At 40.9% G+C, this 52,500-nt stretch overlaps 1 protein-coding gene across 1 annotated transcript; it reads right to left on the reverse strand.

Annotated features, from left to right (window-relative positions):
- Positions 1 to 14,851: 14,851 nt before the first annotated feature.
- LOC135205829 (catalase-like) lies at positions 14,852 to 39,355 on the reverse strand. Its single transcript, XM_064237079.1, has 10 exons — positions 39,163 to 39,355; positions 33,001 to 33,172; positions 32,478 to 32,619; positions 31,734 to 31,884; positions 30,560 to 30,756; positions 29,048 to 29,165; positions 28,679 to 28,816; positions 18,825 to 19,034; positions 18,173 to 18,325; positions 14,852 to 16,041 (listed from the first exon to the last, which is right to left on the reverse strand). Exons 1-10 carry the CDS (start codon positions 39,214 to 39,216, stop codon positions 15,823 to 15,825), a joined length of 1,554 nt encoding a protein of 517 aa, XP_064093149.1. The 5' UTR covers positions 39,217 to 39,355; the 3' UTR covers positions 14,852 to 15,822.
- Positions 39,356 to 52,500: the final 13,145 nt, after the last annotated feature.

Genomic DNA, 52,500 nt, shown 5'->3' on the forward strand with positions numbered 1-52,500 from the left:
TGAGAATTTGAGTTCTACCCACCGGGATTGCAGTTTGCCCTTCCCAGGATAATTCCTCGACTGACGAGAAGCGCTGTAAGACTAATAAGATCCTAAGGAGACCGATGATCCTATCCTACAAAGGAACAGGCTCAGTCCTCATGGGTCCAGGACATTGAACGAATGGGAGTGTGTGAACAACAATGTTGTCCCCCCCATAAGAATTTCTTACAAACAATGGTTTTGTAGTAGAAGGTCAAAACACCGACACCTTGTACTACAAAAGTGGTTGATCTGACTCTTCAGGTGGCTATGGAGGACAAGCCATTCCAACAACTAGAGAGACGGAGTTGACTTCTCTACTTGTTTTTTTTTGTTCCAGGAGATTCAGGAATGCTGGGTTTGACGCCCCCGACAACTTTCCAACCACAGGGAAACTGAACCTTGACTGTGCCGTCTACCAGTCAGTGACAACTTCCGCAGACTGCCCAGAATCCTTGTCAGATCGAGTATGATCGCACGTACTTCAGTTAAGTAGATCAGTCACTCCGCTAAAATGGCGGAAATGGGCTTCGGCTGTATCAAAGACGAGTCATTGTTCAAGATAAATACCTTAACCAAGTCTCTCCGCCTCACACTCAAAGTGGCTTGCCTATGACTTTGCTGTAGCACGCCGTAATTGCAGAAAGCATGTGCTTTACAGAAGCTACAATAAGGCTGAGCCAAATTAACACTGATAAGGCCCTCAATTTGGGGCCCATACTTATCCTGGAAGACATTGTTTGCACGTGTCTTAGGTGAGGCTGCTAGGGTCAATCAAAGTCTCAAAGTTCGTTGGGGCATGATGCCAAAACGGAATATGACAATCAGGAAATCAGACAAGAGCATGAGAGGTTTAGGAACTTCCAAGCATACCAGACTTCCACAACCCCAGCTGTCGTTCAGAAACGACGATATCCTGTACCTCAGATGTTGGACTCCGCCGTCTACGTCTAGAATCCCAACCCAACAACAACAATACGTTTGCTGACTCAGCGCTCCTCAACATCAGCTCCTTCTCCGGCTTTTAACCCCTCCTTTGAGACACTGGATTGTTCCATGGGTACAATGTCGCCAGAGGTATAGAGCCAATAGGAGGTACTTTTCATAATAGAGGGTGGAAGTACTTCAACAAGAGGCAGAGGATACATGGGCAAGACGAGAACCACCCTCTTCAACCATTGAGTACATCTCAGGTTAGAGTAGAGACTATACAAATTTCGGAGCCGGTGGAGGGTTCAGACAATTGGGTTCCAGCATATATCCAAGGGTCCTGGGGTGGAGTTGATAAAAGGGCCCCCTCCACTACCATTTTCATCAAGCTCCATCGGCTATAACTATAACCTATACACTAAAGATATTTTGCAAAAGATGCAATAAAAGAGTAAGATCTTTTGAAATTTCAAGACGCTTGTTCAGCGTGCCAAGAAAGGACCAGACAAAGAAGGTGGATTCTAGATTTTGTCACATCTGAATACTTATACATTCGGATGCCGACAAGTTCCAATAGGTTGACTATCATCGCAGTTGCGGACTTAACTTCCCCGTGGGGGCCGTCACACACCTCTATCTATCTTCAGTGACGCTTACTATATGAAATTCCGATAGCAAGGCACTTTTCAGTCCCCTTTCTAGATTTCAAACTAGGCAGAAGGGCATACTCATTCAAGTGTATGCCATTCGGACTCAGTATAGCGCCCTAGATATTTACGCAGCTGGCAGAGACAGTAGTCCAAGAGCTGAGAACTCAAGGAATACAGTTATGCCTATCTAGACGATGGCTGATATGGGCCACAATGTAAAGGATTGCGTAAGGGACAAAACAAGCATAAAAATTTGTGGCACAACACTTAGGTTTCAATAACCTCAAGAATCCGTCCTTCCTCCGCGCACGTTTCCAATGAGTTAGGACTCAATGGACCTAATCACACACGACCTATCTCTTCCCTCACAAAAAGGACAAGAATCGCAAGAAAACAAAAAGTTTTCTCAGGACAATTAACGTCCAGGAGAAGACAAGAAAGAATTCTAGGCTCACTTCAGTTTTGCATCAGTAACAGACACCATACTAAGGGCAAAAGCTGAAAGAATATAAATCGGGTATTCGAATCCAAGGCGAACAAGAGGAAACAGACAAACTATCTCTAATTCCCACAATACTAAACTCCAAAGATTGCTACCAATTGGACCAGGCCAGAATCTGTCAAAATCGATTCCCACTACAGATTTCCACCACCATGTGGTGGTAATACACACCTGACCCTCTCTAAACAGCGGATTGTGGAGGTACTCCCAATACGAAAAAGTCCAAGGTTTTTGGTCGTACCGTTGCGTCAACTCACATCAACATATTGGAAGCCATGGCAGTATTCTTAACCCTGAAGACAAACCTAGCCCCGGTAACTAAAGCAAACACAATCAATTAATTCTGGACAACGAAGTAATAGTCCATTCTTAACAGAGGGGATCCAAATCAAGTCACATAAATCCATGTGATGATAGCAATCTTTACGATTGCAACAAGAAACCAATGCACCTATTCAGCTGTACACCTGCAGGATTGGAACTGTGGTAGCAGACCACTTTCAAAGGACAACTCCGCTGGAGATCGGATGGTCATTGGACCAAGATTCATTCAATGGATTTGCAAAGATTCTCGAACCTTCAGAGTGGACCTAATTCGCCACGGAATCCCAACAACAAACTAAAATGTTATGTTGCTCCCAACCTGACCCCTCTGCACTATGCCACGGACGCCATGTCCCATAGATTGGAACACCTGCAAAGAATTTATCTGTTCCCCTCCGATAAACAGTTTAATGAAAAGTACTAGACAACTCAGGACTTTCAAAGGTCAGATAGCTAGCTCTGTTAGGCCCCCAATTGGCCCAAGAGCAATTGGTTTCCTCTGATTGGTAGAACTAGGACTCCTCCCTCGCGGATCCCAGATCACCAAAGTTGACGAACAGGTGTACAAACTCGCGTGTGTTTAGCTTTCCTCAGAAATTCTCGGAGCGCCATAACTTTATGCAGCTATTATGAAATTTGCAGCCAAGAGATGCTACCATTGATCCTCTAAATACCTTGTTTCTACAGAGTCAGATAAAAAGACTCACCCTTCGTCATAGGATTCGCTGTAAGAAAACTGGCAAAGTTCTTAGAGATTCTAAGGTTATAGCATACTCTGAACCTAATCAGTTACCTTTTAGACGCCTGTTTGAAACGGAGTTACATCACGCTAATACAATTACAACAATTAAATCTGCTTGAAGAAGATATATTTCAGATTGTTTTAAAATATTAAATCTTACAGATTCATATTCTTCATCACGTTTCCAACACGCTTGCGCCAGACTAAAACCAGTAACCCCCGCTCCCACACAGGTTTCCTGGTTTTTAAAATGATGTTCTTAAACCTTTTGGCCTCTGAAACCATAATGCATTCATTTTCATAAAACATAACACTGCTTTAGAAAAAACTATTTTTGGTAAGTTTAAGCATCTGGAGCCAGAATATCTGAGACTTTCACATTATCTAGAGAACCGAATCATATTGTTTTTCTCGCATCTGGAATACAAATCTTCCAGACAATAGATTTTATTAGCAAAGAATGAGACCACAGAGACGATGGTCAACCGTGGAGGTTGTCCACACGTCCACAGAATCCTCCTTATGTCCAGTTAAACACTTCGAAAGCTTCTCTGAAGCAGAACTTCTAATACGTTCTTCATGCCCTTTATTTATTAGAGAAAGATGGAGGAACATTATCCTTAAAAGGATTAGACAGCAATTTCTTTATTATTATCAAACAAGCTAATCCAGAATCAATCCACATGCTCATGATATTCGAGCCGTAGCCACGTTCAGTTATATTATTTTCACATATGAAAATTTTGAAGATTCTAAAAAAGTATACAGTTGGAAATCACCATTAGGTATTTAAACGCATTACTTAAATCCTTGGAAGCCCTAAAATTTGCAACAGTGGCCGCAGGAAATGTAGTTCCTCCTGAATATCAGAACCAATGTTAATAACGTAATTCATTAGAATTCCTTACTTTCTTTCTCCCCTACCTGCCTCATTTATTGTCCCTAGCTTTAGCTTGTTACTCACTGTAAATTAAATTAGATTTTGGTACTCCCTGTATTTGTAATTAACCTGTTCCGGTACTCACATTTAGTTTATTGGATTAAATTTATAGTAATTAAGATATATTGTGATATCTTTTTGGACGGTTTCCAAGAAATTTTCCTGGGCCCATCCTTTTTGAGTACCATATAGTATGTATCTTAATTTCTTGTATAAAGGTTACTACTAGTATAACACCATTATTTTCTTTTGGAAAGTTTTTCCTGAATAAGTTTTTGATACTATGATTACTTTTATGTCAGTTTGTATTAGATTATTATTTTGATAACGGTATTACGTTCCTTCTATTATAATATCCTAGTTTAATTCGATTCGTTTGAAAAAAGGTACTAATTACAAGCTATTGACCAATTCTCTGTTACTATTTGCACATGAGCGGCACAGGTTGAGCCCAGAAAAGGGATTTTGACGTAAGGAAAAATCTATTCTGCGATTGGCTCGTGTCGCCACGAAATATCCTTTACTCTATTTATTCTAGGGTAATGTACTAACACATTACCAGAGAATAATTAAAATAAAAGAAAAGGTCAGTGTAACTGACTCGCTCACCCTCCAAGAGGGTGTTACGGTATAACAACTAGGCGAGTGATACCCTACCGACGGCACAATGCCAATAGAAATCCATCCCACTAACAAACACCCTCCATGATGAGACCGACCCACAGAGTGAGCAGCTCGTACATACTGCTACTACCCAGCCCATGCTGCCGACTGCTGCGCCATCTAGGTGGCCATCCTGAAGTTAGCAGACAAAATCTTGGGCGAAGGATGGTGGTAGGGGTGGGATTTCGCTCGACAGGAACGCGCCAATCGCCCAGAACTAGATTTTATTCCTTACGTCAAAATCCCTTTTCTGGGCTCAGCTCGTGTCCGCGGCTGCGTGAAAAATCGGACCAGAAAAATAGCACCAGATTAGTAAACAAATAATAAAAATAAATCCCGAATCAGGTCTGCAAATAAAGAGAGACAATAAATATCAAAAGAATAAAAGTGCTAAAAGAGACAATACACAGTGATACAAAATAGACATATGCTTGACATTACACGTTAAGTTCTAATCATGTTTCTTATCATAAGGTAAATTTACATATGTACAGAGGTACAAATGGCTTACATGTAACGAACTGGTATCTGTGTAAAGGCCATGATCGAAAATAATAAGCAATTACAATAATCAGATGAACAAAGTAATTCAATACATGAATCATAGATAAGGATGTATAATGACTTAATATACAAAACAACACGTAACCATGGTAAATACTGATGTATCCCCTACATAAAAATAAGGGGGTACCATCCATGAGATCCATATCTATAAATCATCTTGTGAGTGTCCCTAGCAAAAAAAAAAAGGGGCACCCACTACATCATCATAAAAGCAGCTAAGCAAACAAGGTGAATGTCAATGAACACACGGCGGAATAGCTAACTGTTTGGTGAGGCAGGTAGAAAGGAGCACTGAATCTTCTACTACAAATTAACTAGAGTCATGGGAAACTAGTACCCGGCATCTACTGCTGAAATTTCAGAGCTCCAAGGACTTAAGGTAATGACGTTTGAACGACTGTCGGCGATTTCCGTCCGGTATATCTTTTTCAACTCATCGAAGTTCATATTTTGGAAATATTAATGTTGAGGTGGCTACTCTGCCCTGACATCATGTGCTTTCGGGAAAGAGATCCAGGATGGCTTGCTTATAAAGTACAGGGATTTGGTGCAATGGATGCCTTAATGAATCAAAGTTCCACCTTTTCCCTCTTCAAGAGGGGACCCTATGAGGATAGAGAGGTCCTGGACAGAAAGGCTCGTAAGGTTGTAACTTGGGCAACGAGATACATCTTGTTGAAGGGGTAGTACCTTCCAAGGTTCCCACCTCATCCACAAGATCTTCATTTTTGCTAAAAGGCTACGTTCCTAGAAAAAGTATGACTTCCCCCTGTGGAAGGACTTGAATATGACCCGATCTCTGGATAAAGCCGACAGTTCTGAAATCCTTGCTCCTGAGCAAGCTTAAATAAAAAACAGGGTTTTTCTTAAGAGTCATTATAAACGAGCATGTGTCATTATCGGTTTCTGAAGCTCCGTTTTAGAACATCGTGTTAAGAACCATGAACTGACGTAGGCCTTAAAGAAGGTCCCAGTCCTAGCACATGCCTTAGGAATGACGAGACTAGGATCTGTCCAAGTCTATGTTGAACCCAAATTTGAAATATATTTTTCCAAGGCTGACTTTGTTTGACTCGTAATCGTGCTAGCTGCTAAACTTATATTCAACCTAAGGATCTGAAAAGTGATATAGCTTGATTAACTGTCATGATATTCTAATTCTGATTCTCTCAGAAGATTGCTAACTTTTTGACATACAGCATCATACTGTCTCAATTGAATCCCTTTTATCGGATTCCAATGAGCAGAATATTCTGAGGTCCATATTCCCATCTCTTTTTGCCGCAACTTCTGAAATCCATAAGTTAGGGTTTTGAGAATCCCTGAGGAGGCGAACACGTCTTCGTTTTGTACTGACTGGGAGAGCCTGGGATTGGGATCCGAAGGGACGAAGGCCCAGTTCCCAAATTGGGATTACCAATTGCTTCTTCGGCCAAGTCTGGGGCTTACTAGATCCCCTTGACCCTTGAATGTTCCCTGAGTTTGTTTAAAACTTTATGAAAGATTCACTGGAGGAAAAGACATAAATCTTCTTCCAGTTGTTCCAGTCTAGAGCCAGGCGTCCGTGCATATCCAGAGGAGGGTCCCGGTTGGGGGCTACATAACACGGCAGTTTGTGTTCGCTTGAGATGCGACGAGATCCACTGTAGCCCCTGAACGCTTTGAAGTAGATTCCACTTTGAACGAACTTTTGGTCCAGTTGACCTATCGACTCTAGGGGCACTGATCGTGATAAAGCGTCTTGCTATAACTTTTCTCATCATCCAGCTATGTGAGTGGAGGAGAGGATGCCAACTGAACTTGTGCTTCCAGGGAGAAGATGGCTACCATGACATGATTTAGATGACGTGACTTGAGCCTCCTCTGTTTTATAACAATGTACTACCACTGCGCCTGTCCATAACTAGCTTTATGTGAGTACTTTGGTGGACGCAACCTCTTTATAGTCAGACAACTGCCGATTGCCTCCAGTACTTTTATATGGAACTGACTGAACTGCGGTGAACCAAGTATCCTTGACCTTTTTGATACCTGGGAATTACCCTCCCCCCAACCGCTTAAGGACGCTTCTGTGTGGAGGAGATCCCGTTGGAGGGAACTGAAGGGGTACTTACACTGACAAAATCTTGCTTGCGTCCCACGGCCGAACAGTCGAATTCTTTAGTCTCAGAGGGACTGAGGATGTTTGTCCCTGACCCTGACATTTGCTAGTGAGCGCCAGATTCTGGTTAGTTCTTTCAGTTTTGTCTTTCATTAAGACGTTCGTCACTGAGGCTAACTGAAGAAGAACCCCAGGATCCCTCCTGTAGGCTTCATCCTTGAGACGCCACATTTGTTGACTTAGAATTGCTTGACTGACTGTCGCTATTCTTTCCTTTTTGGCTGATGAATCGCGACGCATCAGTATGGGAGATAGATTCCATTGAATGCCCAACCACTGAAAGTTGAGACTCTGGAGTGAGTCTTGACTTGGTCCTGTTTATCCGTGAAGCCCTAGATGTCAGGACATGAATCACTTTTTCAGTGTAGCTCTGTTGCATTCCTCGGATCTGTTGAAGCCTCAGATCACCAATCGTCGAGATCGCTACTACCATAATCCCTTGAGACCTGAGTTGTTGTTCACTACCGACTTCCTCTAGTTTCGTGAACACCCTGGTGCCAGTTGTGTCCGAAAGGAACTACCTTGGAAGGAGGATGCCTGGTCCTCTCTATCTTGAAACCAGATATGGAAGAAGTGTCCTTGCAATAGGGGATAAATGATAGTTAGGCGTCTGTAATCGATAGAGGTGGTGACGGCCCCACGGTGAAGTAAGGGTCCGCACCTGCGAGATCTTGAGCATCTGAACCTTGTCGTGCAGCGGATGGCTAAGTTTCAGCTGTGACAAGTCTAAGATTTACCCTATCTTTTTGTGAGCCTTTCTTTGGCACGCTGAACAAGCGACCTTGAGTTTATCTCTTGACTCTCGCTATAGCTCCTTTCTGAGGAGGTTTCCTCTGCGTACTCTGTCAATTCCTTGGAAGAAAGTTGACGGAAAGGTCTGGATGGAGGTGTTATTCGTCACCAGCTCCAACCCAGGCCTTTGACCTATGCTCTGAGCCCATATCGTGCTGAAGTTCCCCGGTGGCGAAAAAGTGAAACAGCCTCCCTCCTAACCTGAAGTTCTTCCATTGGTTCTGGAAACCGCCTCGTCCTACTCTGAGTGGTGCTTTCCCCTATTAAGGGGCATCCCGATCCTCTCCCACGAAAGGAAACGCTTACCTTCTCCATCACTTACCCCGAGCGGTCATACTTCTGTAAGCTTGACTCTCGAAGGCTTTGATTGTAAGCCGAGAGATGGCGTAATAGTGGGGGGCTGAAGGCTGAGGGGATATCACATAATTGGTTGTGATTGAGCTTTAGAAGAGGAAGGTTGGGCTGTTGTGCACTAAGCGCAACCGCGGAACTTGCTGGAACAAAGCGTGGCTGGCTTTTTCTGGTAAGGATGGAAACGCCTAGGTTTCCTTCTGTCCCTTAGCCTTTAGGCTTAAGTCCTTGCCTCCTCTTAGCCGTAAGGCCCCAACGGTCCTTAAGCTCTGGTTTCAGGCCTCGTAGCCTCTGACTGGACTTCCTTCACATAGCTTCTGGAGAGATCTGCTGCCCAGATGTTAGAGAGAGTAACCCTATTCATGGGCTCATGTCGAATGTTGCCTCTTGTAGGACATGCTTCCTACATTCGTTCTAGCAGTGGCAAAACCAACATATATCCGACTGTACCGTTTGATTCGGGATTTGTCATGAGTTTTAAAAAGCGGTTCTTGAGCCAATAGTCTTATGTCGCTACCAACGGATCGGACATAGCCATAGAAGAGTGAATTGACCTGGCTTAATTCGCGATTTCGGCAGTCAATTCAGCTGAATAAGGACTATCCTGGGAGCCTGGTACTTTTCAAACCAACTGATCATAGCAAAGCACAGTCCGGTTTTGAGTTTGCCAAGCTGAGAAGGTGTTCGGCAAGTCTTCCACAATTCTCCGGCTGAGGGTAGCAACGGAGAGGTGGATCTGCTTCCTCCTTCATTGAGGCATGGTTCCCCCTTTTGTGCCGCTGGGATGGTAGACCTCGACGATCTTTGTCAGGAACGGGACCGGGTACTCTCATCCATATGTGAAAAATGGTAAGGTAACTCTTAAAAGGTGTATCTTGGTATTAGAAACATCCATGTCCTCCTAAACAACCATGAGCCATTCTCTCTGAGGCCTGTTACTCGTGATAGAGGACTGTCTCCTTTGGTACCCTATCATCCCGCCACATGGCTGACGCTGGGGGTAAGCCTTGCGTAGCCTAAGGAACGGAGTGCTGGAGGTCTTTCCGGGAGAAACTCGAGAGTCCTCTATCCTTCGAGTTCCAAATTCCGGCATAGAAATGAGGCCGTCTTGGAAGGGGCGTATGACGCAACTCTCCATGGATTGTTCATCGAGACGGAGGTAGCGAGTCATACGGAGGAAGCGAGTTCCACTCGTATTGGAAAGTTTGGAGGAGAGGCTAGGTGGGCTTCTCTCAGTCCGGCCTATATGGATGTCCTGGACCGTAATCCTATCCGACAAACGAGAGATCATTTTTCCATGCTACTCTTTAAGGGACCCACCTAGGTCGCCCCACCCTGTGCCAACAGGCCAGCATTGGAGTCCTCAAGGCCGGAGCTGCTGCGGAGGTTGAGGGGTGGCTCTGAATCGGAACCAAGGTAGCGGAACTGGTGACGCTTGCCGGGGTGCAGATCTCTCTCTGGAGGAATTTAACTCCTCTAGGACTTAGAGCCGGAGCGAGAAGCTGTAGACCTGTCTAGCTCCGGGATTTCACATCCGGAGACTTACGGAGTAGGATGAAGCCGAAGTTCGCTTCTTAGACTACGACTGACGTCTTAGACACGGATTTCACTGCTTGACCCTTGGAATTTAGGTCTAACCGAAGCGTCAGGAGGAGTATACAATCATCACCTGTAAATCCTTGGAAGATGGAGAGGTTGAGGAGTAGAAAGAAACAGTTAATCTGCCCAACGTGACCCTTGGGCTGTCCACCCTACTTACCTCGACCGAACATGTCGTCTACCACCTACACATAGGTTTTCTCACCATTAATTCTAAAAACAGTCGCGACGTCCGTGGGAGATTGCCTGGTCTTTGGTCCGTTAATGAGGCGCCACTGTTGTTTGAGAGGCGGAAGTGTCGGGGGGCGCCTCTACTGGGATCGACGTATCCTGTCGCCTTGCCTCCGGGGATAGATTTAACAGTGTCCTAACCGCATTCTCTAAGATGTAGGAGCATACCCTTTGCGCGTGTTCTTCCCAAAACCGCCGACGCCGGCTCCCCCCCGCAATGGTTGCCAGGCGTATCCCTCACTGCGGCGCCTGGGTAAGAAGAGGGCTAGATTAGATTTAAGAATCACTTAAACTAACTTAAGTATAACTTAAACTTATGATGCCGTAGTTAAGTGAAATTGATGAAAACTTTAAGCATAAAACGAGCGGAGGCGATCCTACCGGAGAGGGAATACTTACCCCCGTTCTAAAAGCTGGCTCACCAGATCATAACATATGGTACACGTCTCAGGTACCAAGACCTGGATGTCCCCGTTGCAGAGTCGCGCATGGAGCATGGGACCCGGCAAACTTCGTGTCCACATGGGTCCTGAAGTGTGGTCGGCGCATCCCTATGCTCAAGTTTGTTTGGCGCGTCAGTGGGAAGACACATGCGTATCTTAAAGACTATCACTTACAGCTAAAGGACAGAAGCACTCCGTTGCAGCCGAGCTCGGATATAAAAATTTGTGGGTATATAAATAATATAAAAAAAAAAAAATTAAACCCTCCTGCTTCGCCTTAATAGGCTATAATCGCCCGGTAAGATCCGGTAAAACTCGAGGGAGGGGGGGAAGGTTTAAGGTACTTACGAGTAAACTTAGTCTTAATCTATAACACTTAAACCTAAACTCAAACGAACCGGACCAGTCCGTGCGTAGCGGAGTGTAGTAACTCAGCATACGTAAAGTTAGCAGGGACACCCTGTATGTTCCGGTCCACTTCTACTGATGGACTAACACCTCTCCGCGGATGCCAGGACTATCCGGTCATGAAAGGAGCCCGAGTAAGGTGGTGAAAGAGCGAGAAGCCATCACAGGCTCAAGCGAACACGGAGCGACAAGGAGCAACGGATGGGATGGAGAAAAGGCCAGTATAACCCCACCACATTTACCACACCGGCCGGACTAAGAAGCCGGAAGAGGTCGAGTCCAGTCCTGTGTCTGTCCCGTCTTCCCTGACCCCCTCCGCCTGGGGGGAGAGAGGGAAGTCAAGGGCTCATATTATGTGGAGCGACGGCCTGGGCAGACCGGGCCCACGCCGTGCCCCGATCTATGGAAGAGCGGGAGAGAGAGGGAAGTGACTGGCAGGCGTTTTTTTTCTGGCGGTCTCGTGATACGCGTAGTGACATCCGAGGTACTTTAAGACCAAAGACAATACAACTAGCCTAGGACACACCACTGATCAGAGAGATGCTTATCGGGAAAGCAACTGAGACTAAAAGCAGTGGCATATAGGCCCACTGTGCAAAACCGATCTGACCAGAGAGAAGCATAATAGGAAAGCACCGAACTGATGAGCGTAGAATAGGCTCCTCATGAGCCAGGACCTAAGGCTAATGCCAGACGCCTAACTAACCTAACCATACAAAATACATGTACAATCAATAAATAAAAGCGAAAACAATATCGTAGGAGAAAAGAATTCCGGAGTGTACGACTAACCCTAAAGGAAAGTCTTACCACTCAAGCTAGTCAGAGGCCGATACTAAGAGCGGGACTAGGGTCTGGAAGGAAGAACCTACAACAGGTAAAAGACATGCATATGCATGAAAACCTGAGTAGAACAGTAACCCTAGTTAAAACGGATAATTAATATAGAAAGTACACGACAAGGGGATGTTCTAAGGTACTGGGAGACCAAGAAACAACCCACCACGAGGCGAACATGCTGCCATCTTCCCGACCACAGAGTCGTATTTAATACATAAAAAACGCAAATACTGAACTCAGGGCCGGAACCAAAACCAACTAAACCATAAATCTGAGTACTTAACTTAGCTTCTGCGATTAGCTGCACGCTCCATTATAGATAAATCCAACGAAAGGGCACAAAAAACACAGAGAGAAATAAGCCGTAGTGACTCGTTGCGCTAACTGAAAAGGAGGCCACCAGAGACGCAGCAGTCGGCAGCATGGTGGAGTATTAGTATACGATCTGCGCTCACTCTGTTGTCCGCTCTCCTCTGTAGGTGTTTTTGTAGTGGGAGATTTCTATTGCATTTGGCTCGTGTAGTGGTCTTCAAACGGTCGCCTACGTGTTCATACCGACACCCTCTTGAGGTGAGCGAGTCGTTACACTGACCTTTTTCTTTTTATTTTATTTATTCTCTGGTATGTGTTAGTACATTTACCCTAGTAAATAATAGACATTAAAGGATTTTCGCGCAGCGACACGGAGCTGAGCCCGCAGAAAAGGGGATTTTGACAGAGGACAAAATCTATTTCTGGTAGAGACCTGTGCCGCCCAGTGAACCCCACCTTTGTTTCCTCACCTAGACTGGTCTCAATGCTTGGGATGCTATGAGGGAAGTTTAGGTACCATGGGTAGTAGAGGGTGGCTGGCGTAGCTGGGATGTAGAAACGGCCCCTCGTAGTAACGTGGGATGTTAGGAGAGGAGTAACTAATTGTAAGAGAACCTCGAGAGTGGTTTTTCACGCCCCAGTTACTATACTATAGCACAGACACCACTATAGTGGGTGGAGCAGAGCTAGGCATATGCCCCGGCATTCCATGCAACTTTTTTTCTCTGTCATAGCTATAGCAGTTTTTGACTTAGAAATGATGCTATAAGGAGCGTTTTTACTAGGCGGCACAAGGTCTCTCTCTCTGCCCAGAAAATAATTTTTCCTCTGTCCAATTCCTTTTTTGTGCTGCAAAGAAACTTGTGCAAATGTCAGACAGGACATATTCTCCTCCAGTACCAGGAATTAATAGAAATGCAACAAGGCGCAATGTGTCCCCATTTAATCAGGTATGTAATATCTACAACTGGAAGTATATTGTACATCATTAACATGTGCTCATTAATCTTCATATATACTAGAAATAATAATAATAGAATTACATAACAATTATTATATTATTATCATTATTATTACTATTACTATACTACTACTACTACCACTACTACTACTTCATTATCATAGCCATTACACATATTTGAACTAATATTATAGGTAGCCCTACATAGTGTGTATACCTTTGTGTCAGTTGAATATGTAGCAAGATAATATAATAATTTTTATAAAAACTTACACTGACTGTAGAGTTGGTGCGCCATCAGTCCAGAATATATCATTAATGCGCCCCTAAGCAATAAAGGTTGAGAACCTCTGGGTTAGGTAGGCACTGAATTTTGCCTTAAGTCCTTGAATAAAGAAAACCCATCCAAAGAGTACATACACATATGAATCTTCATTCAACGTATTCACTAAAGCTGCTGGCTCAACAACTGTTTGCAAAGCTTAATGTACTGGTCTACCAAGATGATGGTATTAATGCCAGATGCTTCAGTTTTGTTTTTGTCAGTATTGGAATATTGATTTCCTACCTGGATGCCAGTGTCCTCCTGAGGTACCAATTGGAATTGGAATATAAAATTTATAATATTTTTAAGTCTTTTTGTTCCATGTGAGAACTCTCTGCAATTGTGGATTATAAAGGCTTCTGAGGGTTATTCTGTATTCATTCTTGCTGATTTAAAACAGTATTAATAATAATAAATAATAATATAATAATAATAATAATAATAATAATAAGAAATAATAGTAATAATAATAACAACAATAATAATGGGACTATGGTAACAGAATAGACCAGACGTGATATTGATTGACAAAATGAAGAAGAAAGTGTCACTCATTGATGTTGCAATACCATGGGATACCAAGTTGAAGAGAAAGAAAAGGAAAAAATGGATAAGTATCAAGACCTGAAAATAGAAAGAAAGAAGGATATGGGATATGCCAGTGGCAATTGTACCCATATTCATAGGAACACTAGGCAATGAGTCCAAAGATCCCTGGAAAAGAATCTGGAAAAAACTAGGAGGTTTGAAGTAGCTCCAGTATCTCTCGCAGAGAGCCTCCTAGAAACCCCGCATACATAGTAAGAAAAGTGATGGACTCTAAGGATGCGGATGCACCCAGACCCAGGCAGCTATAAATACCACCCAGTCGAATTGGATCACTGTGATAGACCAAAAATAATAATAATAATAATAATCCATGAATTCTACAGGGGATTGCAATTGGACACTATGAATTTGTGTTGGGCATTGGCTTAACCTGTGATCTGTAAAGGTTTAAATAAAATAAAGGTAATTCATTATAGTAACTGCAATAAATCTATAACTCTAAATACAAAAATACTCTTGTACAACATATATACCTTAAAATGTCTTGTGGTGAATGTGTACCTTACTTTTCGCAGAAAATAAACTTTTGCATTGTGGTGGTTGTGCAAAATTTAACAGGATTAAATTGTAAACTCTGTCCCTAAAAATACAACCTAAAAATAAAAACTAAAGATAAATATACTTTTTCAAAGTAATATAAGAAGGATTCTTATGTTTTGAAACCTGTAGCACTTTACTTATATTGAATTTTATATTACAAAATGCTTGAGAACTCTTGGCTAAGCAAGCACTAGGCTACATCTGACCTTAACAACCTTGTATGGCATCAGAGCTCCTACGAGACAATACATAACTTCTTTACTTATTTGAACGTAAACATTTACAATCATATTAATAAAAATTACATTTTAATTAAAATTGCATACAATGGGAACTATTGGTACTGGACTGCATAGCAATTTGGCTAATCATCCTTTACAAGTCATGTATTTCCCGAAGACTTCGTGATAGCTGCCCTTTAGTGTTTTAAAAGTTAAGAGGTCATTAAGGTTTGCCTAATAAGGAACGCCAACAAAACCCAAAATTGAAAAGTGAATCTCTCATGGATGACATGCACTCATATGGTGAAATAACATAGATAAAATAAACTGCTCTCTCTTACAACTATACTTTACTCTATCCTGGGTAAATTAGCTGAATTAAAACTGCAAGATTATACCCATTAGTGCTTCACACTTGACACATTATGATAAGTACTTCACAGCAACATAAACAAATGGAATAACATTGGAAAAAATAAAATATTGTATATAACAAAAGAAATTATATCTCCCATTATACCAACCATATGACATTGTATTTATATTAATGAATATTAGTGTACTTAGCTGTTACTAACAGGCACCAATACATTACAGACAAATGCAATACAATACATATTTAAATATATCAAACTTCCTTAATTATTATTATCACTGATGTTACAACGCTGTCAATCTTTATTCTTTTCTTTATAGCTTGGCATTGGAAGCAGGAGTAGCTACAAGGTTCACAGGGTGAGACGCTGCTGCCTTCTGTAGTTTTTCGAGAGCCCTGCGTATTCCAGCACCGTACTCGGGATCAGCTTGGCTGAAGTTGTTGATGGCACGATCTTGCAAGAACTTCTGTGCGTTCACAAGGTGACCGGCAATGTTGCTGACTAGCCGCTGGCGTTCCTCTTCGTTCATGACCTGCGGAAATGAAGAAGTCATTGATCAGGTAATATTTAGTTTTACAGAGAAGTTCTCAATCTGATTTGATACAGTTCATGTTTGTACAAATGTTGGAAAGAACTGAGATGAGGATGGTGAGATGAACTGCTGGAATATCACTACTGGAAAGGACACTACTGGAAAGGAGGGAAAGTCAAGATATAAGATGTGTGGTATATGTAATGTGAAGGAGAAGGCTAGGGAAACTCGTCTGAGATAGTATGGCCATGTAATAATAAGAAGAGAAGGAGGTGGAACCAATCAAGAGAGCTAAGAACATGCCAGTGATAAGGAGAAGAAGTATGGGGTGTCAGCGGATCAGATGGGTGGATATGGTGGGGATGGATATGGGTGAGGTAGGACTGGGGGAAGAAGATGCAAGAAATAGAAGTAGATAGAGAGAGTTGACTCGAGTGACCGACCCTGTTATACAATGGGACTAATAAGGTAGAAAGATGATGATGTTTGTACAAATGACAAGGCCCTGATACTGCTATTCACTCATGCTTTTTTCCTGCCTTAAGAAGGGTCACTCTCACCACAGATATCTCTTCTTTTTTTTAATCTCTCATAAGGTGGACTCACCATTCATGAAACTCCTCTTGTGCCCATGTTCTATAATTTTATACAACTGCATTTAATCACCATCATTCTACAGTTGAATAAGGTTCTTTTGAAGTCTTTTGTATAACAGGACAGTTCATTTTACCCTGTACTGCATGAAACATGGTGCATTTTGGTTAGGAAAAGGTGGTGTTAATTTTCTCATAAGTGTCACTTTCTCTCTTCAGTGTTCCTAACATATTTGTCTGTCTGTAACCCACCTTCTGCATCCTCTTGGTTACCAACCAAGAGAGCTGCTTCTGTAACTCCAGTCTCTGAGCAAACATAATGGAATGGGACAGAAAATTTAGGACAAAGGCCAAACGCAGGGATTTGTAAGATCATTCAGCACTGAAAAGGAAATTGAATGTAAAAAGGTGTTAAAAGTGTAACACGAGGAAAACCTCACAGTTGCACTATGAAACAACAGTTAGGAGAGGGTGGAAAGTACGATGGAATAAAGAGAATATGAACAGAGGTACAGTGAAAAGAACAAAAGGGTTCCTGCAAAGAATTTAAAGTCATGCCTACAGTGTACTGGATGAGGTGCACTGATGGCACTACCCCTCTGTGGAGCTGAGCAGACACAATCCACAGGGTTCCATTACAGAATCCAGGCAATAAAAACACATGCTTGGGATTTATCCAGTGAGGTTTTCAACAAGAAAGGTTTTTAGGCAAAGATGCAAATAGAATTTCAAACCTCATGTAAAGAATTACCTTTGCATTCATACCAAGTAGTGTGATGGTGTACGGCAAAATGTGTGTGGGTGGTGTATCTCTCCACTTTCTACCCATGTTCCTATTTTAGCAAACATTTTTCTTGACTTTTAAGAAAGAGAGGAAAACAAAGTGACACACACAGTAAACACATTCAAATATACCGTCATAAAAAAGCCTCGAGTCTCTCGTGATGCAAAAAGAATCCACCTCTTGAATTAGAACCTCACTTTCAGCCTTAGGAATTTGTTAAAACTCCTTACACAGTTAAAAATGCATAAAATGCATTACTAAATAACCTTAGATCCAAAAGAGGTTCTTTCAACATCTATATTATCCTGCAGAGTGAGTAAAATTCACAAGTTATACCAAGTTAGGTTACCGTACCAAAGGATAGTTTTCAGTGGGACATTTGGATCTGAATATTGAAGATATCCGTGCACTGACTACCAGGGATGTGGAGGGTGTATCACTATAGTATCTTGTCCATATATTTGCAGTTTACTGAGCAGTTTATTTAAAGTGATCACCACAGTGGTGAAAAATAAATAAAACTGTGGAATGGAATATAAAAATTAGGCAAAGGCCGAGCACTGAGAACTGTCATTCAGTGGCTACAGTATACCTACTCCACATCTGTAGCAGCTAACAGTTTTATGTCTTGTGTACAAATAAATATTAAATCAATTTCCCACCCCCCTATTTGTACATTAACAAGAATATTCAGACTAAAGAACACCACAGCATGCCACAATGCAACATAATTTGAAACTGTCAAATAACTTACATGTCTAAACAAGTTACCAGCTTGAGTAAAGTTATCTTCATCACCGCTGTTGTACCGATTAACGTCGGTCGAGCAAGTGAAAGTGGACTCTGAATGCCTTTTACAATCCATAGGTCCAGAGAAGCTGTTTGGGAAGTAGTTGGGAGCACTTTCCTGTAAACAGAGTAATCATACAGTTTGTAAAAGTGAATAGAAACTACTAGGGGTTTCATGGGATTTGAAAAATGACTCAGGCAGGGTTTTTATTCCATCCTTGCTTGAATATTTTAATGGCAATGCAACTATAGTGACAGTATTAATAGCTTAAAACTATTGCCTTTACAATATCTGCTTGTCAATTAAGAAGGAAAAAATCACAAATTAGAAGGCAAATATATTTAGAAGCACAAATGGTTTCAGAGTGTCTGCTCCATCTCCAGTGTGGACACATTCAATGTCCCCTCACTGAGGAGGGAACATGACGCTCCAAAAATGTTTTTGCCTCTAAATATATTTGTTTTCCTATTTGTGGCTTACTCTTAAAGTTTCAAAGGTCAATACTGATCTATTATCTTCAAGTCTATTAAAGGAAAACTGAAAAACATTTACCAATCTTTCTAAAGTCACTAGGATGATGAAGAGCATCACGTAATACTCAAGTAACTATAATTACCTGGTTGTAGTCGACGGTCATTGGCCCATCTCTCTGGTAGTTCCTAGCACGAGAGCGATAAGGACAATTGACAGGTATCTGAGTGTAGTTTGCGCCCAGCCTATGGCGATGGGTGTCATTGTAGGAGAAAAGACGTCCTTGCAACATCTTGTCGGGTGATGCTTCGATGCCAGGGACCATATTTGCTGGAGAAAAGGCAATCTGTTCCACCTGAAGAAATAGAGAGGAATCTTTATCATTTCTTTGAGTAGAGTCTAGACAAAATCAGTTAACATAAGAAACTGCATCACAAAGTAAACCCTCAACCTCTTGTTCAAACAAAAGTGCAAGTTTCCTGATAGTGACATGTTAGCAAGTCTAACCACAATCTGTTTGGACATTCTGGAAGGTTGCTTTTGTATATTAATAACCACAAAAAGAATCATCTCCCCACATAACAGACAAGTAACTGCATGAGAAATAATATAAAAGTTGGCACTAATGTATAGTCCACATACACACAAACCCTTTGAGAAGGTACACTATAGCAAATATGAAAGTCCAAGTTTTCCCTTAAACAAGAAACTTCCTACACATGGAAACACAACTCTTGAATGCCTGGAATTTGTTCCTAGGCTCAAGTTTGACTGTCTCTCATATCTCCCTCTTAGTGTAGTTTTTCCCACCTTTGATAAATATTCTGCTTTGATAAATACTAAAAAATCTTATAATTACATCTGTATACACATCGATACACATCTAATAGTGGAAGCTTTGTGGGGGACTTTCAACTACCCATTAATGTCTGGACCTGTGATTTATCTGTAAGATCTATCATATTGCATCCCATGGGCAGAACTGCCATTGAGAACTGCCCTCAAGGATCCCAGGGTAGAGTGGTTTTAGGGGCAAGCCTCGAGGCATTCTATTCAACTTACATACAAAGATCATTACAGCAGGGATTGCCGTATTCTTGCAATGCTCTTGTTTCAGTCAAATGGGTTTGGCTAGTGCCACTTGAATTATGAATCTTTTATCCCTTTTGATTAGAGAAGGAAGTTATCTAGGAGGAAGTTATTTACTTGTATGCTTGGGGTAAAAGAGAATTCCAAGATCAGATAATGAGTTTTCATGAATACCAGGCAGAAGCTTTATATCTCTCAAAGTAGACATGTTTCATGGAGAACTCATTAACTGATACTGATGCTCCTGAACCCCATGACTTTTCACAGACATTCTCAACTATGTACTGGCATGGATAATGCGAATAGTAAAATGTAATCAGAACCACTCTTCTGCTAAAGAACCATGCAGAAAGTTTCATATTCCTAGGTACCTCCCTCCAAACAAATTCTCCAAGCAACCAAAGTGCACTATAGTCAATCAGTCCTGCATAAGGTACTGTGGTAAGATGCGTATTTACTATGAGAAACCTTTAGACAAGTACTGTGGATTATGCTTATTGTAGCAGACACTCAAACGTTCAACTGTTCTGTGGTTTATGCAATTAACATTCAGATAAAGATATTATTCCCTTCTTTTTCTTTTCATTAAATCTTCAACTGAAAACTCTTATGGACAGAGTCACCAGACTATAAACTCGAGAGGGTTCCGAAGGAAAGTCAGCCTGCAGAGAGAGACAAGTTATGGGAAAAGGTGATATACAAATCAAAGCGAATAAAAAATGAAACTAATACACCTGAAATTCAGTAGATGTCAGCAGAGAACGAGAATGAATTTGCTCCTCACTTAATATCTGAAGATCAGAAGCTTACACAACTGCACTAGGCAAACTATTCCACATTTTAGTTCTAGCCTAGATAAAACTCCTAACAAACTAAGTGCTATTATTAAACCTGATACTAGAAACTCACACAATGTTTGCAGTAGGAGCCTGCCTAGTATTGTGAGCAAAAACAGCAAGGTCAGGTAAAGAAGAATGCAGAGGATATTTGTTGCTGCAGTATATTTTATGCAACAGACATAATAAACTCACTTGACGTCTATGCCACAAGGCAACATTAAGAGTTGGCAAAATAAACATAACTCATGAGATAACTATCCAAGAGTCTGAGATGAGAGTCAGCACCAGAACACCACACTGGAGAACAGGAGAATAGTATTGCAAACAAAGAAGTTAAAATGTTTAGATATAATAGTTTCATCCCAAAACATTTTAAAACATTTCACTGACATTTAAAATCATACAATTCAAATGTAAATCAGGATGCAAATTTTTTCTGAAACAACTACGTATCCTACTTTGAGTTTTAGAATGGTTTAAATAAGCTTTGTGCCCCAAAGCCTACTCCACTCATGAATGTACCAGATCTCTATTCGAGGATTCTGCAATCACAGACCTAAAGTGTGGAGAAGGAAAACGACAGACAGAAGAGTAGTAGCATCAGCATTTGAAATATGATATTGTAATGATACAATTAAGTTTGTTCATACTTACCTGGCAGATATATATATAGCTGTATTTTCCGAAGTCTGACAGAAATTAAAAAACTTACGACACACGTAGTGGGAGTCAGGTGGTTAGTACCCATTCCCGCCGCTGGGGGAGGCGGGTATCAGGAATCATTCCATTTTCTATTCATAATTTTTATTTCCACTGTCTCCTGAGGGGAGGTGGGTGGGTACTTAATTGATATATCTGCCAGGTAAGTATGGAACAAACTTAATTGTATCATTACAATATCATTTTGTTCATGAAACTTACCTGTCAGATATATATATAGCTGAATCCCACCTTTGGTGGTGGGAGTAGACAGAATAGAAGATTTTAGGAAACATATATATGCAGATAAATGATATCTTGATTCCTTACCTGTTAGCATAGCTGACTTCGTGGTTACTGCCGCGTAAGTCTGCTTGTGCTATAAGAGTTGCCAGCGAGGTAGAGACCTATATAGCTGGTGCACTCAAGATGATCTGTCAACGGGGGCGTGACCACGATGTGACTAGACCATTGACCATACACTGAGGGCAACGAAGTCAAAAAACCACCTGGCCTAGTCTACCAAAGGTATACCACTAAACTAGACTAAAGAAGGGAGATCCGCCTCGGGCGGTCAACCCCACAACCAAAAAAAAAAACACACAATTAAAAGCTCATCTAACCACTAAAGGAAAGGATGAGTGCTACCTCCTGCCCCCAAAACAGTGTCTGCAGCGACGTATGGTCTAAGCGACGAGCAATGTTCGTATGTCGCTTTCACCTCCCGCAGGTAGTGTGAAGCCGAACACCGAGTTTGCTCCGCCAATATGTGGCACTCAAAATGTCAACTGAGTGCCCTATTTCTGTGAAAGGCTATCGAGGTCGAAATAGCCCTCACCTCGTGGGCATTCACTTTTTAAAGCTTCATGTCACTATCACTACATGTGGAATGAGCTTCCTTAATGGTGTCTCTCAAGAAGAAAGAAAGCGCGTTCTTTTACATGGGAAGATCGGGCTTCTTAACCGAGCACCACAAGTTGCCCGAAGGTCCTACAGTCCTTCGTTCTGTCTAAATAGAATTTGAGAGCCCTGACAGGGCACAGGACTCTCTCTGGCTCATTACCCACGATCTCTGTCAAACCCTTGATTTCAAATGTCTTGGGCCAAGGGTTGGACTTGGCTTTTCGTTCTTTGCTAAGAACATAGGGCTTAAAGAACAAACCGCATCCGAGTTCTTAAACCCAACATGCTTGCTTATAGCCTGGATCTCACTAACTCTCTTCGCCGTCGCCAGAGCAGTTAGAAAAAGTGTCTTCCTTGTAAGGTTTCTAAGCGAAGCTAAGTTGAGCGGTTCAAAATTACTGGACATCAAAAACTTTAGAACAATGTCTAATTCCAAGAAGGGACTCTTGGTTGAGGTACCTTCGAAGTCTCGAAAGACTTAAGAAGATCATGAAGGTCTCTGTTGTTGGCCAAGTCCAGTCCTCTATGCCTAAAGACTACAGAAAGCACACTTCTGTAGCCTTTTATCGTAGGTACCGCTAAGCGAACTTCATTTCTCAAGTAGAGAAGGAAGTCTGCGATCTGGCTCACAGAGGTAGAGGTGGAGGAAATGTCTTTCTTCCTGCACCAGCTCCGGAAAACAGCCCACTTGGATTGGTATACGGCAATAGAAGAAGGTCTTCTTGCCGTTGCGATTGCTTTCGCCACAGGTCTTGAAAAACCCCTCGCTCTGGCCAACTTCTGGATAGTCTGAACGCAGTCAGACTCAGAGCGGGGAGGTTTTTGTGTGTACCTCTCGAAGTGGGGCTGTTTGAGTAGATCTATCCTTGGAGGCAGAGTCCTCGGAAAGTCTACAAGAAAGGACATGACCTCTGTGAACCAGTCGGTCGCTGGCCAGAAGGGGCGCATGAGAGGTCATCCTCGTTCCCTCTGATGCCGCGAATTTTCTTATCACTTCCCCTAGGAACCTTGAACGGGGGAAAGGCATATACGTCTAAGTCCCGTCCAGTCCCAAAGAAGGGCGTCTACTGCTACTGCTCCTGGGTCTAGAACTGGAGAGCAGTACAGCGGGAGTCTCGTTGTCCTGGAAGTTGCGAAGATTGTCTACGAGAGGACATCCCCATAACTTCCACACCTCTGGCATATTTTCCTGATGAGAGTCCACTCCGTCGGCAGAAGTTGACCTTGTCGACTGAGCAGATCTGCACGGTACGTTTTCTACCCAAACCTGATATGAATCTCGTCAGTATAGAGACGTCGTGTGCCTTCGCCCATAACAGGATTTCCTTTGCAAGGAAGAACAGGGATCGAGAGTGGGTTCCTCCCTGTTTCTTGAGGTATGCCAGGGCTGTGGTGTGTCCGAGTTGATCTGCACCACATTGCCGGAGACTTCGTTCTGAAAGAACTGGAGCACCAGATGAACTGCTGCCAGCTCCTTTGAGGTTTTATGTGCCAGGACACCTGTTCCCCTCTCCAGGTGCCTGACACTTCCTTCCCCCCCAGTGTTGCTCCCCACCCCGTGGAAGACGCGTCGGAAAACAACACTAGGTCGGGGTTCTGAAGCTTGAGGGAAAGACCCTCTGCGAGCTCAAAGGGTCGGTCCACCATCTTAGGTGTTCCTTTACCTCTTCTGATAATACCAGAATCGAATCCAAAGTGTTTTGGTGCTTCCAATTGTCCGACAGGAAGAATTGAAGAGGTCTGAGGTGCAACCCTCCCTAGGGAAACAAACTTCTCCAGTGAGGAAATGGGACCCACCCCAGCAGACTCATCCATTCCCTCACCGAGCATGATTCCTTCCCCAGAAAGGAAAGGTTGACACTTTGCTTAGGCAATCTAGTTTGTCGCCCCTGGGACGGAAAAAGCCCGAAAAAAAGCCACTGAGTCCATCTGAATCCCCAGATAGACTAAAGACTGAGAAGGGGTTCAGATGTGACTTTTCGATGGTTCACCGAGAAACCCCAGGGACTTCGTTAACGCCAAAGTCGTGTGAAGGTCCTCCAGACACCGGTCTTTCGAGGCTCGTACGAGCCAGTCGTCCAGGTAGAGAGAGATCCTGACATTGGAAAGATGAAGCCACCTCGCAATGTTTCTTCATCAGTAGGGTGATACCATGGGAGCAGTGCTGAGTCCAAAGCAGAGAGCCCTGAATTGAAACACTTTTCCTTTCAGGACAAACCGCAGGTATTTCCTGGGACTGGGGGTGGATGGGGACGTGGAAATACGCGTCCTGGAGATCTAGTGAAGCCATCCAATCCCCCGTCTCAAGGCTCCCATCACTGACTGAGGTGTCTCCATCTTGAACCTCTGCTTGATGACAAAGAGGTTTCGGTTGCTGACATCGGTACCGGTCGCCATTCCCCCGACTGCTTTGGCACCAGGAACAGTCTGTTGTAAAATCCAGGGGAAGTTCAAAGTCGGAGACCTGTTCTACGGCGTGTTTCACGATCATCTGATCTAACAGATCGTAAAGCACTTGTTGCTTTTCTCCCCGATAGGAAGGAGACATGTCCCCTGGGTGTCGTAGACAGCGGGGGTGGGGTGGTTTCAGGAACGGGATCCGGTAACCCTTCTTTAAGATGTCCACGGACCATTTGTCCGCACCTCTCTCTTCCCAGGCTTGCGCAAAAAGCTGAAGCCTGGCTCCAACCGGTGACTGAAGGACTTCTGCTTCACTTCTTGTTCTTGGCCAGCGCAGTGGCTCTGCCTCTGGACGTGCCTCTTCCTCGAGGGGCTGGTCTCGAGAAGAACTACACGAAAGGGCTCGATTTCTTGAGAATCGAAACTCCCGAGGACGAAGGAACCGCAGGTCTCCTTGAAGATTGTGCGAGGAGATCTTGCGTGGCCTTCTCCTGAAGACTGGTCGCAATGTCTTTTACCATAGCCTGGGGGAAGAGATGATCCGAAAAAGGAGCGAAGAGCAAGTCTGCTTTCTGTGACGGAGAAACAGATTTTAGCTGTAAAATTGCAAAACAGGGATCTCTTCTTCAAGAGCCCTGTGCAAAAGTGAGCTGTAAGCTCCTCCGAACCATCTCTGACGGCCTTGTCCCATACACGACATTACGCTGGACAGCTCCCCCAGACTAATCGAGTCGGAACTCCTAGACTTGGCATCCAGAACTCCCAAACACCAATCTAGAAAGTTGAAGACCTCTAACGTCCGAAAGAGCCCTTTAAGGTGGTAGTCCATTTCCGTAGTTGACCAGGAAACTTTCGAAGAGGACAGGTGAGACCTCCTCGAGGCATCCACAATGTTGGCGAAGTCTCCTTGGGCTGACGAGGGAAGTCTAATACCTACGTCTTCTCCCGTCTCATACCAAATGCCAGCCTTCCACTAAGTCTCGAAGGTGGTCAGGGCAAAAGAAGTCTTTCCCTGGGACTTCCTTTTCTCCATCCAGTCATGGACCTTACGAGAGCCCTCTTAGTTGAAAGGGACTTCTTCATTCTGACGAATGCCGAGACCTTGTTGATCTTGAAGAAGAAAGTTGTGAAGGAGGAGAGCGAGGAGCTTCCGGGTGAAACGTCTCTCCAAACTCTGATTGAAGAAGGCGGGTCAAAACCTGGTAGTCGGAAGAGACTGCGCCAAAGTTTATCATCATCCACTTCAACCGAAGCGTCGCTAACCTCTGCATCCGACACAGGTGAAGTTGGAGGCAAATAGGCTGGACCAAGGACCATCTGGTCTAAGTTTCCAAGAGGCGCGTTGCTGTGAAGTGGAAGGTAAAGCTGACTCATTAAAGAAAACTCCGGTCGTATCTCTAAGACCCGAAGTAACTTGCAAAGTCTCATCACAAACAGGTGGGAGGCGACGAAACTCCACATCTTCGTCCACGAGCGTCCTCTGGCGCACCACCTGGGTCACTGGCGCACACCTGGCGTCCACTGGCGCAATACCTGGCGTCCACTGGCGCACGCCTGGCTGCAACTAGCGCGGATTGGCGTCCACTCGCGCGCCGCTGGCGTCCACTGGCGCACGCTTGGCGTCCACTGGCGTGCGAATGACATTTACTAAAGCGCGCTTAACATCTCGTGCGCGCTCTGCTTCAGCTGGTGCACTCTTAGATGCCACTGGCGTTCGCTTGGCTTCCGACCGAGCGTCAGGAACGTGAACTTGCACCGAAGCGCTCACGCAAGTATCGAGCTCTCGCACCGCAAGCTTACGAGCGGGTAATACCGCTTCATGCGCCGAGCGAGCAAAATCCTCTTCACGTTCTCCAGAGAGCCGCTGGGGAGTCGCACGAACTCTAGCAGGCGAAGAAAGTGGAGAGATAGACGAGCGAGGAGAGGGAGAGGGAGACCTTCTAGATCTCTTCACAGGTAGACGGTCATCCTTTCCTTTCCTGGGACGTGGTTTGCGTCCCTTCTAGCAAGAGCATCAGTAAAGCTGTTGCTGCAAAGAGCGCAGGATCTTCTCAGTAGGCGAGGATTCCTTGTCAGGTGACGGGCTGATCCTGTAGAAGGGCGAGGGGCGAGGGGACGCCTTCTTCCTTCTCCCAGAAACTGCCCATAGCACGCGCTCGAGAGCGACTGGGGCGCTCAACAAGTCATCATCCGATGACTCCTTACGCTTCTTCTGTGGCGGGAAGGCTGCGAACACACTTTCTCAGGCGATGATCGCCTCTCGAGAGCCAAAACTGGACGTGAAGCGTCACGATCACCAACGCTCCTTTTCAGCGGGCGTGAAATAGAATGAGAGCTCCACCCCTTGTGCGGGGAGGAAGCCTCTGAAAGAAGAGAAACACTCTTTCAGGAGGGCGTGCACGCGCACGCTCCTTGGCAGTCTGTGTAACGTCACAGATACTGCCGAAGGCACGTCAAGATCGGTGGGCGTTCCCCGTAACCCTCCTGCAGCTTTCGACATGCCCTCTCCCTGAAACCTGGGAGTCCGGCAGCGGTCTAGCCTAGAGGCGAAATGGGGCCGATCTGACGCACCCTCCACCAACGAAGGAGCACTGTCACTGCACTTTGCACCTTCACTTTTGCCTTCTAAGGCGAGCACTTTAGATTCTAAATTACGAAATCGACTCTAAGATAAGTGTAAGGGTATTACCCTCCACAGACACTGATTCAGGGCCAGAAGGCAACACTACAGGGTTAGGAGTAGTGATTAAAGAGGGTTAGTAGGAGAAACATGAACTTCCTGACGTTTACCTGAAACGCTCCTGGAGGAAGACCTCCTTAAACCTATCCCGTTCAAGACTTACGCAGATAGGACTCATACGCTCTCCATCCAGAATCAGAAAGACACTCACATTCCTTGCAGCGACTTTCATACATACAATCATGCTCTCTGCAACTCTTACACAAAGTATGAGGGGTCCCCACTGATGCTTTCAGTAGCCTACTCGACATCACTCTTGGTACAAAACCTGGCGCTAGCCGAACTAGAACCAGACATCTTATTTAAAGAGAAATCAAGCCAAAATCAATCCAAATCCACAATCAACGTGTGCCTAGCCACCGATCCAAAAGTCAAGATACCAAAAAATCAAAAAAGGGGTACTTATAGTAGCCAAGTTTCCTAAATTCAAGACGGAGGTGCTGAAAACTGTGTTTACAACACCGGCGACAGAAAAATTATGAATAGAAAATGGGAATGATTCCTGATACCCGCCTCCCAGCGGCGGGAATGGGTACTAACCACCTGACTCCCACTACGTGTCGTAGTTTTTTTTAATTTCTGTCGGACTTCGGAAAATACAGCTATATATATATCTGACAGGTAAGTTTCATGAACAAACCGTCAGTTCACCAGGCCTTGCCACATGTCACTAGTATACAGATAATAAAAAGCAAAGGTCCAACAACACTGCTCTGAGGAATACCTAAAGTTTCTGACTGGTACAAGTATATCTAGGGTGACAACCCTTGAGCCATTTCATATAAGACAACTCATAATACTGGAAGATGTTAATACTTGGAAGGAAAAATCCAAGTACGTAATGGATTATCCTAATGTTTCACACACATACCGTAAACCTCCTACCCTATAATGAACAAAACTTCAGGCTGGGCAGGCCTACTTAACCCACAAATTTATTTTAGGAAGATGGTGTGAAACACAATCTGGTACACTACCATCATCTCATTCATGAAGATAATCCAGAATCTTTTAAGAGTTAAGAAGTCAACTTCCAGGATATTTTCTTTTAAAATTTTCTTCATAACATTTCAAAATTTGTAACCAAAATGTATGTACCGATAGCACTTTATTGCCAAACTTACACTGTACTTAACTTGAAACTAACTAATACTTCCCTGTATTAAAGTTAATGCAAGTGGAATCTTTCTGCCATACACATTGAAATTGAAATAAACAATGAGATCATTCTCAAAGTAATAACAGAAATGCATTGCAGTTAAAATGACAACAGAGTTTCCATAAGCAAAGGAGATAGTAATGACTAATCTTCGTGAAAGAGCCACTCACCTCTGCAAAGTAGTTCCTAGGATTTCTGTCAAAAGTGAGGCGTCCCACAGGGATGAGAGGGAAATCCTTGTGTGGCCACACTTTGGTCAAGTCGAAAGGATTGAACCGGTGCTTCTCAGCCTCTTCGTATGTCATAACCTGTTTTGTTAAAGATAAAAGATGTAGAATTTCATATATTTTATACCTTAAGTTGATTATAACCAACCTTTTCATCACATTTAACAGAGGAATTTAATGCCACACCTTGACGTACAAAGTATATGGAGGGTAGAATTTAATATACTACTCTATACTTAAATTGATTTTAAATATTCAAATGCTTTACAACCTTTCTCATAATGACATCTATTGAGAAATGCAATGCCATACCTGGATGTACATAGTATATGATGGGTAGTCACCGTCTTCAATAGCGTTGTACAAATCACGAATAGCATAGTCAGGGTCAGTTCCAGCTAAGTCGTCGGCCTTCTCCGCGCTCAAATTTCTGAAATTCAGTTCAGAATTATGTACAGCTTGAATTTTATTTTATTATTATTACAAAAGAATGGCAATCCCTATATACCGTTGCACTTATATTGCACCTTCTCAACTTATTTGCCCCAAAGAGGTGCAATATAAGCTCAACAGCAAACAGTGCCATTCTTTTCAATGGAATTTTTCTCAAAGGGGTTAATGCATAGTCTCACTTGAACTTTCCTCATGTATTCCTGATAACGGAATTATTTTTTAACAACCCTCCATTTATGATTAGCATTCACTTTATAAAAGTCTTCTATTTATGCTTTTACAAATTACAAGCCCATAAAAGTATTAGCCCGCCTCCAAAATCTTACAGTAACCCTGGCTAGTCTATGAAAATATGCACTAACTTTTAAAAAATTGTAAAGAATCCAAAGGTAAAGGAATTATGCTGTGTAGTATGTAAAACTTGTAACATGAAAACTAAAACTCCATAACCACATTATCAGTAAAGTTGAACAGTAGTGCAAAGTGTGTGTGGTACCACCACATTTGCTAGATTTCTTTAGTATCTAGATTTTCTATGGGTGGGTACTGTTTTCTTTGTGCAATATAGTAGTACTTACCCATACAATGAACATTCTCTCTGTCTCCCTCAATTATACACACATCTTTCAGTACAGAGTAACATTCCCATGGAGCCAATCAGTGTATGTACAATGTGTAACTAATTTTCCCAGCTAAGCAGAGGAACTCTTACACTCTCATCCAAGCCATTTCATCCTCACTCTGCCCATCCATCCGTCAGAATCTGTGTGGTTTTTTTGGCACTTTGCCATTAAGTGCGATCAAGTACTTACACACATTTGCACAGAGGTGCACTGAGAACTTGATCAAAGGGTATAGTGCAGACAAAGGAAGTGTGGATGATTGAGAGATTACTGTACAGTGTCACCGTTTTTCATGCAACCAAGGAAACTAGTTTCTGATGTATATAACTGGATACAGTACACTGCTGTACACTAATAACAAGCTAAAATTACGCTAGATAAATTACCATGCTTACACTTCCTTCCCCATAGGGAAGGTAGTGCCATTAGTGCACTACATGCAGTGCGCTGTAGGCATTACTTAAGGCCCCTAGCTGGAATCCCTTTCATTCCTTTAACTGCAACTCCATTCCTACTCACTTCCTTCCATCTTACAGTCCACTCTCAACTAACAATTGTTTCATATTGCAACTGCGAGGTTTTCCTCCTGTTACACCTTTAAGACCTTTTTATCATTAATTCCCCTTTCAGCAATGAATGACTTGATGGGTCCCAGTGCTTGGCCTTTGGCCTAAATTTCATATTGTAATGCAGTTCCAGTTTATGTTAACTTTCGTCATATTCATTCACACCATAAAATCCAGATTACCTGATTCCTTGGTCAGTCTTGTAGTGGAATTTACAGTAAACGGCTTTTCCCTCAGCATTCACCAGCTTGAAAGTGTGAGAACCATAACCATTCATATGCCTGTAGCCATCAGGAGTACCTCGGTCCGAGAAAAGGATGGTGACCTGGTGCGTGGTCTCAGGTCTCAGGGTTATGAAGTCCCAGAACATGTCAGGGTCCTGAAATGGGAGGCAAATATGAAGTTAACCTGAAACCATTTTCACTACGGTAACCTTGTCAGTCATGCAATTCTACCAAGCTTCATATTTATTGTGATATTCAGTCTTTCTCCTTCTTAATGTTTTGGTTCTTGGTGATTGTTTTCATTTTGAAAATCTTGAAAAAGCTTGGTTTTTCCATTTCCTCTAGAGCAGTGGTTCTCAACCCCAGGGTCATAAGGGTATTTCTGAGGGTCGCCAGAGGGTCTTACAGAAATACATGTTAATAATTCACAGCTGGTCACATTTTTATTTTGAGTAATTAACCAATTTACTTTAGGTGACTAGCAACTTTTTTATGTAATTCTTGTATTAATTTTGCGAATCAGTTAAATTTATCAGCAAAGTATAAAATTGCTATAACTAACCAATGACAAATACTTATTGTTTGTGTAAAAGGATATGCAAATAGTGTTTTTTTTTTAACTTTTTTTCATTCCCACATCAAATGCGTTGAAATTCATTGTGCTAGTAAATATAAACTAAAATATAATAACGAAAGCTCATAAACATTTTGCAAGTATAACTAACATGAAATTGCTGGATTTATTATTATGATTAGGGTCGCTACTCCAGGTTAAGACTGCATTTAGGGTCACAATTAAAAAAGGTTGGGAAACACTGCTCTAGATCAATAGTACCTTGTTTACTAGAAACTATTTGTGGAATGAAAAGGTCATTTTCTTGCAGAGTGAACTATACAAAAGTTTATTAGCGTTAGTAATGTTGTGTAGTACAGTAGCAAACAAAAACCTGAAACTGCCTAAGAAACACATACCGATAAAGTGTCTTGTATATTAATGCAAATTCCTAGTCCCTCTCCATGAAAGTTTTGCTTGTATACTGTACACCTTATCAGTATGAGATGACAACAAGCAATGAATAGAAGTCTGCATAAGGAACAACAAAATATGGCATTCTAAAATCCATCTTCTTACCTTCAGGTGCGTTGCTGGATTCCTCTTCTGAGTGTGGATGAATGAAGGGAAAAGAATAGGGTCTCGGATAAAGAACACGGGTGTGTTGTTGCCAACCAAATCCCAGTTCCCTTCTTCGGTGTAGAACTTGACAGCGAAGCCACGAGGATCCCTGTTGGAAATCAGTTTAGAGGTGAGTTAGTATCATTGCAACTTTTGAATTTAAGTGCACAAAAAAATTTTCATATTGCTCCCTAGGGTATCAATAGATTTTAGCACATTCTTTTATGCAAGCATTACATAATACTAGTTGACACAAGTATAGATAAAATTGAGATTTTCAGTAATCAGTGATGTGTTCTAAAACTGTAGTCTATGCGTGGCCATTACACACATACAAAAATACAGATATGCCTCCCTTTGACACAGAAAACTACAACTATTGAACAGGAATAACACACTGGGTTACTGGAGGGGGACAAGATCACTGGGAGGGCAACATCCTCCCAGCAGGAGACACACAAGGGCACAAAAACAAATCTCAGCTAACAGGAGATGAACGCAGTGATGAATCACACACATTAGTGACTGAGAACAAAATGGGAAACCACAGCCAACTCAGGTCATGAGTGACTTTTAGGTCCTACCCAATAGGATTTTGTTTTTCGAGTTAAGCCAGTGACAGCCACAGTGTGCCTTGAGCTGAGAAATTAACATTATGCAGTCTGTTTCTAAATGAATCACATGAATGCAACCACTACTTACCTAGCCGTGTCTGCAGAACCACTTTCACCTCCTACAGTAGAGAATCTTACAGCAATAGGTGTCTTCTTCCCAATCTCACTGAATATGTTGGCTCTGCAATACTTCGTAATGTCATGGGTGACTTCGAAGTGTCCAAAGGCACCTGGAAGGTAATGGGAGATTAGGTGATTTTCATTACTAAAATCTTCACGGGACTTTGCGTAACATTTTTTCAACTTAGAACAAAAAATTCTTTTTATATTTTTAGCTTGTGAAGTGTGCTTATGGCACTACCTTCCTACAGGCATTATACTTTTATGTTTAATCTCTTAACTGACATAGAATTTCTCTTAAATCTTCCACAAATGAATGTGATATTCAGTCTTTATTTTATGTTGATTCAATTTTTGTGTTGCAAGTCTGTACATATCAGCATCATAATTATAATAACAACAACAATTATGAGAGTGATTTCCATGCTGTGATAGTCTTAGCATTCAAAAACTTGAAGCCAAGTCTCCAAAGTTCCAAATGAGGATCTTACCAGCGCCCTTAGCGTGCACTACCCTCTCCGGGATGCGCTCCCTGTCGAAGTGGGCCATCTCGTCCAGGAGTTGGATATCCTGCAGGAGGATAGGACCTCTGGGACCCACTGTCAGGGAATTGAGCTTGTCTGCCAGGGGACATCCTTGCGAGGTTGTTAAGACTTCAGGAGTCTGCAAAGGAAAGGACAGAGTTAAATTGCTTCCAGTACATTGTATGGAATTTCATGCTGACAAATAACTTTTTATTGTTTTAGGCATTATTTAGGGTGTCAGAGGATATAGGAATGGATTGGAATATAAAGTCTAGGCTGAAGGGCAAGCACTGGGACCATTGGGGTCATTCAGAACTGAAAGTTAAACTGAGAGTACAGAAGGTTCTGGAGGTGTAACAGGAGGAAAACCTCGCAGTTACATTATGAAACAATTGTTAGGAGAGAATTGAGGAAAGAAAGATGGAAGAGAGAGAGGATATGAATGGAGGTATAGCAAACGGAATGAAAGAGGTTGCAGATAGGGGCTTAAGAAAGGGACACTGCAGAGAACTTTAAGTAATGCCTACAGTGCACTAAGCGAGTTTCACTGAAGTCACTAGCCCCTATGGAGCCAAGAGAATGTAGTTTTACATAAAACTAAAAACAAGTTCACCATAACTAAAGTTATAACCCTATTTCTATTTCCCTGTTGCCAATAGTTGCAAATTATATTTTTCATTACAAACTGCACTAACCCCCTATGGAGTACCAGTGTATATATGTTTAATTTATTTATTTACAGGAGGAATGAAGGCACCAAGAGATGATGATATCCATAGCTCCATAAAAAAAAGTCTGGAGAAGACTGTAAAAAGACTGATTCAGACTGTGGAAGACTGGCACATTGCATTACACAACAAGAGGTGACAGTAGTAGCACCCAAAACCATGTATTGAGGAATCATGGAGAATGTGAGTGGCAAAAAGGCAGTATAAAGTGGGCTCCCGTATTCGCGGGGGATGCGTACCAGACGCCCCTGTGAATAGCTACAACCAGCGAATAGTTGGAACCCCTATAAAAATGCTTAAAATGGCCTATTATCTTAGTTAAAACTCAAGAAAAACCCACAAAAATGTTTTTACCTGGTTTTTTTAATAGTTTTATCACAAAAATGGCATTTTATGATGAAACTGATAGGAAAACAACTGGAATTTGTGGATATTTCTCATAGAAAAATACCGTGAATACACGAATTTCACGTGAATAATGGGCGGATATGTTCCAGAGAGAAGTCCGCGAATGCGTGAGTCCGCGAAACAGGAGAATGTGAATACGGGGGTCCACTGTTTATTGAACACTAATGAGTAAATCTTAAGCAATCTCTTCAAGCAAATGCAAAGACAAAGGTTACTGAAGAAGTAGTATTAGATTGAGACAGCAACTGCCAGCACAGGCTCTTGCTCCCAAAACAGCCAGCAAAATATTGAAGACAGAACAGCAGAATAAAAGATACATATTTGTCTAGACTCTAGGGAATGAATAGAGAAAGAAAGCAAAGTTGAATGATGGGAGAGTGGGAGGGTTGAGAGAGCCATCGCCAGATGGCATTGCAAGTGATTGAGTGACTGGTTAGCTGTCTAAAGGGACTGGTTGCTAAGGTCTGAGTGAGATGATAGAATCGGAGAAAAATCCTGGAGCGAAAAAGATGTGCAGCACACACAAGAACGCTAATTATAGGAATGGGGAAGCGCGTGGGTACTAGTAGTAGTTGCGAGTGGAGGGTGAGGCGGGGGATGCTTGGAACGGCTCCCACCGCAGAGGGATTTTGAAGAGGGAATCTTCTAAGTGGCAGAGGATCTGTGAATAGTAACCACTTCGCCCCTTTACTTATACCGACACCCTTCGGGGTGCTCGCGCTGAGGGTAGTAACTTTAGTAAGCTTTTTCTCTGGTATATATTAGGTTATATTTATACTTGAAAAATGAGCTACAGGGATTTTTCACCGGCAAACACAGGTCGAACCCAGAAAATAAATATCAATTATGAGAGAGAGAGAGAGAGTCCTCGTTTTTGTAAACAATGTGAAGTACCCGGGAAAACATATATATATAAAGCTTACAAAATGACTAAGATTAGACCTCTTCAAAGCTGAACTCTGATAAAAGCTATCGGTTTATCTAGAAGCTGTAATCTCCCTGCTTATTGTTTTGACTGGTAAACATTTTTAATATATGGAATTTCATCGCCTAATTATTCAACCTACAATATTTTTTCTGTGCCGTAGAATTCTCAATATGATTCAGCTATGAGAATTTGTTTTCACATTTTTTTACATAGGTCCAAGTGGTTGATCTTTAGCCTGAATTCTATAATCTCTTCAACTGACAATGACATTTGGCTTGTTAATTCACAGACCAAACTTTCGAAATATCTCAAAAGATAGTTTCTTTCGTTTCGTGTTTGGGGTAATCAGAACTACTGAAATTATTCTGTGTATTGTATTTCAAGTTTCTTTCACATTCATAGTTGACCCCTGAGTCACCTTTTCATATTTTTCTTACATTTTTGTTTATTAGTTTGTTAATTTATCTATTTTTTTTAATAATTGATCTATTTCTGTATTTCCCTTTACATTCTGTACTTTCAAATGAACACTGTAGTACTAATGTTCTTGGAAGCTTGAGTTTCAAGTCAGTGGCCCCTTTGGTGGGCTTGTTCGATATGAATAGGGTTCATCTTCTAATAATAATAATAATAATAATAATAATAATAATATAATAATAATAATAATAATAATAATTGTGTATTGTCAACCAATCAAGATTACATATACCTGGCAGCCAGAGACTTATTCATAGCCTCCCAGAGTGACTGTAGTTATTTTTTTTAAGTCTGACCAGTAGACTGGACTTTGTTCCCTTCTCTGCGATTGGTGGAACAAGTTTACCCAACCACCCACCGGGTATATGCCACCGGGTACCCCTGCCCACCCAGTTACGGTTGTCTTACGTATGAACCAAATACGTTAAGGCCACCAACATCAGATTTTTGGGGTCTGGTTCCTTCTCCTCAAGCTCACTGATTTTAAACAATATAGGCCTATGAAGGTATTTAATTTTGGAACCGTTCTATGCATGTGTTGAGAATTAGGATCGGTATTTTATAGATTTTTAAATTTAAATCTTCATTTTCCTCGTCGTTCAGCCATTACACGTGAGCTGTAGACACGTGCGCAGCTCATCACGTGCTTCGAGTGAATAAATTTAACGAACTGGTCCAATTACCGGCTTCTAAAATAGTACTATATCTCGATGTTCTTCACAGGTGACACCCATTTCCAAACTATTTTTACTTTCTCCATGAAGTAAATACATAAAAAAGAACATCACTGCCCTTCTTTCTTAGGTATTTCGACGTACCCGAGTTTATTTAGTGTAAACTGAAAGATATTTCCACTGCTTTCAGCCTAGTCTTATATCTTAACATTTTATAAGGGGGTTATTCAGGCACAATCTGCTTGAATGCTCTCCCGTTCTCCCAAGGTCACTACCGGGACTCTCTCTCTCTCCTCTCTCTCTCTCTCTCTCTCTCTCTCTCTCTCTCTCTCTCTCTTAGAAACAGTAATTTCTCTTTCTTCCATCTTACTCTCCCCTGCTCTGTCCTGATAATTGTTCCATAGTACCACTTGTTACTACACATTCAAACCCATTTTTAAAATCTGGATTTCAGCACTGAATGACCTCACAGGTCCCAAGCTTTCTAAATTCCTTACTGTATCCATCTGACATATCTTTCACCGGGGGATTAAGACGAATAGGCCTATTTCTGGTAGATGTCAAAGAGAGAAGGATAAAAGCATGATGCTAATGTAGACTCATCTCAAGTATTTTCTAATAGCACCTATAGTCCCATAATATCGAGAGAGGAGCATCATATAATCTTAGCGCGCCCTGTTGCATAAACAACCTGAATTCGGCTTCTCCTGGGCGCCAAGATGTGAAGCCTGAAGCAGCATCTACTTTATAAAAAAATAAAAATAAGAAGAAACTCGTTCTGTCCAGGGCGGACCAAGCCACATCACACCACCCTTGCTCAAGAGCTGCATATGAGACTAGCTCTATCAGCCTATAGGTTGCTCAGGCAGTCTTGTCCTCAGAGACTGAACAAGGAAAACCGTAGTATTGTTATGTCTATCTTAAACTAACAAAGTATCTCTTAAGTCTCTCAAGAGTTGTCAAATATTAGTTGGGTCATTGAAGTATAATTGAGTCAAAGATGAACCCTATTCATACGAAAAAAAACCACGAAAGGGATCATTTGACACGAAATTCAGGTTCCAAAGAACATAATGGAGTAACAGAAGGTAATAGGAGACAAAGAAAGAAGAGATAAGTTATTAGAAAAAATTAATTAATGAATATATAGATAATTATTTAAATTAATTATTGCTTTGCTTTGCCAAAGCAGATCTAGTTACGTAAAGAATTACTTTTCCCTCACTGGCCTCACCTGGATGCTTTGAACTTCTTTTGTAGAGAGAGAGAGAGAGAGAGAGAGAGAGAGAGAGAGAGAGAGAGAGAATTTACAATGATTAAATACTGCTCTACCCATCTTAGAATTGAGTTGTGGGGCAATAGTTCAGAAAAAAAAAACATTATAAATAAGGAAAACTACAAATGTTAAGTTTTAGCAAAACCACTCTCTCTCTCTCTCTCTCTCTCTCTCTCTCTCTCTCTCTCTCTCTCTCTCTCTCTCTCTGGTACCACTATCTGTTTAGGCATAAAAGCACATTCTTCCTATTGTGAAAAACTACATCATGACATATTGAATTTAACGAAATTTTAAGACCTAGATTTATATATTACTAAAATAAATATCTTTCGCCTCTACTTTGGCAACACCACACACCCTATAACCCGGTTATAGCGAACGCCTAATCCTATAGACCGTCTTCTTATCGGGGTTGTACGTAGTACGGCTCCCTGACCTACCCTAATGTAATTGTGAATAACTTTGAGGTCTGTTTTCGAAGCTATGGACATAATTAATGAGTCCTCTTCTCTGATCTTATTAATTATTCTTCGTATCTGTTATTTCAAGTAACGACGGCCGATTCCAGTTAGAGCTTCCAATTCCCTTTGTATTTCTCATTTTTGGTTCGTTAAACCTGCTTCAATAATTATATAAATTCATTTAATTATGGGATATCAAATGACATAAACTACCCTTAGTTATTTAATCTGATTCATAATTGTTTAAAAGGAGAGAGCCTCGAATTATTTGAATGATGGGCTATTTGTTAGTTTGTTCGTAATGTAACAGACATGGTTATATACAGCTAAAATTAGGCATTAACATTTACTGTTTCAAGTTAAAATGAAGGACATATATTTCGACCGTGGTAGAGAAGTGTGCAAGACTGCTTAACTGTAACTAAAATAACTTATCACTACTCTATAACCGGGGAAAGTTACTCTATATAACATTTGTTTCTTGTTTTATTACTCTATAACCACCAGAAGTTACTCTATGTACCGCCTGTTTCTTGTTGAATTACTCCGTTACAAGTAAAAGTTACTCTACATAACATTTGTTTCTTCTTGTATTACTCTATAACCAGCAAACGTTACTCTATGTACATCTATTTCTTGTTGTATTACTCAATAAACGGCCAAAGTTACTCTACGTACATCTGTTTCTTCTTGTATTGCTCTATAACCAGCCAAAGTTACTCTACGTACATCTGTTTCTTCTTCTTGCATTGCTCTATAACCAGCCAAAGTTACTCTACATACATCTGTTTCTTCTTTTATTGCTCTATAACCAGCCAAAGTTACTCTATGTACATCTGTTTCTTCTTGTGCTCTACCAAGCCAAAGTTACTCTACTACACGTTTCTCTTTTATGCTAATACCAGCCAAAGTTACTCTATGTACATCTGTTTCTTCTTCTTGTATTACTCTATAACCAGCCAAAGTTACACTGCGTACCCTGTTTCTTATTGTATTACTCTATAACCAGGAAAAGTTACTCTGTTTCTAGTTGCATTACTCTATAACCATCAAAAGTTACTCCACATACAAGCAGCCTCTTTTGGCATTACTCTATAACCGCCATAAGTTACTCTAACCAGTCTGTTGCCCTTTGTCGTACCCTATAACCAGCCAAAGTTACTCTTTATATACGTACCGTCTGCTTCTTCTTGAACTCGTTCAGTTGCTCGGCAGCTCTGTCACGAGGCATCGTGGATATAGAACCGTGGATAGATCACTTGAGACTTTTATAAAGTGTACCTTCACTCTGGACACTAACGTACCGTCTGTGTGACTGACTGCTGTGTTGTCTGTGTCACGTACCTCACTCACTCCCAGACTGAAGAACAGCTGATTTAGGGATGAGATGCCAGGTACCGTCGGCCATTGAGCTAGCTGGGGGGTGTTCAGTTGCCATGTCTGATAATTAATTATATATATTTAATCGTTTCGGATACCTGTCATTTCATTTATATACCGAAACATTTGATCGTTTTAATGTGCTATTTTTTGGATTAATAATTCGCCCCCATTTTTAGGATAACGAGATATTTTTGGGGGAAGTATAAGTAAAATAGAGTTGCCAGATATGATCACGTGACTTGATTCGGTCGGGCTCAGGCTGCAGCAGCAGGCAAACCTACGTAGTATACGTAAGCTTTGTTATAATAAAAAATGTCAGCCTTTTTTATACATAAAAGCAATAGCGTCTATTAAGGAAATGTGCATTAATGAGCATTACTGTATTATTACGTTTTGCACGCAGTGTCATGCCTGGTTTCATGGCAGAGTTGACAGAAATCGATGATAATGCGAATACTTGGTTACGCCTTAAACACGCAAATGTGGTTTTTACGTTGTTTAAATTTCGCGAAATATACATTATATTTATTTAATTCCTTCATTACTTATATATCTGCATTACGAAAGGGTTTGACTTGTCGTTAGGAAAAGACATGGTTATTCGACGTGGGAGATTATACACCGTAAATACCCGGGTCGGATGATAAGACGTCCCCAGAACTTCCCCCCACCATTGACCCCTTCCCACCCGCAACCCCCAACCCAGACATCTCCAGATCCGCCCATCCGCCCGGGTTTAAGATTGAAGGCGCTTGACTGTTCCCGGTGACCTTTACATTTTGGACAATAATGGCGTGGAATTTCTGTGAAAAATGATTCGTCCTTTCTTGGGATATGATAGAATGTAGATGTTGAAGCTTTTCTTATGGGGGGGGGGGGGATGTTACTTGTTTGTGTGTTAATGTGTGTTTTGTGTGTGTGTGTATGTATATCACCCGCGATGCCCTCTCAAGCCCATACCAGAGTTTTTGTTTTTTTAATAGGGAGGTCTTTTTTCCCAAAACTGGACCTTTCCATCTAAAATGTCATTGCATATATAGGTATATATCAGATTCCTATTATCACTTGTATTTCCTACTACTAAGGAATGTTAATTATGTTTAATGACAAAATTTATATTAAAACTTGCCAAAATGAAACAAAAAGTTTGTTATTTATTACTTTGTAAGTACAATGAAATAGGATAGTCACAGAAAGTATGGACTTCAAGAAATTTGGGGGGGGGCGTTTGTGGGGGGTTCGAGCTCTCGGTAGTAATACAGGCCTGCCTCTCAACTTCTCGATCTCTCCTCACATTTTGAAAACGGTTTTAGTCACTGTGAATCCTGGAACCAGATTTTGAAAGTAACGGTGTTTTCCAGATGCCCGGACGAATCCTGGAATTCTGGAACCAGGTTTTGAAAGAAACGGAGTTTTACCAGATACCCGGAACGAGTATATGTTATCAGTAGTCGATTGGGGATTTTTGATACGTGAGTATCTATAGGATGAAAGAAAATGGGAAAAATGAAATAGGAAATAAATAAAAATAGGCAACTAATATAGAGATGTTTGCTTGTGATTGTGTGTGTGTGTGTATGTATGTATGTTTTAGTTTAATAATTAAATGGTAAGCTTTGATAAATGGCTAGTATCTATCTATACGAACTAGGAAAAAACTAATGAGGAAGTAACTAAAAATAATAAAAAATTTAAATATCGACCTACAATAGATAACAATGAATAAAATCATAAGTACGGATGCACTGAGCTACGAAATATAAAGTTTACAAATAATACCAAGTAGAAAATCTATCAGTTTTACAGTTTTTCAAAACCACAGACTTGCAGGACCTAGCTACAATAGGAAAAGACTCCCTTGGGTTCTCCAGAATATTCTTTTTCTTGGTTTTTTATTTTCAGAATATTTATTTATTGATTTTTTATATTTTTAGTTTTTTTTTTTTTTCTTTTTTAGATCAAATGTACATTGTTTTTTTCGCAAAATTTTATTTTGAATCATGTTTAATTATATCACAAAAGTGAAAACATCACATTTTAGTATTCAGCATCAGTGACCCTGGTATTTGCGACGCCAGATAACTCACAATCAATCAATCGATTCTCTTCTTACATTTCTGGTTGCCTTCGTTTTCTTTAATATACAGTGTAACATCTCAACTTAACTTATTTTTATGTACTTATCTGATATACAGGTTGTCCATAAAGTCCCAGTACCATTACAAGTATTTATTGCCCAGAATGGTACTGGAACTTTATGGACACCCTGTATTATCATAATATCATTTATTTATTTATTCATTTATTGCTTGTCTACCATCATAGAGGTCTCACATTTCTAAAATTGGTCCCAAAGGAGGGGTTAAAGCTCCGTCATTTGCACATCACGCGGCGCACTGCAGGCATTACTAAAGGTTCTTTCCATAGGCCCCTAGCTGCAACCCCTTTCATTCCTTTTACTGTATCTCCGTTCGTATTCTCCTTCTTCCTTCTTACTTTCCAACCTCTTTCCCTTTCGGCGCTGAATGACCTCGTGTGTCGCAGTGCTTGGCATTTGGATTAAAATCTATATTCCAGTATTCCAATATTCCAGTCTTCTTAGCTGAATGTTAAGGGTAACGTAGAAGTCAGGTCAGGTTGGGAATTCTGTGGAATTGCTATTAGCTATAATATATTCAAAGCAAAATATTCAAGCACAGGCTATAACATGGGGATTTGGGCCGGGTGTTGGGGAGGTGTCTGGCCTTCTGATATAAGTAGTCATTTGTTGTATTATATTATATGTATAGTATTATTATTATTATTATTATTATATAATCTTTATTTTCTTTGCATTATAAAATACTCGCGTGGAAAAATTATTCCAGTATAAAATAAAAACCATAAAAAATTTTGTAAGAATGCTATTCTCCTTGTCAAGCAACGATTATTATATTGTTATTATTATTATTATTATTATTATTATTATTATTATTATTATTATTATTATTATTCAGAGGATGGTTAAACCCTATTCATATGGAACAAGCCCATCAAAGGGGCCACTGACTTGAAATTCAAGATTCCTAAGAATATTATTATTGATTTTTTTTTTTTTTTTTTTTTTTTTTTTTTTTTTTTTTTGCTCTATCACAGTCCTCCAATTCGACTGGGTGGTATTTATAGTGTGGGGTTCCGGGTTGTATCCTGCCTCCTTAGGAGTCCATCACTTTTCTTACTATGTGCCGTTTCTAGGATCACACTCTTCTGCATGAGTCCTGGAGCTAATTCAGCCTCTAGTTTTTCTAGATTCCTTTTCAGGGATCTTGGGATCGTGCCTAGTGCTCCTATGATTATGGGTACAATTTCCACTGGCATATCCCATATCCTTCTTATTTCTATTTTCAGATCTTGATGCTTATCCATTTTTTCCCTCTCTTTCTCTTCAACTCTGGTGTCCCATGGTATTGCGACATCAATGAGTGATACTTTCTTTTTGACTTTGTCAATCAACGTCACTTCTGGTCTATTTGCACGTATCACCCTATCCGTTCTGATACCATAGTCCCAGAGGATCTTTGCGTGATCGTTTTCTATCACTCCCTCAGGTTGGTGCTCGTACCACTTATTACTGCAAGGTAGCTGATGTTTCTTGCACAGGCTCCAGTGGAGGGCTTTTGCCACTGAATCATTCCTCTTTTTGTACTGGTTCTGTGCAAGTGCCGGGCATTCGCTTGCTATGTGGTTTATGGTTTCATTTTTTCTTATTGCATTTCCTACATATGGGAGAGTTGTTATTTCCGTCTATCGTTCTTTGAACATATCTGGTTCTTAGGGCCTGATCTTGTGCCGCTGTTATCATTCCTTCAGTTTCCTTCTTTAGCTCTCCCCTCTGTAGCCATTGCCATGTGTCATCGCTGGCTAGTTCTTTAGTCTGTCTCATGTATTGTCCGTGCATTGGTTTGTTGTGCCAGTCCTCTGTTCTGTCTGTCATTCTCCTGTCTCTGTATATTTCTGGGTCTTCGTCTACTTTTATGAGTCCTTCTTCCCATGCACTCTTTAGCCACTCGTCTTCACTGGTTTTCAGATATTGTCCCAGTGCTCTGTTTTCGATGTTGACGCAGTCTTCTATACTTAGTAGTCCTCTCCCTCCTTCCTTTCGTGTTATGTATAGTCTGTCCGTATTTGCTCTTGGGTGTAGTGCTTTGTGTATTGTCATATGTTTCCTGGTTTTCTGATCTATGCTGAGGAGTTCTGCTTTCGTCCATTCCACTATTCCTACGCTTTATCTGATTACTGGCACTGCCCATGTGTTTATGGCTTTTATCATATTCCCGGCGTTGAGTTTTGACTTGAGTATCGCCTTGAGTCTCTGCATATATTCTTTCCTGATCGTGTCCTTCATCTCTTGGTGTTTTATATCCCCTCCTTCCATTATTCCCAGGTATTTGTATCCTGTCTCATCTATGTGTTTGATGTTGTTCCCATCTGGTAGCTTTATCCCTTCAGCTCTGACTAAGGCGCATTTTTCTATTCCAAACTCCATCCTGATGTCTCCAGATACAATCCTTACAGTCTGGATTAGGGTATCTATTTCCTTGATGCTCTTACCATACAGCTTGATGTCGTCCATGAACATCAGATGGTTGATTCTGTTGCTCTTTTCTTGAGTTGGTACCCGGCATCCAATTCTGTAGTACTTTGTCATGGGGAATCATGGCTACTACGAAGAGTAGTGGGGACAGTGAGTCGCCCTGGAAGATCCCTCTCCTGATATTAAACCTCTTGCTAGTCTTATTCCAGAGCTTGTAAGTATTGTATTCCAGTTGCACATTGTATTTTTGAGGAAGCTGATGGTGTTTTCCTCTGCCCCATATATTTTCAGGCATTCTATTAGCCATGTGTGTGGTATCATGTCGAAGGCTTTCTTATAGGCTATCCATGCCATGCTTAGGTTGGTTTTCCTTCTTCTTCTGTTCTTCATTACCATTTTGTCTATCAGGAGCTGGTCTTTTGTGCCCCTACACTTCCTTCTGCAGCCTTTCTGTTGGTGGGGGATGGTGTTTGTCTCCTCTAGGTAATTGTATAGCCTTTCACTGAGCTAATGTGGACGAATCATGCTTACAAAGATTATTATTTCTTATTATTATTATTATTATTATTATTATTATTAGTATTATTATTTAGTTATTGTTATTATTATTACTACTACTACTACTACTCAGAGGAAGGTAAACCCTATTCATATTGAACAAGCCCCACCAAAGGGGCCATCGACTTGAAATTCAAGCTTCCAAAGAATAATATGGTGTTCATTAGGAAGAAGTAAAAGGAGGTAAAGGGAAACACAGAAAGAAGAGATCCCACTTATAAAAAAATAGTTTAATAAATTAACAAATAGATAAAAATGTATTAAAATACAAGGATAATAGTATGAGGGTCGTCATGCATCGCCCCATCTCTGGAACTTCAGAGTTTCCAAAGAGGACGTTTCAACCTCTCCTTAAAAGCGAGATAGGCGTCTTATCTTTTCTCATACTACCTCACAGCCAAGGCGAAAACGCTGTGGGTGCAAGCAACCCGCCTTGCGCGCAGTCGCCCGAACCGCTCATGGAAGGTGTAACCAGATGATGCAATCACGGTCTGTAGATCCTTTGCTTTTGGCCCAGCGAGTGGTTTGTGTCTATCTACCTTCTGCCGGTGAGCTGAATAGTTGGGGGCGTTTCATTCATTTTTGTCTTGATTTTTATCGATAGGCTGTTTGGTTCATACCTTTTAGCAAGGATGTTATGTTTATACCCTCGTCCGTGTATGTATATATGTGTGCGTGTGTGTGTTTTAGCGGGGTATCTCTATTATTTTTTTTTTTTTTTCAGAAAAAAATAACCTTATTCATATGGAACAAACCCACCAAAGGGGCCTTTGGCTTGAAATTCTAGCCTCCAAAGATTATTATTATTATTCAGAAGAACATTACGGTGTTCATCTGAAAGAAGTAACTGAAGGTTACTGTAAACAGGAACGTATGAACAGATGTTCATGATGGCGTACTTCGTTGAGGATGATTTCATTCTTCCAATCTTTAAACACAATAAATAAGTAATAAACCCTCTGATTCCCGTAACCACTTCAGTAATAACCCACTCGGTGGACAGTTTGTCTTTTCTGGACTAAAATTCTTTGACACTGGCGGGGGGTTCGCTCTCTACTAAATTCTCTAGCGAGGCATGGAACGGCCCTGTGGTGTTTTATTTTATATCTGAGGTTTTTTCCCAATTTTTTTCCGTTTACCCGAAGGTCGTACTTTTTTCCTGCAGGTCCGTAATGTTTTTTTTTTCGTAATAAAATGACACAGCACAATTTTAGCAAAGTCGACCTACTATCTCTCTCTTTTTGAATTAGTTCGTCTTGTCTATCAATATAAACTGGCAAATAAGTTACTGAAAGAAAGACTATGCTTTCGTAAGCAATTAAATAATAGGGCCCCAACAGCAAAAAAATGCGTTTAGTTTAGCATCGTAGATGTTCGTCAAAATAATTTTGATCTCATTTTCCATAACGTACAGTCAAAGAGAGGCCGGTTTCATAACATCGAGTGTTGCAACCAGCAAAAAGTAAAAGGTCTGCCTAGTCTTAAACGTGCTCTCTCGGTCGGAGTGTAAACAGAGACTGAAGTAGTTGCTGCTCCTCTTATAAGGAACATTAAGTTCCAGACAGGAAAAACGTCCGGTAGACTACCACGACGAAGCTAGAGGTAGAAACATTTCAAAAGACTTAAACGTTTCGAAGATGCCGTGTCCCCCCCAGCATATTAACTCAAGACTCCCTGATGCCATTAGCACCAATAAATGAACGAAAGGTATCTGATGATAATAACCGCAGCCTTTTGGGCAACCACGAATGCTTCAGGGAGGGCACTAAAAGTGAAAGGTGCCCGCTAACAATGCCCGTGTATCCCAAGGCACTGTATATACTTTCTTGCAGTGTAAGAATGTCACGTAAATTAAATCTCTGGTCCTTTTTGAGGAGGAAGCTGTTTCCCGCCAAGTCATTGAAGTATGTATTTGGCGCGAAGTAAATATTGGCTGATAGCAGATGCCGAACTTCTAGAGTTGGCGAAAGATAATGAATCATTACTCGGAACTGATTACTCTTGGAAAATAATCAAGCGTATTTGGAACCTCAAAAGTTCAAGCGTAGATGCATTGCATTACAACTCTAAAACAATTCTCACTCGTAGTGTAATCATTTACTGACATTTCTTGCCTATTTATTTATTCACTTGTTAATCTATTTTTTTCTTTTCTAATATTATCTTCTGTTACTTCTTTCAAATGAACACCACAATATTCTTTGGAAGCTTGAATTTCAAGTCAGTGGCCCCTTTGGTGGGCTTGTTTCACATGAATAATAATAATAATAATAATAATAATAATAATAATAATAATAATAATAATAATAATAATAATAATAATAATAATAATAATAATAATAATAATAAGACAATTATTCATCATACATGAAACTCCTTTTAGAACATTCATCTTTTATTTATTTTTTTATTTTTAATTCCATATTTAATATCATTACCCCATCAGTAACCAATAGATATTGTGACGCCAGTTTTAGCGACCCCAAATCAATCAATCATTCCAGTACCGGAAACGGGGAAAGAAAGTGAATTGGAGAAATAAAAATTAAAAAAGAAAAGGAAATGAGAAAGCCACAATGAAGAACATCGATATTGAACGTGGCATCATTAAAACCTTTTGGTTAAGAACTATTTGGCCATGAACCTTGCGCCTCGCATGGCGTTCCAGTCTCGCTTTCCAGTGCTGGGTTAACGACTTCTTCCAGACTTTTCAACTTCCAGACTTTCAGGATTTTTGACTTCCAGGCTTTCAATGTAAATTATTAGATTTTCACGCTTCATATTTCCAGACTTTCAAATTTCCAGGCTTTAGACTTTCAGAATTTTAGATTTCCAGATTTCCAGACTTATAGACTTCCAGACTTTTTGAACTTCCAGACTTTCAGACATGTAGATTATTAGACTTTCACATTTCAGATTTCCAGACTCAAACTTCCAGACTTTTTAGATTTCCAGACTTATAGACTTCCAGACTTTTTTAACTTTCAGGCTTTCAGACATGTAGATTATTAGACTTTTACACTTCATATTTCCAGACTTTCCAACTTCTAGGCTTTAGACTTCCAGACTTTTTAGATTTCCAGACTTTTAGACTTCCAGGCTTTTCGATTTCCAGACTTTTAGATTTCCAGACTTTTAGATTTCCAGACTTTTAGACTTCCATATTTATAGATTTCCAGACTCAGACATGTAGAGCCATTAGACTTTCACACTTCAGATTTCCAGACTTTTAGACTTCCATATTTATAGACTTCCAAACTCAGACATGTAGAGCCATTAGACTTTCACACTTCAGATTTCCAGACTTTCAAACTTCCAGACTTTCAAATTTCCAGACCTTCCAGACTTTTAGACGTCCATATTTTTAGACTTTCAGACTCAGAATATCAAACTTCCAGATTTTTAGATTTCGAAACACTCAGTCTTTCACACTTCCAGACTCTGAGACTTCCAGATTTCCAGATTCCAGACTTACATCTTTCATACTGACAGACTTCCAGATTTGTAAACTTTCATACTTCCAGACTGTTAGACTTCCAGATTTCCAGACTTATAGTCTTTCATACTGTCAGACTTCCAGATTTCTAAACTCTCCGACTCGAGACTGTTAAACTTCCAGATTTCCAGACTTATAGTCTTTCATACTGTCAGACTTCCAGATTTCTAAACTTTCAGACTTCGAGACTGTTAGACTCCCAGATTTCCAAACTTGTCTTTCATACTGTCAGACTTTCAGATTTCCAGACTTCCAGAATTCCAGACTTCCAGAATTCCAGACTTAGTACTGGAAATAACAGTGCTAATTTGGAACGTCTCGTTACGTAATGGTTTAGTATGCAGTATCTGGTTTGATATTAAACTGCGAATGTTAAGTGCCTCTCTCTCTCTCTCTCTCTCTCTCTCTCTCTCTCTCTCTCTCTCTCTCTCTCTCTCTTCGAATACACAGCAACCCCTTCCTCTCAATATCTTGATTGGCAATTATCACTACAAGCTGGAAATAAATGAATAAACCCTCTGACCTCTCACGGTGGGATTCGAACCCCGGCACGAAACTTCAGAGCGACTAGATTAGCAGAGGAATGGCCCGAATCAGTGGCAGAATTCCAAGTGGTATTTGTCAGGTCTGGGGGTTGGACACGGCCACAAATGGGAGTCAAAACTGGGCAAGAAAGGAGCTGGTCACACTGACTGTTCCAGATATTCATTTTAATGCTGGAATTAGTTTCTATATTCCTTACACTAAAATCACTCTGTAATCTAGCAATTGTTAAATGTGTTAAAACTTTACTGAGATGGTCACAATCTAGCAAATATCCCTGCCATGTTGGGTATCTTAAGTCGATATCCCAGAAGCAAATGGTTTTGTAAAAAAAATAACAATTTATATAACTCCCAGTAACCTCTCCTTTTATCAGGGATGCTTTCAGCTGCGTATCTCTTTTTCTTTTCCCCCTCTCTGTTGTCGAGCAAATCATCGACATCCATTGAGGTTATTCTCAGCAACTTATTGCAACATTGCATTGCAACATTTCTCACTAAAGAGATCAGTGCCCAAGACGACCTCTTGACGCAACTGACGAGGGTTTTGACCTCGCCATTCATTCAACGCATTCACCACCTCCTTTCCCCAGCTCTTCCGTCCTTTTCGTGAAAAACTCTCTCTCTCACTCTCTGTGTTTAGGTGAAAACTCAACTAAAGGTAAGATTTCAACTTACTTTTCAACTCTCTCTCTCTCTCTCTCTCTCTCTCTCTCTCTCTCTCTCTCTCTCTCTCTCTCTCTCTCTCTGTGTGTTTGGATAGGAACTCAACTTCAGGTATGACATTAACTTACTTTCCAACTCTCTCTCTCTCTCTCTCTCTCTCTCTCTCTCTCTCTCTCTCTCTCTCTCTCCATCCAGAAGGCAACTAAAAAGTATTACTAAGATTTCCTTCTTCTCTTTTAATTATTTAATTTTTCCTGTTACTCTCGAAAACAAAGGTGCAATGGGACTTATATTATGTTGCTGTTGATTAAGCCATGACCTCATGAGCTCACGTAGTACCGCAGGGCGCTTATGTAGACCCATTCTGTTTGGGACGTGACTTGTTATTTCTATTGAGGGAAATGACTTTCATACCAGTACCGTTACACTGTGTTTAGATAGCCCTCATGACTCTTTTTCTTGTAAAGAGTATGCACCCTGCATGATTTAATTATTTCTAAGAATCGTGCCGTATTCAAAGCATATTCTAAAAACAAAAAAGTTTGGGATACCCAATTTGCAATGGCGTAGCAGAAAAACTGATTTTTTCTGTAATCAACATGACTACATTGACTTTGGAAGCTTGAATTTCAAGTCAGTGGCCACTTTGGTGGGCTTGTTCCATATGAATAGGGTTCATCTTCTGAATAATGATAATAATAATAATAATAATAATAATAATAATAATAATAATAATAATAATAAATAATAATAATAATAATCTTTGGAAGCTTGAATTTTTAATCATTGGCCTCTTTGGTGGGCTTGTTCTATATGAATAGGGTTCATCTTCTGAATAATCATAATAGTAATAATGACAATAATGATAATAATAACACTTAACAATTGTTACCCCGTGAATGGATGAGAATATAGCTATTCTAAACTTCATTCCGTTAGCAGTCTTTTCTTCTTTGTCAGATTATGACAATGCATCAGCAGATTCAGTTTATACAGATTCAGTCACTTACCGCTTACAGTTAAATCACGTCTCACATCCGCGGTCAGTAATCTTTCGGGAAAATAGTTTTACGGTGACCAGTCAAATTTAACTCATCCTCGGCCTTCTTCTTCTCTTCTTTGTTCCCAGAAGGGGAGGGGATGAGTGCACCTCACGCGGTGCACTGTAGGCATTATTTAAACTTCTCTACGGCGTCCCTTTGGCCACGAGCTGCAACCCCTCTCATTCTTTTACCGTACCTCATTTCATCTTATTTTCTCCAACCCTCTCTCAGCGCTGAATGACCTCATAGGTCCCAGAGCCTGGGCCTTTGGCCAAAATTCTACATATATCCAAATTTCACAGCCAGTGCAAATGTTCTTGGTATATCCATAAAAGCGGGACTCCTATTGCCCAAGCAGCCGTGGTTTGTGTCTCGACCTGACCTATCTCTCTGTGGTCGGCGAACGAGACCTACTGCATGAAGGTGGTGGTGGTCTTTAGCCAACTTTTTTTTATCATGACCTCATGATATAAACCAAAGGCGTAACTGACCTTCTCAGTATCAGACCAGACTCTTCTGCTCCCCTTACTGAGGCAAGGCCTATTTGAGGCCTTGGTATTTGCAAGATTTATCATCATTTTAAGAGTTAAAGTTTGATATTTAAGGGGTAAGTTTTGATAGATATGATAACTTGACAGAAATCCCTGTCTTACGTTATATTTTATTATTTTTCTTTTTTTTATTGAGAAGATGAACCCTATTCATGTGAAACAATCCCACCAAAGGGGCCACTGACTCGAAATTCAAGCTTCCAGTGATCATTATTATTATTATTATTATTATTATTATTATTATTATTATTATTATTATTATTATTATTATTATTATTATTATTATCATTCAGAAGATGAACCCTATTCATATGGGGCCACTGACTTGAAATTCAAGCTTCCAAAGAATATTATGGTGTTCGTTATGAAGAAACAAGAGGAAGTAAAGGGAAATACAGAAAGAAGAGAGAAGAGATACAACTTATTAAAATAAAACAAGAAAATATATAACAGATAAATTGATAAAAATGTATCAGAGTTCAGCAAGAATAATATTAGGGTAGTACTTCATTGCATTTTCGCCAACAACACTGTACTGCTGTAGAACTTTCTGTAGTAACCACTTTTCAGACTTCTGTAGTTACTAAACTTTATGGAATATACGTGGCGAGTAATTCTGACATCCGATGATAACTGCGGTTACCGACAGAATTGAGTATCTTGATAGCAGACCAGTAATGTCTCATGTCCCCTATATTACAACACCACCTTGCTGCACACCTTCAGTTCTTGTACCTGCTTCCAAGGTTGACTTTCACTCTGCCTGAAAATACACCATTCTTGGGTAGTGCTTTCAAGCAGATCTGCCTATGCTTAAAGGCGCGTTATTAAGACGCGATTGTCTTCGTTTCAAGTCACTGAAAGCACCAAGTTCTGTATGGCAATTTCTCAAATAAATCAAGATAGCTTGTGGGACTTTCTGTTTCATGGAAATTTGTGGTTTCCTGTATCGGGCTACTACCGTCTGTGGGCTTCACGTGGTGCACTGTGTAGTCATTACAGAAAGGTGTTTTTTCCCAGTGTCCTTTTTGGCCCCCTTAACTGCACCGTATTCTGGAAACCTGAATTTCAAGTCAGTGGCCCCTTTGGTGGGCTTGTTCCATATGAATAGGGTTCATCTTCTGAATAGTAATAATGTCACAGTATAACTGAGATCTTCTAGTTTTATTTTTAGACCCTTGTATTTATCTCCTTTATTGTATGGGTCTCGTCATCTTGCTGTCCAGCCACTCAAACACCCTCTTTCTACCGTCTCCAGCACTGGATGGCCACAGGTGTCCCAGTGCAGTGCTTGTCCTGACAGTCCAAATTTCATGAATTTGATGGAATGTGTTACCAGTCAGTGGTAACACGTCGCTCTGCTGTTAGAGTGGGATAAGTTTATTCAAGTAACAAATTCGCATCGTCATGAGGTTCCTATAATAATAATAATAATAATAATAATAATAATAATAATAATAAATAATAATAATAATAATAATAATAATAATAAGGACAATTAAAAGGCACAGTAGTCTTAAAAATATATCTTTTTGTGCAAGGTTAAAAATATGACTAGGAGAGACCTCGTACGAAAAAATATATTTTTTAAACACTTACTGTGGCTTTAGATTGTCAATATCATAGCCTCGTTACAGAGGTTCCTTGGGTCAATAATAATAATAATAATAATAATAATAATAATAATAATAATAATAATGAAG

Source organism: Macrobrachium nipponense, chromosome 24 (genome assembly GCF_015104395.2).
Source record: "Macrobrachium nipponense isolate FS-2020 chromosome 24, ASM1510439v2, whole genome shotgun sequence".
Classification (NCBI taxonomy): domain Eukaryota; kingdom Metazoa; phylum Arthropoda; class Malacostraca; order Decapoda; family Palaemonidae; genus Macrobrachium; species Macrobrachium nipponense.

Bases quoted from the DNA above. Each gene is read 5' to 3' on its own strand.
- LOC135205829 (XM_064237079.1), bottom strand. From the start codon at position 39,216: ATGCCTCGTGACAGAGCTGCCGAGCAACTGAACGAGTTCAAGAAGAAG. The intron at 33,173-39,162 runs GTACGTATATAA...TTTCCTTTGCAG, and splicing joins AGTTCAAGAAGAAGCAGACG to ACTCCTGAAGTCTTAACAAC. The intron at 18,326-18,824 runs GTAATTATAGTT...CTCTGTTTACAG, and splicing joins TGACCGTCGACTACAACCAG to GAAAGTGCTCCCAACTACTT.